At 33.5% G+C, this 72,089-nt stretch overlaps 1 protein-coding gene, 1 long non-coding RNA gene and 1 pseudogene across 8 annotated transcripts; 2 read left to right on the top strand and 1 right to left on the bottom strand.

Annotated features, from left to right (window-relative positions):
• Window positions 1-12,114: 12,114 nt before the first annotated feature.
• On the top strand, window positions 12,115-14,166 carry LOC141673013 (uncharacterized). 3 transcript variants are annotated; one of them, XR_012555784.1, is made up of 7 exons: window positions 12,115-12,505; window positions 12,676-12,783; window positions 12,873-12,910; window positions 13,001-13,088; window positions 13,236-13,300; window positions 13,393-13,621; window positions 13,713-14,166. It is a non-coding gene; the product is annotated as an uncharacterized LOC141673013 (long non-coding RNA). The 3 variants fall into 3 exon arrangements; XR_012555785.1 differs by having other exon boundaries at window positions 12,200-12,216; XR_012555783.1 differs by having other exon boundaries at window positions 12,118-12,783.
• Window positions 14,167-25,261: 11,095 nt separating this feature from the next.
• On the bottom strand, window positions 25,262-29,698 carry LOC141672661 (glyceraldehyde-3-phosphate dehydrogenase, cytosolic-like; annotated as a pseudogene).
• Window positions 29,699-34,301: 4,603 nt separating this feature from the next.
• Window positions 34,302-49,283, top strand: LOC141672795 (uncharacterized). 5 transcript variants are annotated; one of them, XR_012555705.1, is made up of 12 exons: window positions 34,302-34,716; window positions 34,848-34,962; window positions 35,048-35,475; window positions 35,568-35,796; window positions 35,889-35,951; window positions 36,512-36,579; window positions 45,629-46,758; window positions 47,179-47,435; window positions 47,521-47,722; window positions 47,819-47,910; window positions 48,013-48,177; window positions 48,652-49,283. XR_012555705.1 is itself a non-coding variant. In XM_074479472.1 (11 exons), exons 6-9 carry the CDS (start codon window positions 46,732-46,734, stop codon window positions 47,855-47,857), a joined length of 390 nt encoding a protein of 129 aa, XP_074335573.1. In that variant the 5' UTR covers window positions 34,302-34,716; window positions 34,848-34,962; window positions 35,048-35,475; window positions 35,568-35,796; window positions 35,889-35,951; window positions 45,629-46,731; the 3' UTR covers window positions 47,858-47,910; window positions 48,013-48,177; window positions 48,652-49,283. The 5 variants fall into 5 exon arrangements, 2 of the variants coding, with proteins under 2 accessions (XP_074335573.1, XP_074335572.1); XR_012555704.1 differs by lacking the exon at window positions 36,512-36,579 and having other exon boundaries at window positions 48,658-49,283; XM_074479472.1 differs by lacking the exon at window positions 36,512-36,579 and having other exon boundaries at window positions 47,314-47,435.
• The last annotated feature ends 22,806 nt before the right edge of the window (window positions 49,284-72,089 follow it).

The following is a 72,089-nucleotide window of genomic DNA, read 5'->3' as shown; positions in this document are numbered from 1 at the left end:
CTTATCTAGCTTGGAAGGATCAACCTTCAAGGGTTTAGGCCAACGAATATCTCGATCTTTCTCGATATCCATCAAGATTTGGCTTCTAGGAGCATTCAGTTTAGCATATTTAGTGAACTTTTTCCCAGATCCTCCCTTCTTTTGGGTTGAATCAAGATTTTGCTCAGTTCTGGGATACTTGTCCTTAGCGATATATTCCAGATCAGTTTTCCGCGTTTTGCCTCGAGTGGGCTCGCTACTTACTATTGTCTTTCTCATGTTTTCCTCCACTTTGATGTACTTCACGACCTTATCCTGGAGCTGCAACATGCTTTCAGAGGGGCGCTTGGCCAAGGACATCTTGAAGAACTCATCCCTAGTTCCCTGTTACAGGGCTATCACAGATACCTTGTCATCAAGATCCGGGACCTTCAAGGCTTCCTTGGTGAAACGATACAGATAGTCTCTCAAGGACTCTTTCTCTGAAGGAACCAATAAGTTCAGGGGCAAACGATTATACCATCTTTGAGCCATACCCGACAGGTTTTGAGGGAAGTCCCAACACTTAATAGCGTCATTCACGGGCTGCAACAACAGTGCATTAGAGAATGTCCTGACATTATTGGCGGGATCTCTAGTGCCATCATAAGCTTTGATAGTGGGCATCTTGAACTTTCTTGAGATATGTGCATTCATTATCTCTTCAGTGAATAGTGGAGTTGGATCATCAGGATCTTCAAGGGGGAGAAGATTGCTTGGATCAGCTCTTGGGATGACAGCCCTTCTTTGTGACGGACCATACAGGTGTATGATTGGAGGAGGATTTCTCCCCCTAGGTGGTAGTGGGGGTCTGGGGGCCTGATGTGCTTCCAAGTCTCCCTTCAGCCTTTGAATCTCAGCTTTATGAGCCCTGATTCTCTCTTGCACTTCTTGGGGATTTATCCCTCAGGTGCTCCTGGAACGTTGGTTACCATCAGGCATCGGCTCTTTTCCAGCACGTCTCCTTCTTGGGGCCACTTCAACATCCAAAGATTCAGAGTCTGTTTCAGTATAAGGACCAGAAAATTCCTGATCCTAGGGGACAGGAATTAAACCTTATATGTAGGGGGTGTTTACCCCCGTGCTTCACTCCGTCCAGCATGTCCACTTCCTCCAACCTCGGGGTAAAGGGGCATCCCATAAGGGGGGTTAGTGGTCACAATAGTTGAATACTCATACCCAACGGGTCGAGAATTCACAGGTATATGTAGCTGTTGAAGTTGGGAATTCGTTCCTTGAGTAGCCGAGGGAATCGTCCCTTGTGGCTAAGGTTCAGTTGCCCCTACCTGGACTCCTCCTTGGGTGGTGACATAGGTTGAATGCGGAGGTATCTCAACTATTGACGGAATCATTTGTGTTGTCCCCGCGGGTGTTCCACCTTCAAGGGCATTGCTTCCTCTCTGTGTTCTCTCCATGGTTCTTGTTGTGAGTTCTCACAGATGGCGCCAAATGTTATGGATAAAAATTTAGGTTATATGAACTGATGTATTAATTACTAAGGTTCGGGAGCTCAAGGCCTTTAATTGCTGCTTTGGTGTTTCGTAGCTTAACTATACCTTAATGAGATACCTACGTATCTCTGCGAATTAGAGAATCAAGCCAAAAACATAATTCTAATGGGTGGGGGTGAGACCCCTTATATAGATGTTGCGAGTCCTTGAATTGGACTAGATCTAGAAGACTCGGTGGGAAAGTCTCTGAATTAGAATGGACTTTAGAGTCCTAAGTGGTAGGAAACTGATTCCTTATCCTTTTAAGTCCCTGGAAGGCTAATCTACTAGGATTTATGTCCTTATTGGGACTCATCTTAACAGCTAATTTCTCCCCTATTAATTAATTATGAAATTAATTAATATTCAGGGCTTTGGGCCCTCTCTAACTAGGCTTCATTATTGGAATGTATAGATTTAATTAATATTAATACTTGTTATATTCCTGGGCTATTTTTGGGCCCCTATTCAAGGGTCTTGGCCCTCTTTTAATGGGCTTAACTGCTAGCCCTAATGTTAATACAATTAATGCGATATTAATTACGCAATCAGGATTTATTTTATTCCCTATCATCACCAATTTGAGAATTCTCTCAGCAACCATAATGTCACGTTCAGCCAAAACTTGATAATCTGGAATAGGATGAGCAAATGCCTCATATTTATAAAAAAAACCGGTTTTGAGATAGCTTGATATTCTTGCTGAAATAGTTGTTTCTTGTCAGCCTCATTGACATCCCTTAACTCACTAAGAATGGGCTGTTCCCATTCTTCAGTACCTGTTTTTCTCTCATAATCTATCTTTTCTTGCATCAAGGGCTCCCCTTGGCTTCCCACCCTCACACTCTCACCTTCACCTACTAAGGTAGGACTCTACTTACTCACTTTTGCCAAGATGGAAGAAATAGCTTACATATTTTCACTCATTTCCTCTCCTTTTGCCTGAGAGGAACTCAGCCTCTCACTCTATTCACTTCATTCCCTCAATCCTAGGAGTAATTGTACAATTACTAAACCAACTGCACTTGTAACATTAGTTGAGATTTCAAGTGGCGCAGATATAGTCAACGGATGAGAAACCTCCGCCGAAGTAGTAGTTGAGAGTTTCAACGCATTACTGCTGTTAAGCACATCCGTCGAGATACAATCACTAGTCAACGGATGAAAAATATCCGTCGAGATTGTAGAAATGAAAGAGTTTTGAGTGGAAACTACTGTTACTACATGAAAAGGGTCAATAAACATCGGTATTGCACCGATGTCTAAACTTTTCAAAACCGATATCTAGGTGGGTGTAGAGACACATCACCATTTTTTACATTGGTTTGGGCCTAATGTAAATACACTTTCATACATCATTTTTTACTTAGGAACTGATGTCTATTTATAAAAGACACATTAGTTTTTAAACCAAAACTGATGTCTGCAGTGGTCTACGACATCGATTCCACTTTGGAACCGATGTAATGAATACTTTCTTATATTAGTTTATAACCGATGTGAAATTATGTCAAAAGTTTGTCAAAATAGACAACGGTTTTCAAGTAATATATTAAAGGCAGAAAGTGATGTATATTTACATCAAGAACAACAGTGTCATGTTTAGAATGGATGTATTATCCATGTTTTTACATCAGTTTTGAAGGATCTATGTGATGTGTAATATTCAAATATATTCTACCCAAACAATAAAAAAATACCAAAATTTCACCCATATTTTCAAAGTATTCAAATTGCCATATATATTACCAAACTTTGCAATACAAAATGTTCTGCATGTCATTCACTAATCTTCTAGCTACTACATCTCCATATATACCAAATCCATCCACATTCACCAAAGATCTAAACCAATTAAAAAAACTTCCCAAGTACTAATCTATTTCAAGTTCACAAAAATAAACAAATTACGCCCACATTCAAGACTATAGTCAAGACCAGATCGTAGTATATAACATCCATAGAATATACAAAATATGGGCAAACTGATCATTCATAGTAACTAGAACATAATAACCACATTTTAGCGACTTGAAATCTTGGAATCCATTCAGCTAGTCATCAATGTTTAGACAAATTCCTAGATATAATCAAGGCACTCACAATGAACAACATCAAGCTCCTGGTCTGTCTAACTCTTCCGAGTCTTCAGAGCCCACTATAAAAATTAAATCGAGTATAAACGAAGTAAAAATTAGAATCCACAGCTAATTGTAGAAATTATTTTAAAGGAAGAGTGCACAAATTGAATAAACCCAAGAAAGTAAAGTGCAACACAAACCTTGCTTATAAATTTCATTTCCTTGTCCTCAATTATGTCTGTCATGTAGCACATGACGACATACCCACATTCATGCCCTCCAGGTTGTTTAGGGGATCCCTATTCGAATAGTTACTTAATTATCGATCCGTAAGAAAATTAAAAAAAATATAAAAAATCATAATTAAAGTGCAGAATAAGATATTTAACTTTAGGATTTTTGTTTACACGTCCAGTTTGAGCATTGTATTCTCGTACAGCAGTGTAGAAAAATATTTAAATTACTATCAAACCATGTAAATATTATTGTACTACCACAACCATTCCAGTTCTGTATGAAATATAAATCAAAATCTGACGGCAAAAAATATTACCGTACTAATGTTGTTTCTAGCGTTTGAAACTTGTTCAAATGCAAGGGATTGAGAATAAAAATTTCAGATTCCCAAATCATTGCCAAAATCCAGTGATAAATGTTTTAATTATAAAATAATCAAAGTTAGATTTTATATAAATTATATGTAATTAATTACACCAAATATTAGTTTTAACTAGAAATACAACTTAATACTCAACTTATGCTTCATTATGAGGCAAGAAAAAAATGCGGGAAGGTGCAACAATCAGCCTTTTAACAATATAAGAATTAAAATCATCATTCAAACTTTAGGTGGCTCGAGGATCAGCGAATGCAAACAAATCCAAATTCCTCGCATCAACCAAAGAATACAAATACCTACAAGTAAAGGTAAAAATTAATAAAATATTCTTGCAGAAATATGAAATATTTTAGACAAATTAATGTTAAAAATAAAATAAAGGAAAAAAACATATGCCATGTAAGTTGATATAGCGACAACGCCAATCATTCCAAAGTTTAATAAATCCAGTACATTCTCATGCAATATATATTATCTCTTCTGATCCAAACACCACACGACTACACCTAATCTGCATGGAATCTCCTTTTTCTTTCATAAAAGTTACTGCATGTTTATATAACTTCCTTAAGCGATGAGGAATGTTTTTATCGAGCTTTGCATTTTCCCACATCTTTGTCATTTTTCCCAAGTCATTTTCTGGATTCTTTGATGAGTGGACTTTCATTTTCCTTTAATATGTAGGAGATATGGCCTTATAGCGGGCAATGTGGATCTCAACAATGTGGATCTCACCAATATAAAGAGGTGTGCAATAGATAATGACTCATTCTCATTTGATAACAGCGTTGAGGAAACAATAGCAGATAATGCATTACCCGGGTAGGAATTATTATCGAGAAACAGTGATGACAAACAATATCAGTGATGACAAACAGTTTTGGAGTGGAAACTACTGTTACTACATGAAAAGGGTCAATAAACATCGGTACTGCACCGATGTCTAAACTTTTCAAAACCGATATCTAGGTGGGTGTAGAGACACATCACCATTTTTTACATTGGTTTGGGCCTAATGTAAATACACTTTCATACATCATTTTTTACTTAGGAACTGATGTCTATTTATAAAAGACACATTAGTTTTTAAACCAAAACTGATGTCTGCAGTGGTCAACGACATCGATTCCACTTTGGAACCGATGTAATGAATACTTTCTTATATTAGTTTATAACCGATGTGAAATTATGTCAAAAGTTTGTCAAAATAGACAACGGTTTTCAAGTAATATATTAAAGGCAGAAAGTGATGTATATTTACATCAAGAACAACAGTGTCATGTTTAGAATGGATGTATTATCCATGTTTTTACATCAGTTTTGAAGGATCTATGTGATGTGTAATATTCAAATATATTCTACCCAAACAATAAAAAAATACCAAAATTTCACCCATATTTTCAAAGTATTCAAATTGCCATATATATTACCAAAATTTGCAATACAAAATGTTCTGCATTTCATTCACTAATCTTCTAGCTACTACATCTCCATATATACCAAATCCATCCACATTCACCAAAGATCTAAACCAATTAAAAAAATTTCCCAAGTACTAATCTATTTCAAGTTCACAAAAATAACCAAATTACGCCCACATTCAAGACTATAGTCAAGACCAGATCGTAGTATATAACATCCATAGAATATACAAAATATGGGCAAACTGATCATTCATAGTAACTAGAACATAATAACCACATTTTAGCGACTTGAAATCTTGGAATCCATTCAGCTAGTCATCAATGTTTAGACAAATTCCTAGATATAATCAAGGCACTCACAATGAACAACATCAAGCTCCTGGTCTGTCTAACTCTTCCGAGTCTTCAGAGCCCACTATAAAAATTAAATCGAGTATAAACGAAGTAAAAATTAGAATCCACAGCTAATTGTAGAAATTATTTTAAAGGAAGAGTGCACAAATTGAATAAACCCAAGAAAGTAAAGTGCAACACAAACCTTGCTTATAAATTTCATTTCCTTGTCCTCAATTATGTCTGTCATGTAGCACATGACGACATACCCACATTCATGCCCTCCAGGTTGTTTAGGGGATCCCTATTCGAATAGTTACTTAATTATCGATCCGTAAGAAAATTAAAAAAAATATAAAAAATCATAATTAAAGTGCAGAATAAGATATTTAACTTTAGGATTTTTGTTTACACGTCCAGTTTGAGCATTGTATTCTCGTACAGCAGTGTAGAAAAATATTTAAATTACTATCAAACCATGTAAATATTATTATACTACCACAACCATTCCAGTTCTGTATAAAATATAAATCAAAATCTGACGGCAAAAAATATTACCGTACTAATGTTGTTTCTAGCGTTTGAAACTTGTTCAAATGCAAGGGATTGAGAATAAAAATTTCAGATTCCCAAATCATTGCCAAAATCCAGTGATAAATGTTTTAATTATAAAATAATCAAAGTTAGATTTTATATAAATTATATGTAATTAATTACACCAAATATTAGTTTTAACTAGAAATACAACTTAATACTCAACTTATGCTTCATTATGAGGCAAGAAAAAAATGCGGGAAGGTGCAACAATCAGCCTTTTAACAATACAAGAATTAAAATCATCATTCAAACTTTAGGTGGCTCGAGGATCAGCGAATGCAAACAAATCCAAATTCCTCGCATCAACCAAAGAATACAAATACCTACAAGTAAAGGTAAAAATTAATAAAATATTCTTGCAGAAATATGAAATATTTTAGACAAATTAATGTTAAAAATAAAATAAAGGAAAAAAACATATGCCATGTAAGTTGATATAGCGACAACGCCAATCATTCCAAAGTTTAATAAATCCAGTACATTCTCATGCAATATATATTATCTCTTCTGATCCAAACACCACACGACTACACCTAATCTGCATGGAATCTCCTTTTTCTTTCATAAAAGTTACTGCATGTTTATATAACTTCCTTAAGTGATGAGGAACGTTTTTATCGAGCTTTGCATTTTCCCACATCTTTGTCATTTTTCCCAAGTCATTTTCTGGATTCTTTGATGAGTGGACTTTTATTTTCCTTTTCTGTAAATAAGTACAATAAAATGAAATATTAAATTAAATTATCAAAATGAAAGTACACATACCTACTAATAAAGCTAAATTTAAATTATCCATAACGTTGTATACCTTCAATTTTTTGGGGGTGAATGAGATCAAGTCCCGAGGCCATGCTAAATATGATCTAACAGCTTGGGGGACAGTCTCAATTTCACCAACTATAGGCACTGGAACCATTTCATCTTCCTGGATGACTCCTGATATTAGGCCTTTCTGATTCTACATTAGGAATATGGACATCTGAAGAAGGACCTGAAGCGGAAGTGGAAGCAGAACCGGAAATGGTAGCGCGTAATTTACTATCAAAGATGACCTAGTAGTCTGCTCCCCATGTCAAATCCAATCAATGTAACCCAAACTAAAACCTTTTTCATACAGGTGTCCCCTAATTACTTTTATCGAAAACTTCTTGAAATTAATGCATCGTGCACATGGACAAGGTATTTGCTTAGGATCATTACAATTTTGTTCAGCATACATCAAGAATTTTTTAACACCAACTTCATAATCTAACATGTCTTTATCCGCTGAAATACATGACTTGTCCATAATTATTCAAATACCTACAATTTTTTATAAGCATCACACACAACTCACATATTATGTTGGAATCCATCCATTTTATGTTCTTCAGAAATTTAATAAACTAACTTAGTAAGAACATGTACATTTCCACTTAAGTTATTACTCATTAATTATACATCTTACATAAATTCACATGTGCATCAAAACAAGAAAAATAAACTAACAATGAAAAACAGAGGTACAAACAATAAATGAACAATATTTTAAAAAAGATGCTTAAATAAAAAATACAAACGTAAATTAGACAGACATGCTTATATTAACAAAAAACAGATATGCATACATTAAAACTGAAGCTGCATATATTTGGGAATATAAAAAATAATGTCTACTCAATATTTTCGCATATGGTTCATATTTGTTTTTGCTTTGGTGCTATTCTTAAATTTATCATGCCCAAAATCCTACTCTATTGAATCATTCGTACAGGATTAATAAACCCTGAAATATTATAACCCTAATTAATAACATAACAATTTACACAGAAAAAAAAAGAAACAGGGGATATGTAAGGTATAATCTAAAACAATAAACCTAAACACATAAATAAACATACATCATCAAGGACAAGTATAGATTTAGACACTTACAAGAACAAACAAACAAGATAAACAAAAGCAAGTGCACCAAACAAAGAAGCACAAACACAGGGCCCTGCAAATAACAACAAGAAATGAACAATATGTCAAAAAAAGATGAACAATAGTGTAATTTTGGGGTGAGTCTGTGTCGCTAACCCTCTTGGCATGTGCTTTTGGCTGAGAACTTTGTTTAATAGTTACATCCTTTTGGGAGGATGCAACTAGAAATGAGCTTGAATCTTTATTAAGCACTACAGTTTGTTGGGAAACTGTAGTATGGATAGGTTTGGTTACACACGCCTCTCCCTCCTTATCCTTAGGATTTCTTTGATGTTCATCCTATCCCTCACCAGGTTCACTTCTTTTAAAACTCCCCTATTTCATTTTAGTAGATTTTGAAACTGGTTTCTTTTGAGAGAAAGTAGAGTGGGTTTTATTTGACTTATATTTGGAAATATTTGATTTTGTAGCTTGGGTAGGCACCTGTTTGGTCACTATCACAGATGCCATAACCACAGATGTTTGCAAAGAAGTTTTTGGTATAGAAGTAGCAGAGACAGGAGTATTTACCTCACTTACCTGAGGCCCCTCCATGATTGGCAAGTAGACTAGAGGAACCTCACTGAGGTTGTTTGCCGTGTTCAAATAAGCAATAACCCTTCTTTCTTCAACCCAACAATCAAGCTTTTTGGCTGGGTTCTCAACGATAAGATCTTCAGAAACCAAATTAGCTAAAAACATAAAGAATCTAGCATAATATATTTTTTAGACCTTTTCTTAATGTCACCTAGCTTAAAACCTAATTCATACAGGACAAACTCACTAAAGTTATGATAATAATCACTAACCAACATATAAAGCATGTTAATAAGTGAGTAAATCATGACATCAAAGTTACTAATTTTTCCATAAAAAGACTTTAATAAAAGAGTCAAAGAGAAAGCTCCACTCCTTTCTAGGGCCTTTTCTCCTAATCTCATCTGGCTTGGCAGGGTCAAGAGACTAACCCATAGAGATTAGCATGGAGCTTACATCTGTGTCAATGTGTGGAACTAGTGTGTTATTCTCAGGAAATTGAAAATAGACATAAATTATATCACCATTTATGCAGTAATTTGTACCTTTGAGAGTGAAGGTAATGGTTTTGTCTTTGAAGTTGTAAACAGCAGTTGTCCATATCTCCTCAACCACTTCGCAGTAGGTGACATGAGACTCTAGCATAGCATATTAAAATTTATAGCTTTGAATGAAATCCATCATTTTGCGATAATCTACAGAAGTTGCGATCTCCTTATTTACCAGTGCGACGAAGTTATTCTTTTCATAAACAAACCCAGTTTGAGATATGATCTTGACTACCCGTGCCATTGCCGAGAATGAAATTAATTGTAGAGAGAAACAATTTTGCTTTGGAGATGAAAGAGTTAGAGAAATTGCTTGACATTGCCCCATAAGTACACATAGGCAACACTTTTTAGCTAGCGTTGCACGAAAAACGTTGTATTATTTACAAAATTTTCGGTTTATTGCAACGCAGTGGAGAAAGCGTTGCAGTACATTGAAGCTTCCATTTCTAATAATTGTTAGTGTTACGTAGCATGCAACAGTAGAGGTCATAGCGTTGCATTAGACATTTTTTTTATTTAATGAATGTTGACGTGGACAAAGAAGCTGAGATGGCATGATGGACCCACTGTGGCACCCACTATTGTTGACGTGGCATGCTGACATGGAATGTGGGTCCCACAGGAGAGGGCCAAATTTTGCCGACATGGCACATGCGGGGCCCACACGTGGGACCCAGGGATGACATGTCATGCTAACGGGGCTTGCTGACGTGGCATCGGTGGATCCCACAAGTGGGTCCCAAATGCTAATCTGACATACTAATGTGGCATAAGTGGGGCCCACATGCTGACATAGCAGTTGATGTGGCACTTTAAAGCATTAGATTTGCTCTCTGGTGTTGCAATAAGTTATTTATTGTTGCCTTAGCCATTGTACTATTTTCAAAATTTATTAGTTAAATTCATACTCTAATTTTTTAAAAATAATTTTTAATTGTTCCAATTATACGGATGATGTTACCTACTAATTTTAGAGATATGTAATTTTTCAAAAAAAAATAAATTTTATATCATGTGCTTTTATACTAGTCAAACCACGGTGCACACGTGTTTCCATTACGTAGTCTTGTCCCGGGTGGTGATTCTATTTTATTAAATTTTTTATTCAATAATCCAACCGTACGGATGATGTTACCTACTAATTTTAAAGATGCATAATTTTTTTAAAAAAAAAGATTTTATAACGTGTATTTTTATAATTGTCAAATTACATTAAGACGGGTTCGTGTAACCAAGTCTTCTCCCGAGTGGTGATTCTATTCTTGAAAAGATTTTGTTAGAAAATCTCACCGTATGGATGATGTTACCTATTTATTTTAAGGATGTGTAATATCTTTTAAAAAAATTAGATTTAATATCATGTGCTTTTATAATAGTCAAACCTCGGTGCACACGCGTTCCAAATATGTAGTCTTGTCCCGGGTGGTGATTCTATTTTTTTAAATTGTTTGTTCAACAATCCAACCGTACAGATTATGTTACTCACTAATTTTAGAGATGTCTAACTGTTTTTAAAAATATATATATTTTATATCGTGTGTTTTTATAATAGTCAAATCTATTTTTTTTAAAATTCTTGTTCAACTATCCAACCGTACATATGATGTTACGTACTAATTTTAATGATGTATAAATATTTTTTAAAAAAATTTATTTTATATCGCGTGTTTTTATAATAGTGAAATTAAGGTCAATACAGGTTCCTATTAAGTCTTGTACCGGGTGTTGATTCTATTTTTTTAAAAATTATTATTCGATGCTCCAACCGTACGGATGATGTTACCTACTAATTTTAGAGATGTGTACATTTTTTAAAAAAAAATTAGATTTTATATCATGTGTTCTTATAATAGTCAAATTACGGTCAATACGGGTTCCTGTTACCAAGTCTTTTAACGGGTGGTGATTCTATTTTTAAAAAATTATTATTCGACGAACCAGCCGTACGGATGATCTTACCTACTAATTTTCGAGATATATAATTTTTTTTTTAAAATTTCAGATTTTATATCATGTAAATTTATAATAGTCAAATTACGGTTAACAGGGGTTTCTGTTACCAATTCTTGTACCGGGTGGTGATTCTATTTTTTTAAAACTCTTGTTCGATGATCCAACCGTATGGATGATGTTACCTACTAATTTTAAAGAAGTATATTTTTTTTTTCAAAACGGGTTCCCATTAACTAGTCATGCCCTAAATAGTGGTTATAATTTTTTAAAAATTATTGTTCTACTATTTAGTTGTACGATGTTAATACCTATTGATTTCAGTGATTTTTAATATATTTTTTTTAAAATTCAAATTTATTTCTATTGATATTATTTTCGCGTAATTGTTTTTTAAAAAATTCAGATTTATACGATGTGATCTTTTCAAAATTAAAAATAAAATATATTGAACCAAAATTTTTAATAATGATACTAATTTATTAATTTTAAAGTTTGACGTTTACTCCTAAAATTTGTTTAATAATGATAGGACTAGCAAGTGTGAAAATTGGGCTCATTTTCGTCCAAAAATATGGGCGGCTGATTTCCCTCCAATCCAAATTTCACTAACTTAAATTCTCGCTCCACCTTATCTCTCTCAACCTTATCACTTCCCCTCTCTCTCTCGACGTACTCACTTCCCCCTCTATCTCTTTAGATAAGTTATTCGGATTCCATTTGTTGTGTTCCTTCTGTTGTGGTTGCATTCCAGTCCCATTTACATCAGAAAGTCCCGTCATCATATAGGAATCCAAAACCTCTTTTTGGATTGAGGGTTAAGTTTGTGTTTTCTTGAATGTCACCAACTGTTTGATGAAATGCCTCAATGAATTTTATAGCAGATGGTGGTTAAATTAGTTATAACGGGATTTCAAATCAATTGGGTCAGAGATAATTGATTGACTTATGTGGAATCTTGGTCAGAGTCTCCACATCTTATAGTTGTGCAGTTGTTAGTACTGCATTATCTATTGTTGTTTACTCACTTAATGAGAATGATCTATTAGCTGCATAACATTTTTTCTGCTTTTATTTGAATTTTAATCTTGATTAATGATTTTTTGGTTCTGTTCTTTTTATACGTGGAAGGCATTAGATTTTGCAGCTCTCAAGCGGAGCTTGGTGTCATACTTTGACGATGAAAAACAAGAAACTGCAATTTCTAAATGGGCTTGGGCTAAAATAAGAGCTTCCAAGGTAACATCTTGCTTCATTCATACAGAGTTGTCCATTCCAATATCTACATAATTTTTTGGATTTTAATATTAACATACTTGTGATTTCAGGTCGGGAAGGGCTTAAGCAAGAGTAAAAAGGCTAAAAAGTTAGCTCTACCACATTGGTTTGAAGCTTTAAGTTTATCTTCTTTTAATTGTAATATTGCACTTACAATCTATTTGTTAAATGCTTACAGATTGATCCCCGACATCGCTATGTATACAATTTAACATGTACTATGATGTCTGGTTTGTAAGTGAAAGTATTAAACCTTTCTTCTACTGGTGAGTAACTCGGTTATTGTTTATCCTTGGTGACATACTTCTCCAAACAGATTAGCATGGATCTTTTTATGTGGATATTTTCTTAATGACATCTGCCTAAATATTTACTTTTGACAAAATGATGCTTGGATGTTGGTTATGGCAAAGACGTAAACCTTGAAAAATGTCCGAGAAGAAAAGTACAATGTCAATGCATCAAATTTCTAGGACCAGTAAGTTGTAGATGATACAATAATTTTTTTATAGGGTACATTTGAATGTAACTTGGTTTAACTGTTGCTAATAATTTTAATTTCTCAAATAGAATAAAAGGGAGGCATATGAAGTGATTGTAGAAAACGGAAAGCTTGTGTACAAATGAAGTGGATTATTTTTGGAGACAATTGAGGGTAAAGTGGATATTTGTTCTTAGCACATCGAGGAATTTGTGCGAGGGAAAGAAGAAGAAAGGCGAATTTCACCATTCTAATTTCCTTTTTGGTGGAGCTACTATGGTTGCTGGAATATTAGTTGCTTATGGTGGTGTTCTTGAGGTACTTAATTTTACCATTATTAAAAATTATTCGCATCTGGAAGTCATGTTATTGGTCTAATCTAAAGCTTATTTGTTGCTTTAATATGTAGGAGATATGGCCTTATAGCGGGCAATGTGGATCTCAACAATGTGGATCTCACCAATATAAAGAGGTGTGCAATAGATAATGACTCATTCTCATTTGATAACAGCGTTGAGGAAACAATAGCAGATAATGCATTACCCGGGTAGGACTTATTATCGAGAAACAGTGATGACAAACAATATCAGTGATGACAAACAGTTTTGGAACCTGTACAGTTTTGGAACCTGATAAGCTTAGTGATCTATTCTGTGAATTATTTGATTAAGCCACTTTAACATATCAGAAAATTGTGGTTCTGAATTGTTTATCACTTAAAATATGGAATGTTAATCTGCATTTATCACTTCTTAGGAGGCGAGTCATTTCCTGTTATTTTAGCATTGTGCTACTCCATGTACTGTGGTATGTGTATGTTAAATTGATTTCTCCAGTTTATGTAGTCTCTGCTTTCTCCAGTATGTGCTGCTGTGTAATTTGACTATCCTCATATTCTTATTTGATAGACCATTAAGATGGATGAAGTCAAGAAATTTTACCCTCTTTTTAGACTTGAAGCTAACGTTTTTTTAGTCCCTTCTATGGTAGTTTGCTACAACGGATAACTACAACAAGGTTTTAATATGGCACGAAAATCTGAAAATGGTGGATAATGGAAAGCTTTAATTTTTGGTATCGTCTAGTAAATTAGGGATCTTGCCACTTTGGTGGTCGCTTATAGTATTAGCACCAACTAGTATTTTGATTTTTTTATTTTGAAGTTAGGTTTTATGTACTTTGGAAGTTAGAATTGGGTGTATATAGCTCATTTAGTTTAGTTTAGTAAAATTTAAAACATTTTAGGTGCTTGTTGGGTTGATTGTTAGAAGCCTTGTTTGGAAGAAACCATGTAAAAATAGAACACTTATGTCCAGTATTTTATTTATGAAGTGTTGCATTTGACTACATATGGTATCACAAATAATGAAAAATGATGTTGCAAATGACAATAATGGTGTTACAACTGACTACAATTAGCGTTGCATATTAAAAGAAATTAGTGTTATATTACATATTGTGGGGCTCACTGCTAATGTGGCAAATGTGGGGCCCATTGCCGGTGTGGCAAATAGTGGGGTCCACTGCCAATGTGGCAAATAATGGGGCCCACTGCTAATATGGCAAGTGGGACCCTTGCTGATGTGGCAAGGTAGGGACCATTGCTGATCTGGAAAAGTGATGTGTCACTTGCCACGTAGGACTCTGGAATGAGATGGCTTCGTTCTTATGCAACACCAGGTGTTGTTGCCTTTCTTATGCAAAACCAGAAAGTATTGCATTGTGCCATTAGTGTTACAAAAGAGGGATAATGCAATGCTTTCTAGTTTTACAAAAAGTGTTGCATTAGGCGTCTACGCCCATGTCCATATTGCCAACCCTCTTCTGGTCTTGCCTATTATCTTATGCAACACCATTTAGGCCTTATGCAACTGTATCGTAGGGGTTGCCTATGTGCATTTATGGTGTAGTGTAAGAAAGATAAAAGCAAAAATAAAAAAGAAATTGGCTTTTATATTATCTCAGAAATAAACTGTCAAAAATTAAAAAGTAAAATAAAGTAACGTATCAAATTAGCCCAAAATAGTCATTTAAAAAATGAAGAAAATTGTCAAAATTCTAATGATTATCCATCGAGGTATACTTACAGGATGTAAGTAAATTCAACGGATATTGACTAGAATTAACGGCTAAGATTGAGAGCAATTCGATGGATAAGAATTGAAAGTACCCAGAGTAATAATTGAACTTCGACGGATGATAGGATTCAACGGATATTCATTTTCCACGGATAATGAACATCCGTCGAGATGTAAATTATGGCTTAGCCAAAATTTCATCTTTGACAAAAAATATTAAATTTTACTCTGGCTGCATTACAAATTGCTTAGACATCATAACAAATTAAGAGTAATTAAGCATACCTAACTCACTTACCAACCTAGTAAAGGTGGATTCATCAAGTGGCTTGGTAATGATATCTGCAAGTTGCTTCTCACTTGGACCAAAATGAAGTTCCACAGTACCATTCATGACATGCTCTCTAATAAAATGGTACTTGATGTCAATGTGCTTGGTCCTTGAATGTTGTACTGGATTTTTAGTAATTGCAATGGCACTTGTGTTATCACAGAAAATAAGAATCTTATTCATTTGTAGACCATAGTCCAACAGTTGATTTTTCATCCATAAAATATGTGCACAACAGCTACCAGCAGCAATATATTCAGCCTCAGTTGTAGAAGTAGAGACTCAATTTTTCTTTTTACTAAACCAGGATACTGGCTTATTTCCTGTAAATGGACAGGTTCTTGTAGTACCTTTTCTATCAATTTTACAACCTGCATAATCTGCATCTGAATAACCAGTTAGATCAAAACCAGAATCTCTAGGATACCAAATTCCAAATTTTGGAGTTCTTTTCAGATATCTGAAAATTCTTTTAATAACTATTAAATGAGATTCTCTAGGATCAGCCTGAAATCTAGCACAAAGATAAGTAGCAAACATTATATCTGGCCTACTGGCTGTTAAATATAAAAGTGAACCAACCATACCTCTATAGCTTGAAATATCCACAGACTTTTAAATAGTGTTTACTTCAAGTTTAGTTGTAGTGGCCACAGGAGTTTTTGCAGATGTCCAATCCATTAATTCAAACTTCTTTATGAGATCATAAATATATTTTGTTTGACTAATGAATATTCCATCACTAACTTATAAATAAAGACATTAGGTTAGTTCTCCCATCATGCTCATTTCATATTTACTTTGCATTAATTTGGCAAACTTTTTGCAAAGTTTTTCATGTGTTGAGCCAAATATAATATCATCTACATAAATTTGAACAAGTATACTAGAGCCATTAACATTTCTAAGGAATAAATTTTTATCAACAGTACCTCCTCTGAAATGGTTTTCTAAGAGAAACTTTGACAAAGTGTCGTACCAAGCTCTAGGTGCTTGCTTCAGTCCATACACTTCTTTCAAAAGATAGTGGACATATTCTGGAAAATTAGGATCTTCAAAACCAGGAGGCTGACTGACATAGACTTCCTCCTCCAAATCTACATTTATAAAGGCACTTTTAACATCCATTTGATAGACTTTAAAATTGGCATGGGCTGCATAGGCTAGAAAGATTCTGATGGCTTAAAGTCTTGCTACAAGAACAAAACTTTCATCAGAATCTATTCCTTCTTGTTGATAATAGCCCTGAGCAACCAATCTAGCTTTGTTCATGACCACTATGCAATTTTCATCCATCCTTTTTCTGAATACCCCCCACTTGGTGTCAATAGGATTATTTCATTTAGGCTTGGGTACTAGCTTTCAAACTTTATTCCTTTCAAATAGGTTTAGCTCCTCATGCATTGCTAAAACCCAATCAGGATCCAACAGAGCTTCCTCTACCTTTTTAGGCTCTTCCGGTGATAGAAAGCTGCTATATAGACATTCTTCTTGAGTTATCTTCCTTGTTTGCACTCTTGAAGATGCTTCACCAATAATTAATTCAAATGGGTGATCTCTAGATTATCTCTAGATGAAGAGGTCTCATAGTTGTCTTGATGAGTGATTGGGTTTTGAGTAGAAGAAACTCCCGCTGTGTTTATAGATTGTTGACTGGAAGTTGGGGTTCTTTCTAATTGCGATCTGTATTGGATTTCAACTACTATTGATGGCTCAACAAATGTTGATATTTTCCTTTTAACGGATGTATCAGATTATCTTTCAATGGATGATGCACTTGGTATTTCGACAGATATTGAATTATGTGCTTCATTTCACAACACCATATATGGACTATTGTAAAATTTATTTTTAGTGTTACAAGGTAAAGTGTTACCATAAGTGCTTTAAAAAAATTAGCCTACATATGCCTACACATTTTTTTAGTGTAACCATTGTTATAATTTGGTGTAACCATAGGTATAATGAGGCATCTATGGTTACACTAAATTTGTTATTATCATTGCTTTTAAAAGAAATGTAACTAAAACCTGAAATATTGGGCGGGACTTTAATGAAAAACAGGAGTGAGAGTTGAAAAATAATTAAAAATAGAAGGGGGAATTATTACACACTCACATTCATTTCTTAATCACTCATTGAAACTCCCTCTCATTCTAACATTCTCTCAAAACGAACTCTCACCTCACCTCACCTCGCACCACTAAAAATTTCCCTCACCTCACCTCTCACCACTCAATCTCACCTCTCACCACTCTCTCGAATTAGGTGTGGACTCTCAATAGGGTCTTCAATTATGGTTTCAATCGAGTCTTGAATCTGAAATTAGGTATGCTCCTCTCTCTTTTTTATATGCTTATGTGGTTTCTCTCTATTTTTTTGTTTGGATGTTCTAGTTTTAATGTAAAATTAGGGCTTATATGATTTTATATATAAATGCTTGCGATGTTGTGGATTTTGATGTGTATATGATTTTGATGTGTATATGATTTTGATAAATGAGTCTCATGAGTATTTTGGGTTAAAATATTTTGTAAATTTTTTTAGTTTTTTTTTTAGTTTTCTGAATTTTTTCAGTTGTAATTTTGAGTTGTAATTTGAGTTTTTTCGATGTTTGCATGTTCTAGTTTTCTGAGTATTTAAATTTTCAGTTGTAATTTTGAGTTAGATGGATTTTTGTAATTAGTGATTTTTATAATTTTGAGTTGGATGCATTGCGGCTGTTAATGAGATTTAGGATTAATAGGATAATCCTTTCAATGTTGTGACCTCAAAATTGTAGTATATGTGGAGTATGCCCTGCTCATGCTCATATAGGTTTGTAAATTATGACTACTATTGATGACATGTAATTAGTTGAAATATGATTTATTTGTGTTTATATATAAATATTACCCTGTAAACACATAAAATATGCCATGTATGCGATTGATCAGAGGTAGTCAAGGACTCTCATAGTGATTTCCTTAAGTATATGTGGACTGTGGAGTATGTCCTGCTCATGCTCTGGTTTATCAGGTTCCAAAATAAGCCTTCCCCAAGCTATCTTTGACCATAATGCACTTTAGAGTTTATAAGTTATTATGTTATTATGAGTACCTTATTTAATTATTTGTTTAGGTAAATATTAAAAGTTAATATATGTTTAGGCCTGTAATTGTATATGTTTAGGTTAATATTAATACTATTTATTTATTTATTTAAATAGTTAACATTAAAAAGACTTATAAACTAGAAATTTGTTATGTGAGTTTGCAGTTGTATGTATTTCTAATAATCGTATCCAATCCGAATTGTTAAACCATAAACCAAACATGTAGGCTATATGGCTAACGTATACTTGTTTATAGTAGGTAGGTATGACGGATAATGTTAATACTTGGTTGAATCGTCCAAAGTATATCAAAGATTATATCGATGGAGTGAAATTGTTTGTGAGGAAAGCAATGGCCAATTACGCTACTGGAGAGGAAATAAAGTGCCCTTGTCGTAAGTGTGAAAATCGTTTGTGGTGCTCTGCCAACGATGTTCAGAGTCACATCATCTACAGCGGACCAGCAATGATGTTACTTTATTGGTAGACTGTGACAACCAGTAAATATTTGAACTATTTTATAAGTGCGATGTAGATATTCTTAAATACTATGTGTTATAATGGCAATTATGCAGATTCGTTATATATTATGTATAGTTTTGTTGTATGGTATTGTGAATGTTGCTGGAATATTTTTAAGTATATAGCTTTCGTACGCAAGTAAAATTTTTGTTACGCGATTAAATAAGTAGCGCAATTTGATAATATTTGAATAGTTGCGACTACGCGATTAAGTAATAATTGAGATTCTCGCGAGTTAGTGATATTTGAATAAGTTGCGATTAGGCAATAAATTATATTCTAATATTGTGGGGTAGAGTCAATTTAATTGCAATCGCTTGTGTGATTTTTAATGTGTTAATTATATTTTTACATGACTTATTTATTAATATGATAATATTAGAAAAACTATTTTTAATATAAATTCTTTTTGTCCAAAATTTTTGAAAACAATTTTATTAAACTTCTAAAATCTCATAGTATTTATGGTATTAATTTTGTTATTTATGGATTCATATTTTAATTACTAAAACACATTCTTTTTAATTATACTTTTAATAGTTATTGAATGACAAGTGCGGAAGAGGAAAGTTTTGAAGTATTATTCCCATCTATACCGGAAGGCGAAGGACACTGAAGCCTTGGTACACTACAAGCAGAGGCCGAACGGGAAACTTGGGGTTTCTCTGGCTTGGTTTAAGGAGGAATCTGGAATGGTCACCAACTTGGACAAGGTCAAAGCCATGGGATTCCTCACGGCCGGCTAGAGCCCTATAAGGATAAAAATCTTCGCTCTTCTCTTTATGATTATCAACCAAGCCCCTCAATGATATTTGTTTGAGGGAAGAGAATATATGGAGAAAGATGGAAAGTATTGGGGTTATAAAGACTCCCGAAGAGATGACTGTTCTAAACGAACATACAAATATGACTACTCGAGATCCACTGGTAATTGGAGGGATAACATGAAAGAGTGATAGAAGGAAACAAATCATGATGTCGAACAACATCGAGATAGAGATTTGGTCATGTTCAGTCCCTTGAACACACCGATCTCCAAAATTCTCTATAAGATTGAAGGAAAGTCGGGATTCGTTCGGCCGTCCAAAATGAAGGTTCTAAACCACAAGAAAAATCCTGATAAGTACTGTGATTACCATAGAGATAAAGTGCACAATATCGATGAGTTCCATCACCTCAAAAACCCCATCGAGCGAAGGACAATCAGGAAGAACACGAGCCCGAAGAGCCCAAAAGAAGAGATAAGATTAGGCGTGAAGTAAAGATAATTTTATGAGGCAGCATATTGGATCGTGATAGCAAGAAAATGAAGAAAAAGTATGTGGCGCCCTCCAAACCCGGGTCAGAAATTTGTGGTCCACACACACACCTTATTTATATCCTGCTTAACAATAATAAAGATAATAATAATATGCAATGACCTTACTTACCAACTACCACGGACCGTAATAGGTTAAAGTATGCACACAAACCAAACACACACTTATATTACAAATCGTTCAAATCCCAACTATCCAAACTCAGAACTAAGTATCAAACATTATTACAAACTTTTACAAACTTAAATTATCTCAGAAGATGCCTACTAGCTTAAGTCGATCAACCTGAACACCTAGCTCTTGCGTTGGACTGGGGATCCTCGTTACAAACTGGTTCCTTTTTAACTGGAAAAGAACATAAACAATATCGCGCAAATGAGCTAACTAGCTCAGCAAGTCTCAATGACAAGACTGAGAATAATGATCATCAAGTGAAAAGGGTTATGATATCAAGTGAACAATGAATTATGATTTAGAATTAGATATTATATTTTCATTTTAAAAACCAAGGTTAGGCTGTTGATCATTCACACACTAACCCCGAGCAAAGCACACACCACTGCTCTAACTACTGGATCCAAGGCACACATTGGCCTAACTTGACCATTTATATGGCCTAACCACGAATCTAGTCCACAATTTTATAAAACAATCTAATTCTAATATAACAACAGAATAAACAATTTAAAACAATAAACAGAATCATATGCAACATTGGATATTTAATAAGGAAATGGTTTCAATCTTTACAAGGGATCGGTATGGCAATTTCAAAGCTTGACTGTTAAGTGATGAAAGAATTGGATAACAAAGGAATAAATGTTTCAGGGTTACAAGGATTTGGTATTTCAAAGTATAAGTGACAATAGGTTGAATAAGTAAGTAATCCGGTTCAGTACTTGGTATTCAGATTGTATGTATTTGTGGAGTAGTATCGTATATTTGTGGTTCGTATCCGGGTGTACAACAATCAATGGTTTAGAAAGAATAAGGTTTACGGCTCAAGATCAATAACTGGAATCAGGGTTTAGGGTTCAGTGCTTCAAAACACTTGCAATATAAAACAGGATTATCAATCAATTACAATATATCTCGAGAAAGTTCAGAACACTTGCCTGGTACTAGCTTGCTATACTGTACTATCTTCTAATCACAACCGTCTTACTCCTCGACTATCTGTTTCCCTTTCCTACGTCTTGCCTCTTCTGCTCATATATTATAAGCATTTATCAATATTTAACTCATACAATTCTATTCGAAACACACCTCTATCTACCATTCGTTTCACCCAAATCCGATTAACGGATTGAAAGTTACGCTATAACAAAGTAAACACCGAACATATAGACCGACAGTTAACCAACAAGTCACATATAGAACATAACACGTCAAACAATCAATGATATATCATTTATAAAGAAGTCTCACGTCATAAACATGCTTCGGGTATTTAAAATGATTTTTAAAACTTTTTTTCGGAATTAAAACGGGTCGTTGGATCAATTTCAGAGTAATAAACAGGGTTCGGTTGGCCAAATCTGGCTTCAAAACAATTTTCTGATAATTATCGAGCCTTGAAAATAATTTAAAATAATATTTTAAAGCTCGAAACTATTTTTCAGAATTTTTAAATCATTTTTAAATAATTAAATCTAATTAAATAATTAACTAAAATAAATTAATAATTAATTAAATAAATTAATCAATTAATTTTTGAATTAATTGACCAATTAATCAATTAAATATTAACTGAAATTAATTAACTAATTAATTCAGATTTATTTTTTAATTAAAAATAATTTGTTGAATTAAAATAATAATTTTTGGAATTTTCAGAAATTAAAAACGAATTTTTATAATTAAAATAAATAGAAAATATGATTTAAAATAATTTTAAAACAGGAATCCAAAATATGCAAATTCTGAAAAGTACAAGGAGTAAACTGCAATTTTGTAGTTTAGTCGCCGGAAAATTTCGGGGATGGCCGGAGAACACGATTTCGGCATCCTTACCCCACCATGTACTCCAGATATGATCTACACAACACCATGAACACAAACATACAATCAAATCACATCAATAACCCCTGACCTGCCGGAAAATGGCCAAGAACATCACCGGTTTCCGGTGAACCGACGAAAACTTCAAAACACAACTCCCTTCGATTCACTAATCCTTTGTTAACGAGCTATATACCAATCGATTACAAAATTCATATGGAACACAACCCACTATAATACAACAGCTAATAACCCCTAAATCAAAAAGCCCCAAATTCAATTGAAAACATTCATACGGGTTATTAACCCTAATTTTAAAATTCGAAGATTAAACTCAATTTTGAACATGTTATTGAACTCCAAATCAGTCATATGACATATGAAAATCATCAGGAAAACAATCTCTACAACATGCATTCATCAAATCATTCAAACAATCATCTGAACAAAAAATTTATATTTTTAATAAAAATAATTTGAAAATAAATAGATTTCCAGAAAATAAAACTTTGATTCTGCAGTTCTGGAACTTGTATAATCTGATAGTACTCTTCAAAACCTCCATTTTGGTTAATAGAGCTTCCCAAGCAGATTTCAATAACACCTCCAAATAGTAGTTTGATTCTAAGAAAGGTTTATGAATATAGGTATTTTCCCTGGAAAATTATATAATTAATGTCTGCAAATGATTTTTGATATGGAATAAAATACGGTAAAGGCTATTTATAATTACGGAAAATTAGTATCCCGTTGGATCATTCCAGATACAAAATGGTACATTTATTTATAAAAATTAATTCAAACGGTATCGATTTTCGGGATAATTATCCAAACCAGTACAATTTGTAGTGCGGTCTTGGTCTCAGCGCCTGGTTACACGTATTACGAGGTGATAATTGTGATAGTTTAATAAAAAGATCCCGTTTATCAAAAATACGAGTTTTATTGATTTATCGAAACGAATAATGTATCGAAAATGTTGTGCCGAGACCCGCGCAGGACAAATCGTACACCGGATCGAAAAAGTTGAAACATGGAAAATGCTCGGAATATTGCAATTAGGTTAGGAAAGAGTTCTCGGAAGAGTTTCGGGTTATAAAAACGTAAAAACGAATGACGTCGGTTGGTTCCCGATTGTATAAAATAGTTTTTAAATACTGGGAAAAAGATTTTATAAAATCCATATATTTCCTATAAAATCATAAATCAACATAAAAATAATTAGGAAGATATGACAATTATCTATATTTTATTTTGGACATATAAAAATTAAAATACTCAATTAATATTATTTTTAAACATCCAAACACATTTAACACTTAACAAATAATTCACAGAATAGATACTGAACACATATAATAATTGTTTATTAGCAAAAATAATTACACGATATATTCCGGATATTACAAAGTATGCCAGACAAGTGTACAATCTCTATCAATACATTCAGGAGAAGCCCCATATGTCCTTGACATTCAGTACCGAGGACTATTAAGATATCATTTTTCCACACGAAGATCCCCTCATCATCAATCCTCTCATTAGGCAAAATAAAATCTGGAAAGTACTTGTAGACACTGGAAGTTCATCCAACATCATGTTCCATAAACCTATTATAAAATGAATTTGGCGAGTGAACAATTGGAACCTTGTAACGAAGCTCCCCTCTACGCCTTTGGTGGACACCCGATACAATTAAAGGTAAAATAACTATTCATTTCCTTTTGGGTAAATTTCTATATACAGTGGAAAAGCCAGTGAAATTCTACATAGTTTGGATCGAGAGTCCATACAACGCAATTATGGGAAGGCGATTCTTGTCAACTTTCAACGCGATCGAGAGTAACTGATGTTTATAAATAACTATAACATCGATTTCAGAAGATGTGATGTTAAAACATCTTTCACTACATGAAAAACTGGAATAGACATCGGTTATTAGCCGATGTAAAAAAAAATCATGACCGATGTCTTCGTCGGTGTAGAGAAAGGTCCCCCCTTTGACATCGGTTTTTAGCCGATGTAAAACATAGCTTTCCACATCAGTTTTTTTCTAAAAAATGATGTTTATTAAGACTATTAACATCACCCCCATTTAAAAACTGATGTTAAAGATTAACATAGACATCGGTTTTTAGCCGATGTCTATATTGTACAACAGTTGTTCATTCAACCGATGTTAAAACATATTTTACATATCAGTTAGTAACCGTTGTAAAAAGTATATAATTTTTCTTAAGGTCAAAGACATCGGTTTTGAACCGTTGTCTAAAGTATATAATTTATGTTAAAATCAAAGTCATCGGTTCAAAACCTTTGTTTATTTGATTTAACATCAGTTTGGAATTGCTTTGCCTGATGTTATTGAGTTGTATATACATCAGTTTTGGGTACAAAAGAACACAATATGCCTGTTGTTTTTTATTAGCATAGACATCGGTTTTTACATTTTTAGTGATATGTATTATTCACACATTAAACTAGCCAAAAATTACCAATCACAAACCAAACCAATCGCAAACCAAAACTATCAAAACTGAAATTGACTAATCACAAACCAAAACTGAAATATTAAAAGCTTTTTAGCTATGTATCAAGCACCAAACAAGCACGGAAATGCAATAAAAGTTATATAATAACTTGCAAATCATCTAACAAAAGTTATAACAATCATTTAAACAAGTCAGACCGAATATCCACAATTCATGATCTTCCATAACTAGTCTAATTACGCAAGTCATTTCCAACAAAGCGTGGTACTAGCATGGTAGCAAACTACTTAAGCAGATTACAAGACCATCCAAATGAATGAACGACTAACTAGATGACAGTGTACTGATCAAACTAAGTATTGTTTCCTGGTAACATAAAAACTAAACAAAATCTTGGACATATTGAAGAGTCTCGAATCGCACTTCATCAAGTTCCTCCCTTGTATAGCACTTTCGAGTCTGAGCTGCCCACTGTGAACGATCAAGTCCACCACTCGGGTGCTGCGGTGGACACAGAAACAATTAGGCTAAAAATATTAGTATTAAAAATATTAACTTACAAGTAATCAACTATGATGGAACAAGCTTGCTGATATGCAGAAGCAATACTTTTTTATATGCCGAGTCAAAGCGAAGACAATAAAATTGGGAAAAATAAAATAATACGAAACACACCTATTGTCACGAACAAAGTCTGTGGAAACCACATCATCTTCGGTGTAACCCAAGATTCCCTTGAGGTTTCCCTCAGACTCCTCCCTGACAAGTATGAAACAACATTTATAAGAAACAATATATGAAATTCCTAAAAAGCATAATAGTACATAAGCTAAAGCAGATGCATGCAAGGTTCTTGATCTCGTAACTTGCATTGAAGACAACACAGATGTAAGCTGCAACATTCTCTATGGGAGATGGACTTAATAGGAACGATAACTATTACTAATTGACAATGTGCATATAAAATGCTGCGGCTACCAACATATTTTTTACATCCCACGGCCTCATATTTTCTATGGGAAATGGACTTAACAAGAATGAAAATGTTTATTATATTAACAGTGCTTACTTAAGAGCGGCTTTAATTTTATCGTAAGTAGCCTTCTTTTCCAGCCTGATAGTAAGATCAACAACTGAAACATCCACAGTAGGAACTCTGAAAGGTAAAGAATATTATTTTGCCTCATTTGATAAACATCCATTATCTCTCACTGCCAGCGTAACGGAGTTAGTAAATTTTTTCTACCTATAACATATCTCCGTAACACAGATTCTGGAATAGAGAACTGGATTTGAGCTTCAAGCAAATGCACAATTGCTTCCCACAATGACAAATTTGGCAGTACATCCTCAGCCTTATATTTGTCCGAGGAACATTTAGGGCACTTCGACTTCTGAGTGAGAACATCACGAATACCTGCACAATACCGGAAACAAAAATCAGAAGCAATAAATTATAGTTCCTAGTAATGGTTTACTATATATTATATTAACAAGTCAATAAATACAGAACGATAAAGGTTTAATAAGTTTGCGATTAGGCAATCGTGTGAGGAGCCCATGCCTCTGCCAATAAGAAACACACAAGAAGTCCCGTATGGAGGGTTGAAACTCGTAGAAAAAAGAAAGATATTTACGGAAACTCACATCTTTCACAAAAGCTTTGGTGGGAGCAAGGTATTATCACAACCTCCTTCATATACTTCGTGCAAATGAGACATCTAAGTTCCAATGGTAAGCAAGCATTTTTTTTCTGCTAAATCGTAGAGATCAATTGCTTTTCTGATAACAATTTTAAAAAAAAAATTGTCAGACCTCTGAAACATAATAAATATAAAAAGAATAAGGGCGGTGAAAAGGATAAACTTTTACTTTCCTAGCTTCACATTCTCTTGGACTCTTGGTTCCATCATCTCTGGTGATAATTTTCCTTTGGTGCCATAATGATCAGAACTTACATTGGCATTGCAGCATGGTAAGTTTAGCACAAAAAGAGTGATAGAAGAATCACAAGGTATCAAACCCACCTTTAAGGATAGCCTTGACACGGTCATCGGCATGAAGCTTTTGCCCCTTAACCTGGACACCAACCATGCAATCAATCCCAAAAACTTTCACTAATAGTAAGTAAAGAGAAGGATCATATATCAGATCCAAGGGCATATAGATGTATAAGAGATATGGCACAGTAAGACACTCATCAATTCAAGAAAATATGAATGACACATAATTAACTGAAAGTATCACATAAGCATTAATCAGGTAATTGAATTATTAGAGATCTATATACACATCTACTTTAGGACAAAATATAAGATCTAAATAGAGAACAAAATGTGCTATCAGTTTAAGCAACAGTGAACTGCAGAATAGGAGGATGGGAACAGTAATACCTTGGGACTACAATAATTGCCTTCTCAGTATCGTAGATAGACTTCCTTTTACATTCTAGATCATTATATGGGAAGATTTTATCAGGAATTGGACATAAATTGGATGTCTAAGCTTTCCAGATCAACAGATATCAATTCACGCAGCAGAAACAGCTAATTACCTTTGCAAGGGGAGCAAGGCCGTTGGTAGTGCAACCAGCATTAGAAACAATGTGAAGGTCTGATGTGTATTCCTTCTCGTTGACACCCACAACGAACATGGGAGCATCCTTGCTAGGAGCAGAAATGATAATCTTCTTTGCACCTCCCTGCAGAATAAATACAGACATCCAAGGAACAAGATAAGATACAATTTAAGGAAACAGTAAGATAAAATTTAAGCAATTTCAAAATTTTACACACCTTCAAATGTGCAGCAGCCTTGTCCTTGCCGGTAAACACACCAGTGGACTCCACAATATACTCTGCACCAGTGCCAGCCCAAGGGATCTCCTCTGGGTTTCTGCAATTTCATCTACTTAAAATTAGTAAGTCAATTTGCAAGCGACCAATTATATCAAATCATTCAATCAACACAGTGCAACGATAGTTAAGCTGACCACACCTGCAACCGAAAATAGCAATAGGCTTCTCACCAAAAAGAAGGGTCTTCTCATCCTTCACTTTTAGTTCTTGATGCTTCTACGCACCGTGAACACTGTCATACTTGAACATATATGCCTAGAATAAACAACAACTAACAATTAGTTCACACTTTTTGGCTCAACTAAACCAAGCAAATCAATCAGTAGTATGACATCATACTTGAAAGTATATCTAAATCAAACAATAAATACCGATTAGTTCATACCAACTAAACCAAGCAAACCAACCAACAGCATAATATCAACTAATGCAACCATTACAGACCATTAGCATCTAGAAGAACTAAATAAGATTCTCGAAAAATAAAACAAAATACGAACTAATCAAATTTAAGATCTCACACCTTCAAGTCAACAAAACCAAGTAACCAACACAAAATAATCTAAATAAATCTATAACATGCTTATTATCAAACATAACAATCACTAATAATAAATTAAAAAGAATACACACTGTAACTAACATGTAATAAACATAACACGAGCTAAAAACACCAATCTACATAAACTAACTCAATCAAAACCAATTAAGCATAAACTAATACAATAATTAACAGGATTTATAATAACTACCATGTAATCAATTGAGATAAATGGATCATTAACAGCAACAAGCTCCACATTATCTCTTTGCAAAGCAACTCTAGCAACTAATCGACCGATTCTTCCAAAACCTAAACAACTGAATCAGTTATTAACACATCAAAAACAATTAAACAACTAAAATAACCAAAATACATTAATAATAATCATAAGTGATTATATTCGTACCATTGATTCCAACCTTGATTGGTGCTGCATACACAAACCAAACAAAAACATATAAATTAGATCATAACAAGTACAAAAGTAATATAAATAAAAAATAAAATAATAACATAAGCATACCCATGGTATTTGAGAGAGAGATAGATAGAGAGAGAGAGAGATAGAATGGTATGTGAATGAGAAAGAGTTTCACATAAACAACTCGCATCAGCTGAAACACCTAATTAACTTCGCAAGGGGAGCAAGGCATTTAGTACAAATATATCAACAAAGCCCCATTTCACACAAGTAAAAAAAATGCATACACATCAATTCACAAAGATACACAAATTCAGTAATAATCTGATATAAGACACACACACACCAATCAAAAGTCACAAAAAATTAAATTTAATTGAAAATACACAGACAAATTAGGGTTCGATTTCGGTGAAACAGAGCTCGATTTGTGTAAAACTTGCTTGATTCGGGTTGTATGAACACTTCTCAGGGTTGCATGTCAACCTTCTTGCTCGATCTGTAATTAGAGGGTTTAACTTTGTTTTAGGGCTTGTAACGGGTAGAGGTCAAAGAGAGGAGAGAGTGATAGTTGAGAGGTGAGAGTCGGAGATGGAGACAGAGAGAAAAAGAGAGAGAGAGAGAGAGAGAGAGAGAGAGAGAGAGAGAGAGAGAGAGAGAGAGAGAAGTTGGGAAGGGAGAGTGTACCGAGAGAGAGAGAGAGAGAGGTCGGGGAGGGAGAGCAGTGAGAGAGAAGGGGGGAAATGAATTTTGTTTAACTAAAAATTTCCCCCGCGTTTTTTTAGTTGTAAAGGCGCAACAATTTGTTCCGTGTTTTTTTAAGTTTTAAAAAAGCAGTTATATACAACGATCGGCCATGAAACTGATGTAAATAATGCTGTTTCACATCGGTTTGAGAGCAACTGATGTCCAAAATTGTTTTTACATCGGTTTTTTTTGTAACTGATATAAAAAGTGTGATGTCTATTCCAGTTTTTCACGTAGTGTTTTAACATCAGTTGCCAAAGCAACCGATGTTAAATGGGTGATGTCTAATAACAGTTTTCTTATAGTGTGTAGAATATATGGTGATTGATTTTATATTTGGCACATATTTCTCAGTAGAATCAGAAAGAAATGGAAAGTGAGCCAACAAATCATCTTGAAGATGATGCTCACTTGCTTGAGATTTTGGCTTCTCCATGAGTGTTAAAGATGGAGAATCAGGAATCGATGTGTGAATCATGAACACATCCAAAGACTTTGTGGGTGAGTTTTGTGTGTGAGGTGCTTCTATGATTAAATATTTTGGTTGTGACTCCATATTTACAGGAGCCACATCAACCTGACTTTGAGAAGGTGCTGTAACTGAGTCTTTGAATGTAGTGTGCACAGTGTGTGCACCCTGTGTATCCCCAAGTACTTTAGATTTCTTCTTTATAGTGTAAGTTTGGGGTGAGTCTGTGTCCCTAACCTCTTAGCATGTGCTCTTGGCTGAGAACTTTGTTCAATAATTACATCCTTTTGGGAGGATGCAACTAGAAATGAGCTTGAATCCTTATTAAGCACTACGGTTTGTTGGGAAACTGTTGTGTGGCTAGGTTTGGTTACACACGCCTCTCCCTCCTTATCCTTAGGATTTCATTGATGTTCATCCTATCCCTCACCAGGCTCACTTCTTTTTACACTCCCCTATTTGGTTTTAGTAGATTTTGAAACTGGTTTCTTTTGAGAGAAAGTAGAGTGGGTTTTCTTGGACTTGGATTTAGAAATATTTGATTGTGTGGCTTAGGTAGACACCTGTTTTTTCACTATTACAGATGCCATAACCACAGATATTTGCAAAGATGTTTTTGGTAAAGAAGTAGTAGGGACAAAAGTGTTTACCTCATTTACCTGAGGCCCCTCCATGATTGGCAAGTAGACTAGAGGAACCTCACTAAGGTTGTTTGCCATGTTCAAATCAGCAATAACCCTTCTCTCTTCAACCCAACAATCAAGCTTGTTGTTTGGGTTCTCAATGATAAGATCTTCAGAAACAAGATTAGCTAAAAACATAAAGAATCTAGCATAATATATGTTTTTAGACCTTTTCTTAATGTCTCCAAGCTTAAAACCTAATTCATACAGGACAGACTCGCTAAAGTTATGGTAATAATCACTAAGCAACATATACAGTAAGTTAATAAGTGAGAAAATCACGGCATCAAAGTTACTAATTTTTTCAGAAAAGACTTTAATAAAAGAGTCAAAGAGAAAGCTCCACTCCTTTCTAAGGTCTTTTCTCCGAACCTCATCTAGCTTGGCAGGGTCAAGAGAATAACCCATAGAGATTAGCATGGAGCTTACATATGTGTCAATGTGTGGAACTAGTGTGTTATTCTCAGGAAATTAATAATAGACACAAGTTGTATCACCGTTTATGCAGTAATTTGTACCTTTGAGAGTGAAGGTAATGGTTTTGTCTTTCAAGTTGTAAACATGAGTTATCCATATCTCCTCAACCACTTCATAGTAGGTGACATGAGACTCTAGCAAAACATATTTCAATTTATAGCTTCGAATGAAATCCATCATTTTGTAATAATCTACAGAAGTTGCGATCTCCTTGTTTACCAGTGCGATAAAGTTATCCTTTTCATAAACAAATCCAGTTTGAGACATGATCTTGACTACTGGTGCTATTGCTGAGAATGAAATTAATTGTAGAGAGAAAAAGGTTTGCTTATGAAAGAGTTAGATAAATTGCTTGACACTACCCTATAAGTGCACATAGGCAATACTTTTTAGCTAGCGTTGCACGAAAATAGTTGCATTATTTACAAAATTTTCAGTTTATTGCAACGCAGTGGAGAAAGCGTTGCAGTACATTGAAGCTGTCGTTTTTAATAATTGTTAGTGTTCCGCAGCATGCAACAGTAGAGGTCATAGCTTTGCATTAAACATTTTTTTTATTTAATAAATGTTGACGTGGACAAAGAAGCTGAGATGGCATTCTGGACCCACTATGGCACCCACTATTGCTGATGTGGCATGCTGACGTAGAATGTGGGTCCCACGGGAGAGGGCCAACTTTGCCGACGTGGCACGTGTGGGGCCCACACGTGGGACCCAATAATGACATGGCATGCTGATGGGGCTTGCTGATGTGGCATCAGTGGATGCCACAAGTGGGTTCCAAATGTTGATATGGCATGCTAACGTTGCATAAGTGGGGACCACATGCTGACGTAGCAGTTGACGTGGCACTTTAAAGCGTTGCATTTGCTCTCTGGTGTTGCAATAGGTTATTTAGTGTTGCCTTAGCTATTGCACTATTTTAAAAATTTATTATTTAAATTCAAATTCTAATTTTTTTAAAATTATGTTTAATTGATCCAACTGTACGAATCATGTTACCTATTAATTTTAGAGATATGTAATTTTTCTAAAAAAATAGATTTTATATCATGTGCTTTTATAATAGTCAAACCACGGTGCACACATGTTCCCATTACGTAGTCTTGTCCCGCGTGGTGATTCTATTTTATTAATTTTTTTATTCAACGATTCAACCATACGGATGATGTTACTTACTAATTTTAGAGATGTGTATTTTTTTAAAAAAAATAGATTTTATAACGTGTATTTTTATAATAGTCAAATTACATCAAGACGGGTTCGTGTAACCAAGTCTTCTCCCCCGTGGTGATTCTATTTTTTAAAACATTTTGTTAGAAAATCTAACCATACGGATGATGTTACCTATTAATTTTAGAAATGTGTAATATTTTTTTTTAAAAAAAATAGATTTAATATCATGTGCTTTTATAATAGTCAAACCTCGGTGCACACGCGTCCCCAATACGTAGTTTTGTCCCGGTGGTGATTCTACTTTTTTAAATTGTTTGTTCAACGATTCAACCGTAGGGATCATGTTACCCACTAATTTTAGAGATATCTAACTATTTTTAAAAAAATTATATTTCATATCGTGTGTTTTTATAATAGTCAAATTACGGTCAACACTGGTTCTTATAACCAAGTCTTGTCCTGAGTAGTGATTCTATTTTTTTTTAAATTCTTGTTCAAATATCCAACCATACGGATGATGTTACGTACTAATTTTAATGATGTATAAATATTTTTAAAAAATTGATTTTATATCGCGTGTTTTTATAACACTGAAATTCTGGTCAACACGGGTTCCTATTACCAACTCTTATACCTGGTGGTGATTCTATTTTTTTAAAATTGTTGTTCGATGCTCCAACCGTACAGATGATGTTACTTACTAATTTTAGAGATGTGTACATTTTTTTAAAAAAAATTAGATTTTATATCATGTGTTCTTATGATAGTAAAATTACGGTCAATACGGGTTCATGTTACCAAGTCTTGTACCGGGTGGTGATTCTATTTTAAAAAAATTATTGTTTGACGATCCAGCCATAGGGATGATCTTACCTACTAATTTTAGAGATGTATAATTCTTTTAAAAAAATACAGAATTTATATCTTGTATTTTTATAATAGTCAAATTACGGTTAACAGGGGTTTCTGTTACCAAGTCTTGTACCCGGTGGTGATTCTATTTTTTTAAAATTCTTGTTTGATGATCCAACCGTACGGATGATGTTACCTACTAATTTTAGATATGTGTAAATTTTTTTTAAAAAAATTATATTTTATATTGTGTGTTTTTATAATAGTCAAATTACGATCAATACGGGTTCCTGTTACCATGTCTTATACTAGGTGGTGATTCTCTTTTTTAAAAATTCTTTTTCGATGATTTAACCTCACGAATGATGTTACCTACTAACTTTAGAGATGTATGAAAATTTTTTTAAAAAAAAAGATTTTCTATCGCGTGTTTTTATAATAGTCAAATTACTGTAAAAACGGGTTCATGTTACCAAGTTTTGTCTCGGGTGGTAATTCTTTTTTAAAATTCTTGTTCGACGATCCAACCGTATGGATGATGTTACCTACTAATTTTAAAGAAGTATAATTTTTTTTAAAACGAGTTCCCATTAACTAGTCATGTCCTAAATGGTGGTTATAATTTTTTAAAAATTATTGTTCGACTATTTAGTTGTACGGATGTTAATACCTATTGATTTCAGTGATTTTTAATATATTTTTTTTAAAATTCAAATTTATTTCTATTAATATTATTTTCACGTAATTATTTTTTTAAAAATTCAGATTTATACGATATGATTTTTTCAAAATTTAAAACAAAATATACTTAACCAAAATTTTTAATAATGACAGTAATTTATTAATTTTAAAGTTTGACGTATACTCCTAAAATTTGTTTAATAATGATAAGACTTGTGAAAATTGGGCTCATTTTTGTCCCAAAATATGGGTCTCTAATTTCCCTCCAATCCAAATTTCACTAACTTAAATTCTCTCTCCACCTTATCTCTCTTAACCTTATCACTTCCCCCTCTCTCTCGATGTACTCACTTCCCCCCTCTCTCTCTCTTTAGATAAGTTATTCGGATTCCATTTGTTGTGTTTCTTCTGTTGTGGTTGCATTCCACTCCCATTTACAATAGGAAGTCTCGTCATCATATAGGAATCCAAAACCTCTTTTTCGATTGAGGGTTAAGTTTGTGTTTTCTTCAATGTCACCATTTGTTTGATGAAATGCCTGAATGAATTTTATAGCAAATGGTGGTTAAATTAGTTGTAACGATATTTCAAATCAATTGGGTTAGAGATAATTGATTGAATTATGTGGAATCTTGGTCAGAGTCTCCACATCTTGTGGTTGTGCAGTTGTAAGTACTGCATTATCTGTTATTGTTTACTTACTTAATGAGAATGGTCTATTAGCTGCATAAACATTTTTTCTGCTTTTATTTGATTTTTCATCTTGATTAATGGTTTTTTGGTTCTGCTCTTTTTATAGGTGGAAGGCATTAGATTTTAAAGCTCTCAAGTGGAGCTTGGTGTCATACTTTGACAATGAAAAACAAGAAACTGCAATTTCTAGATGGGCTAGGGCTAAAACAAGAGCTTCCAAGGTAACATCTTGATTCATTCATTCATTCATTCATTCATTCATATATAATTTTTTGGATTTTACTATTAACATACCTGTGATTGCAGGTCGGGAAGGGCTTAAGCAAGAGTGAAAAGGCTCAAAAGTTAGCTCTACCATATTGGCGTGAAGCTTTAAGTTTATCTTCTTTTAATTGTAATATTGCACTTACAATCTATTTGTTAAATGCTTATAGATTGATCTCCGACATCACTATGGATACAATTTAACAAGTACTATGATGTCTGGTTTGCAAGTGAAAGTATTAAACCTTTCTTCTACTGATGAGTAACTCGGTTATTGTTTGTGCTTGGTGACATACTTCGCCGAACAGATTAGCATGGATCTTTTTATGTGTATATTTTCTTAATGACCTCTGCCTAAATATTTACTTTTGACAAAATGATGCTTGGATGTTGGTGATGGCAAAGACGTAAAACTTAAACTATATCCGAGAAGGAAACCTCAACGTCAATGTATCAAATATTTGGGACCAGTAAGTTGTAGATCATATAATAATTTGCTTATAGGGTATATTAGAATGTACCTTGGTTTAACTGTTGCTAATAATTTTAATTTCTAAAATAGAATAAAAGGGATGCATATGAAGTGATTTTAGAAAACGGAAAGCTTGTGTATAAACGAAGTGGATTATTTTTGGAGACAATTGAGGGTAAAGTGGATATTTGTTCTTAGCACATCGAGGAATTTGTGTGTGGGAAAGAAGAAGAAAGGAGAATTTTAGCATTCTAGTTTCCTTTCTGGTGGAGCTACTATGGTTGCTGGAATATTATTTCCTTATGGTGGTGTTCTTCAGGTACTTAATTTTACAGTTATTTAAAATTATTTGCATCCAGAAGTCATGTTATTGGTATGATCTAAAGCTTATTTATTGCTTTGAATATGCAGGAAATATGGCCTTATAGCGAGCAATATGGATCTCCACAATGTGGATCTCACCAATATAAAGAGGTGTGCAATAGATAATGACTCATTCTCATTTGATAAGAGCGTTGTAGAAACAATAACAAATAATACATTACCAACAACTGCCCAACCATAAGATATGGAGACTCTAACCAAGATTGCAGACCCGGGTAGGACTTATTATCGAGTCAGCCAATTGATAATCTCTGATCCAATTATTTAGAATCGGTAATAAGTATTCTAGTAATTAAAAAGTCTAAAGCTCATTTTCCAATTCAATTAGAAATACAGGAAGCGATTAAAGGTATGCACCACTCAAGAATAACAACATTGATGACATACGACACTGATAGTGCACTTAAATTGAGAAATAAATGTTGAGGTAATATCTCAGAAATATGTACCTAATCATAAAAAACTTTCTTGATTTTTATCCGACTTCTTGTAATATATAACTAAGCCAATATATGGATTTTCCTCTGGTGAATCTTATGATTCAGTCAATATGTAGATTTTTCCCTGATGAAAATGAAGGGGTAGCTAGGTTATGTTGTATACTTGTACACTTCTATATTATTTACTGACAGATATGATTACTATTACAGGTTTAGTTGCGCTATTTGTTAAAGGCTGCCAGAGCTTTAGTTCCTCTATTTCACTCATTATTAGATTGGTATATGTTCATTTTATATATATTGTGGTATTTATATACTTGAAAAAGGTTAGTATTTTAAGATGTTTATAGTTAAAAGTCGTAACTTAATATTTTATCTCTCTAAAAATAAAATCAGCTTCAACTTTTTGACAAAGATATTGTTATTAACTTGGATAAATTGTTTACTTCACTTGATGAATTGGTGAATATGATTATATCTTCTCAATGTAATTATACTTTAAGCACCATTGAATTAAAGCATTCCACCAGTGATGACAAACAGTTTTGGAACCTGTACAGTTTTGGGACCTGATAAGCTTAGTGATCTATTCTGTGAATTATTTGATTAAGCCGCTTTAACACATCAGAAAATTGTGGTTTTGAATTATTTATCAATTAAAATATTGATTGTTAATCTGCATTTATCACTTCTTAGGAGTCGAGTCATTTTCGGTTATTTTAGCATTATGCTACTCCATGTACTGTGGTATGTGTATGTTAAATTGATTTCTCCAATTTATGTAGTCTCTGTTTTCTCCGATATGTGCTGTTGTGTAATTTGACTATCCTCACATTCTTATTTGACAACCCATTAAGATGGATGAAGTCAAGAAATTTTACCCTCTTTCTGGACTTGAAGCTAACATTACTTTAGTCCCTTCTCTGGTAGTTTGCAACAGCGGATAACTACAATAAAGTTTTAATATGGAACGAAAAGCTGAAAATGCTGGATAATGGAAAGCTTTAATTTTTGGTATCATTTAGTAAATTAGGGATCTTGCGACTTTGGTGTTCGCTTATAGTATTAGCAACAACTAGTATTTTGATTTTTTTCTTTTGAAGTTAGGTTTTATGTACTTTGGAAGTTAGAATTTGGTGTATGTACCTCATTTAGTTTAGTTTAGTAAATTTTAAAACATTTTAGGTGCTTGTTAGGTTGACTGTTGGAAGCCTTGTTTAGAAGAAACCATGTAAAAATAGAACAATTATGTCCAGTATTTTATTTATGAAGGGTTGCATTTGACTACATATGGTGTCACATATAATGAAAAATGATGTTGCAAATGACAATAATGGTGTTACAATTGACTACAATTGGCGTTGCATATTAAAAAAAATTAGTGTTGTATTACATATTGTGGGGCCCACTGCTGATGTGGCAAATATGCGGCCCACTTCCGAAGTGGAAAACAGTGGGGCCCACTGCCGGCGTGGAAAACAATGGGGCCCACCGCTAATGTGGCAAGTGGGACCCCTACTGATGTGGCAAGGTAGGGACCATTGCTGATCTAGAAAAGTGACGTGTCACTTGCCACGTAGGACTCTGGAATAAGGTGGCTTCTTTCTTGTGCAACACCAGGTGTTGTTTCCTTTCTTATGCAAAACTAGAAAGTATTGCATTATGCCATTAGTGTTACAAAAGAGGCATAATACAATACTTTCTAGTTTTGCAGAAAGTGTTGCATTAGGCATCTACGGCCACATCCACATTAGCAACTCTCGTCTAGTGTTGCCTATTATCTAATGCAACACCATTTAGGCCTTATGCAACTATATTGTAGGGGTTGCCTATGTGGATTTTTAGAGTAGTGTGAGAAAGATAAAAGCAAAAATAAAAAAAGTAATTGGCTTTTATATTATCTCATAAATAAACTGTCAAAAATTAAAAAGTAAAATAAAGTAACCTATCAAATTAGCCCAAAATAGTCGTTTAAAAAAAAGAAAATTGTCAAAATTCTAATAATTATCCATCGAGGTATACTTACAGGCTGGAAGTAAACTCAACAGATATTGACTAGAATTAACGGCAAAGATTGAGAGCATTTCGATGGATAAGAATTGAAAGTACCCAAAGTAATAACTGATACTTCGACAGATGATAGGATTCAACGGATATTCCTTTTTCACGGATAATGAACATCCGTCGAGATTTAAATTATGTCTTAGCCAAAATTTCATCTTTGACAGAAAATATCAAATTTTACTCTGGATGCATTACAAATTGCTTAGACATCACAACAAATTAAGAGTAATTAAGCATACCTAACTCACTTACCAACCTAGTAAAGGTGGATTCATCAAGTGGCTTGGTAAAGATGTCTGCAAGTTACTTCTCACTTGGAACAAAATGAAGTTCCACAGTACCATTCATGTCATGCTCTCTAATAAAATAGTACTTGATGTCAATGTTGGTCCTTGAATGTTGTACTGGATTTTCAGTAATTGCAATGGCACTTGTGTTTTGACAGAAAATAAGAATCTTATTCATTTGTAGACCATAGTCCAATAGTTGATTTTTCATCCATAAAATATGTTCATAATAGCTACCAGCAGCAATATATTCTGCCTCAGTTGTAGAAGTAGAGACTCAATTTTTCTTTTTACTAAACCAGGATACTAGCTTATTTCCTGGAAATGGACAGGTTCTTGTAGTACCTTTTCTATCAATTTTATAACCTGCATTATCTGTATCTGAATAACCAGTTAGATCAAAACCAAAATCTCTAGGATACCAAATGCCAAATTTTGGTGTTCCTTTAAGATATCTTAAAATTCTTTTAATAGTTATTAAATGAGATTCTCTAGGATCAGCCTAAAATCTAGCACAAAGATAAGTAGAAAATATTATATCTGGTCTACTGGCTGTTATATATAAAAGTGAAACAACCATACCTCTATAGCTTGAAATATCCACAGACTTTTCAGTAGTGTTTATTTCAAGTTTAGTTGTAGTGGTCATGGGAGTTTTTGCAGACGTCCAATCCATTAAGTCAAACTTCTTTGAGCGATCATATATATATTTGGTTTAACTAATGAATATTCCATCACTAACTTGTAAACAAAGAATTTAGGTTAGTTCTCCCATCATGCTCATTTCATATTTACTTTGCATCAATTTGGCAAACTTTTTGTAAAGTTTTTCATGTGTAGAGCCAAATATAATATCATCTACATAAATTTAAACAAGTATACTAGAGCCATTAACATTTCTAAAGAATAAAGTTTTATCAACAGTATCTCTTCTAAAATGGTTTTCTAAGAGAAACTTTGAGTACCAGGCTTTAGGTGCTTGCTTCAGTACATACACTACTTTCAAAAGATAGTAGACATATTCTGGAAAATTGGGATCTTCAAAACCAGGAGGCTGACGGACATAGACTTCCTCCTCCAAATCTATATTTAGAAAGGCACTTTTAACATCCATTTGATAGACTTTGAAATTGGCATGGGCTGCATAGGCTAGAAAGATTCTGATGGCTTCAAGTCTTGCTACAAGAATAAACTTTCATCAGAATCTATTTCTTCTTGTTGACAATAGCCCTGAGCAACCAATCTAGCTTTGTTCATGACCACTATGCCATTTTCATCCATCCTTTTTCTGAATACCCCCCCACTTGGTTTCAGTAGGATTCTTTCCTTTAGGCTTGGGTACTAGCTTCCAAACTTTATTTCTTTCAAATTGGTTTAGCTCCTCATGCTAAAACCCAATGAGGATCCAACAGAGCTTCCTCTACCTTTTTAGGCTCTTCTGGTGATAGAAAGTTGTTATATAGACATTCTTCTTGAGTTGTCTTCCTTGTTTACACTCTTGAAGATGCTTCACCAATAATTAATTCAAATGGGTGATCTCTAGTCCATTTTCTCTGTTAAGGTAGATTATCTCTAGATGAAGAGGTCTCATAGTTGTCTTGATGAGTGATTGACGTTTGAGTAGAAGAAACTCCCCCAGTGTTTGTTGATCTTTGACTTGAAGTTGGGGTTCTTTCTCATTGCGATCTGTATTGGATTTCAACTACTATTGATGGCTCAACAAATGTTGATATTTTCCTTTTAACGGCTGATTCAGATTATCTTTCAATGGATGATGCACTTGGTCTTTCGTCATATATTAAATTATGTGCTTCATTTCACTATACCATATATGGACTATTGTAACATTTATTTTTAGTATTACAAGGTAAAGTGTTACCATAAATGATTTAAAAAAAATTAGCCTACATATGCCTACACATTTTTTTAGTGTAACCATTGTTATAATTTGGTGTAATCATAGGTATAATGAGGCATCCATGGTTACACTAAATTTGGTATTACCATTGCTTTCAAAAGAAATGTAACTAAAACCTGAAATGTTGGGCGGGACTTTAAAGAAAAACAGGATCGAAAGTTGAAAATAATTAAAAACAGAAGGGGGGAATTATTATACACTCACATTCATTTCTCACTCACTCACTGAAACTCCCTCTCACTCTCACATTCTCTCAAATCAAACTCTCACCTCACCTCACCTCTCACCACTCAAAATTTCCGTCACCTCACCTCTCACCACTTAATCTCACCTCTCACCACTCTCTCGAATTAGGTGTGGACTCTCAAACGGGTCTTCAATTATGGTTTCAATCGAGTCTTGAATCTGAAATTAGGTATGCTCCTCTCTCTTTTTTTATATGCTTATGTGGTTTCTATCTGATTTTTTGTTTGCATCTCCTAGTTTCACTACACCATAAGTGGCCTCTTGTAACGGTTTTTTCAGTGTAACCAGCTAAACTGTGACTATAGGTGCCTTAAAATTATTTTTAGCTATTTATGGTTACACTTTTTTCATTGTAACCATTGGTCTAATTTAGTGTAACCATAGAGAATATGACGCATCTACGGTTACACTTTAACTAATGTAACCGTTGGTCTTAAAAATAGTGTAACTAATAACTGAGTTTATTGGGCGGTTGAATGAAAATGAAATCCAACTGATGAGCGGGAGGCTTGAATTAATTAAAAAACACAAGGGGGAATTATTACCCCCAACTACTACACTGTCCAAAAATTAAACACTCTCATTTCTCACTCAACACAAACTCAAAACTCACCTCTCACTCAAAATTAACTCACACTCTCATCTCAGTCACCCTCTTACTCACCTCTCACTCAAAACTCAAACACTCACCAAAATTAGGGATTTGAATCAATTGGAGTTTCAATCGAAGTTTTAAAATTAGGGATTTGAATCAATTGGGCTTTCAATCGGGTCTTCGGTTTTGGGTCTTGAGTCGGGTATTGGATTAGGGATTTCAAACAAGTCTTCTACAAGTATGCTTCCCTCTTTTCTCTCTGTTTATGAATGTGTTTATCTTTTTTTTTATGTTTTCTCTCTGCATGTGATTTGGTTTGTATTACATGTGATTTGTTTCTTTGTGATTTATGTTTTTTGGATGGGGTTCCTCATATAATCGAATGGTGTGTTTTTTGTAATTTTTTGGTTGTTATTTTTTGTTTTTTTGTTATTTTTTGTGATTTATTTCTGTTTTTGGTTGTGATTTATGCTAGAAATATTATGTTTCTGAGATTGGTTTTTCGTAAATCCATAACTTTCTTTTGTGCCCTTGTTAGTTTTATAAATTGCCACTATTTGGAGTACTTTAGCTTATGTATTCATATTCATATTTCCTAAATTGCCCTAGGAAACTCTGTTTAATAAGAACATGAAAATATTTTTGATAATATTTGTTATATTTTAGGTGAATATTGGCGAGGGTAGGACTTCAATTAGTATGACTGTTTCGAGTGTTTATGATATGCAATGTATGAGTATAAGTATGACTGCCCTGCAACTAAGATAACATATATGCATTGTTTATTAGTTATTAGCTAGGTTCCCCATATATAGTCTGATTATGTTGGTCCAGAGGACTACCGTAATTTTAATGTCGCCTCGATATGTAAATTAGGAATGATTCTCTATTTAGGTCTGTTGTGATAGTCGAGCGTCTAGGTTGATGCACACGTGCCTTCCACTTTTAATTTAGCTAAAAATATCACCAAAGATCTTGGTCTTGACTACAAGAAGATAGATGCATATCCGAATGATTACATCTTGTATTGGGGTGATAATAAAGATAGAGTTTGTTGCAAAACTTGTGGTATTTCTTGGTGGAAAGGTGTGGAGCAAGGCCAGGAACAAGAATTGGACGTTAACAGTAGTAGAATTCCTGCCAAAGTAATGAGATTTTTTCCGCTCATCCCAAGGCTACAACGACTGTATATGTGCGAAGATTTTGCTAAAAAATGGTGTGGCATGCATTTGAACGAAAGAAAGATGGGAAGTTACGACATGCGGCTGATGGTGAAGCCTGGAAGACCATGTATGCCAAATATCCTGAGTTTTCAACAGAACCTCGCAATGTTAGATTGGGTATAGCTACAGATGGGTTCAATCCGTTTCGCAAGATGAGTGCCACACACAACATATGGCCAATTGTAGTCGTGAACTACAGCCTTCCGCCATGGATTAACATTAAACCATAGAACTGAATTCTCTCAACAATTATTCTTGGTCCAAATGATCCGGGGAACAATATTGATGTCTACATGCAACCTCTGAGTTGAGGAGTTGAAAGAGGTGTGGAAAAGAGGGGTGGAAACTTATGACGCTACAACTAATCAGAAATTTACATTACGAGCAAGTGTTCTTTGGACAATTTCTGACTTTTCGGGATATGCAATGATGTCGGGGTGGAGCACAAATGGGAAGCTTGCGTGCCCAGTTTGCCATAATGAAACATCGTCGATGTATTTGAAGCATAGCAAGACATTGTGCTATATGAACCATCGGAAATTCTTAGCCCAAATCACAAGTGGAGATTTGACAAAAGAAGATTTAATGGTGAAGTAGAGACTGGAACAAGTGCTCCTATGTTAACTGGGAGACAAGTTGCCGAAATTCTCAATGGTTACCAGAATTCTTTTGGTAGGGTGGGTAAAAAAAGAAAATTTAGTTGCGATATCAACCCTTGGAATAAAAAATCAATCTTTTTTGACTTGCCATATTGGAAGGACAACTTAACTCGGCATAACCTTGATGTTATGCATATTGAAAAGAACATATGCGATAGTGTTTTAGGCACCTTGCTAAACATTGGTGTTAAGACGAAAGACCATCTAGCAGCTAGCTTAGATTTGCAAGATCAAGGTATTAGGAAGGCGCTTCATCCTATGCCCTCTACTGATGGAAAAAATCTTGAATTTAGGGCGGCAAAGTTTGACATGACGAACAAAGAAAAGGAAATATTTTGTTCCGTTCTTCAAAATGCGAAATTCCCCTACGGTTTTGCTTCCAACATTAGCAAATGTCTGCAAGATAGGAAAGTGATGGGACATAAGAGTCATAATACACATGTAATTATTCAATACCTGTTAAAATTTGCTATCAAAGTATCGTTAAAGCCCGAGGTTGCAGTACCCCTGATCAGACTAGGTGAATTTTTTAGATGCATCTGTTCTAAAGTCATTGAGTTGGATGAAATAAAAAGGTTGCAAGAGGAGATTATTGAAATACTTTGTCAACTTGAGAACGTATTTACAAATCCATTCTTTGACATTATGGTCCACCTACCGGTACATTTGTGCAAAGAAATTCAATATGGTGGACCAGTCCAGCAAAAATAGATGTACTTCATTGAACGATACCTCGGTGTATTAAAGAAGTATGTCTGTAATAGGAGTAAACCTGAAGGATCCATTGCAGAAGGTTACCTTGCTCATAAATGTTTGACATTCTATGCAAGGTTTCTCAATGATGACCAAAACAAATCAGTCAATGAGTCTCCAAGTGTAAATGCAGAAAAAGGTGGGTATGCTATCGGTTTAGGGAAAAGCAAATATGGGAAGGACATTAACTTAGGTGAAGATACTTGGATCATGGCTCATAGGTACATTCTGTTTAACTATGATGACAAAGAAATGGAAGACCTAATTGAGTAAGTCCCCTAAATGAAATACTTGACAGAACACTTCTTAAGTAAATAAAATAAAATATGAATTAAAAAAACTAATAAACCATTTATGTGTATGATTCCAAGAAACATCATAAGTTATTGGACTCCAACTTGGAGAATATTGCGAATTTTATACAGTATAAAACTGAAAAAACACGTACTAATGCAGTATGTGAGTGGTTCAGGTCTGAAATTAGCAAAAAAATGAATATTTCAAGGGAAGTAGCTTCCTTAGCAAAGGGTCCAAGATGACAAGCTAAGCGGTATAGCGGGTACGTAGTCAATGGATATAGGTTTCATACAGAGCAAAGAGATCGCAAGTTCACCATACAAAATAGTGGTGTCTTCTTGACAGCCCTATCTACTAGTTTCACAAGTTCAAAAGACACAAATCCATCAGTTGGGGAAGTTAGTTATTATGGATCAATTCAAGAAATATTAGAAATTGAGTACTGGGGAGCCTTTCGTGTTTTTCTGTTTAGATGTACATGGTATAAAGATGACAAGGATTCATTTGGTTTTACTCGAGTTAATTTTAACCGAGTTTGTCAAAAAAAATGATCGCTATGTCTTGGAAACACAAGTGTAGCAGGTGTTTTTTATTGAAGATCCCGTTGAAAAAAATTTCAACTATCCTATTAAGAAGTTGTCAGCTGAGATTAATGATACACAAGATAACGACGTAGTTGAAGATGATTTATATGGCCAATTTTCAAATGACACAATTTTTTGTTTTATAATTGAAGAACAAGCGGATCAGGAAAGTAGTTGGTTTAGGAAAGATGTTCCTGCAACACAGATTCGCAATCCATCATATTGGCTTCATGAAACTAATAATCATTGACTTGGTACATTTTTTGTGAAACTTAGGCATAATTAGGTATTAATTCTGTGAAATTACGCATTATTTTTGTAAAAATTAGTCATTATTACTGTGAAAATATTAGTAAATTTATTGTAAAAATTAGGTCTTATTTCTATGAGAATTAGGCATTATTTGTGTGAAAATTAGGCATTATTTATGTGAAAATATTGGTAAATTGATTGTGAAAATTAGAGATTATTTATGTAAATTACATGGTAATTTAATTGTCAACTATGTTTTTGTGATTACTTGTTTTATGTTTATATTAAGTCTGAAATTAACATGGAAATCATGCATATGTGATTTGTGTTAGTCAAATATTTGTACGATCTATTTTGTTTCAGTCTCAAATAAACATAAGAATTTATGTTATGTTTTAGTCAAGTAATTCAATACATTGACTGATCTCTGTTTTCGTATTTTGTTGCAGGATGGACATCGACAGTGTGAAAGTTTAATTGCACCACAGTGGAGAATTCATGAAGACCAGGTACTCTGGTGGTAAGGTTGAAATTTTTTACGTGGACCGTGATCGTCTTTCTTATTGTGAAATGATGGATTATGTTAAAGAGCTAAATTACAAGGAGATTGGAGGATTATATGTTAATCGCAGAGGGTGGACACTTGTGACAGATGATCAAGGTGTAAATGAAGCAACTCGTGACAAATCAGATGTCTCTTTTTACATTGACAACATAGTTGACAAATCTATACCTCCAATGAAGTAAATGCAGCCTTTTATGATTGTAAGGCCAAGATCAAGCACTTTCAAAGTGGTGGAAAATAATGTCGATAAAAGGACTTTTGTGACACTTAAGGATATTAATAATGAGAAGGAACGAAGAAAAAGCACAAGGAAGAAACTGAAGTTCAACACCTATCATGATGTGAGTTCTAAATACCAACCAAGTCCAACAGGTGCAGTTGAACCAAGTCCAAAAGCTGCAGTTGAACCAAGTCCAAAAGTTGCAGTTCAACCAAGTCCAAAATGTGCAGTTGAAAAAAGTCCAGAAATTATAGTGAAGGACATAGATGGGAGCGGAACCGGTGCTGGACAAATCACTTTTTTGGAATCTGGAGGGAGTAGAGAGATGCTAAAGGAAGTTGAAGGTGATGGATGTAATGACTATGAGAAGAGAAGGAACAAAAATGTTGCAAAAAATAAAGCAAAGCTTCAGGCGCTTGGGTTGTGCAGAACTAAGCCGGCAAGTGAGACGAAAAAACGCAAAGCCAAACAACCAAATGAAGATGGAGCTGAAAGTGATTATATCTCTGATAATGATCAGGAAGTTGGTGAACAAAGTTACCATGATGAGGATGATATTGGCAGTTCAAAGATATATTTTTTTAATCAAATCATGTTTGTAGCATCATATCTTCTCAATACTTATGATACTTGCTGACAAATGTAAATTCATGTAGAGACAAAAAAAGGCCAAGAAACAGAGAGTAATTCCAAGTAATTCTGGTGGCCCCCGAACGCGTGGTCAGGCTAATAAACTGGTTGAAGAATCCCAGAATAAGGAACCAACTATGGGGTCACCTGATCATGTTGATGAGGTATACTTGAATTTTATGCATTTCAATTTTAGTGTATGATTCCTAATAAAATTGAATTAAAATATTAAGTCAAAAATAATACGGCTAAAGTAGATTATATTGGAGAAGGTTGTAAATATTTCTAATAAATTTATAATTTTAATGATTATAATTTGAAGATAAATGAGACGCCAGTGCTTACTGTAAAAGAAAAACTACAAGCTTTGAAATACGGCCTTGGTTCTATGGTTGCTTATAATGAATTACGGAAATGTGAGAAACTTGGCATTCATAAGGAGATCCCGAAGCTTGAATCTGGAACGCAACAAGTGATATCAGAATCGAGTAATTTTATGCATAATATATTTTCATGCTAATTAGTTACATCATATTTTAGGCATATTTGTTTTCCTGCATTTGATATTTAAAACTGATGCATAGGAGGATTAGGAGATACACCTGTTGGTGAAGCTCGAAAAAGAAAGAGAGGGAGGACCAAAATGAACCATGTTCATAACAATACGGAGAAAAAAGTGATCACCCTGAATGATCAATTTCAACCTGTATCTTGTGGAGGAAAGTGGTCAATTGCCGAATTTAACAACTTTTTGGGGACAACCCTCTGGCAGTTCGTGTCGCTCACGTGTGCTAGTTGGTATCAAGTTCCCGAAAAAGAGCTGTTATGGGAGTATGTCAAGGTGAATTAATTTTCATGAGTTCATTATTTGTGCTACTATTTTTTTTATTTTTTATTATTTATGCATTTTTTGTTGTTTTTTGTAGGATAAATACATTATTCCGGAAGAGGCTAAATCGTGGGTTTTTACAACCCTGGGTGATCAGTTCAGGAGCACCAAAAGTTAAAAACGAGATTATTATTCTAAAATATGCTACGGATGAGAAGAGGTTAAGGCATAGGCCGAGGGATGTTTCTCTTAAAAATTGGAAGATTCTTTTGACATATTGGGGTGACGAAAATGGTCAGGTATAAACTGTATATTTAATTTCTCCTTATTAATTTTGTGTCAACTGTCTCCTTAATTACGTGTCAATTTCTTTTTATTATGTGTTAATCCAATAGGAGATAGCAAAAAGGAATGTGGAAGCACGAAAAAAGTAATAGAGCCACATACAACTGGGCCGAGAACTTTTTCCCAAGTTACTAACAAATTGGTAAAAATTTTGTGACTCACTCAATTTCATTTTAATCATCCTAAATAGAAACTGTTAAACTATTTTCTGCACTAAATTGTACTTTAACTCTATGAATTTCAGCTACTTGACAGACTTGATAAATTGCACCTGGGTATTGATGATGATGAACTGGAAGAGTTGTTAAAAGTTTCTGATGCTGATGTGTATTTGGAGACGCATAAACGAGATGACAAACACAGTTACAAGTTACCAGATGAGATGGCTATAGTCGTTAATGAAAAAATTGTAAGTTTATTTTATAGATTTCTAGCTGATTATTTAGATTTTCTAGTCTTATGATACATTAATTCGTGATATTTTGTTTGCTGAAATTAGCAAAAAAAAGAAGCTAAAATCGGAGCATATAGTACTACAGGTTTAATTAATTTAGTATAGTGATTATATGTGAGTTGAAATTAATTATTTTAAAAAATAATTAGTTAAAAAACTAAGATAAAAAAGATAATAAACTAAGATACATATAAAATAATGCCTCTACAAAGTTGGATTACAAAAAAGATAATAAACTTAGATAGTACGTATAAAATAAAAATCTTGGAAATATAGAAAATTCCCGTTCAAAATGACTATTGCTAGATAGATTCCCTAAAGTCTATTGAATTTCATGAACTGTTATTGTTTGGTTCACTTAGAGTTTTCATCTTGTCTGCTGGACAGTTTGTTAATAGTGGCTCTTATTTCATCTTTATACATGCCAAGGTTCAGAAAACTCTGCAAACTGATGGTGTTGACGCTACCAATGAGTTGGTTCATGACACCAAGGAACACCACCCATCTTACATGATTGGAAGGCTAGTTTGTAAAAAATACCAAAAACCAAAGTCTCCAAGAACACCGCGCACAATATCGGTTCCAGTTCTAGTTCCAGAGCATGACTATGCAAAAATTCGGGCCCAACTTCAGAAAGAGATGGATGAGAAGCTTGATCAAAGGGTTCGCGAGATGATGAAAATATTGGCAGAGCAAAATCCAAATTTGAACAGCAACCTCAATGCTTTGGATAAATCTACAGAAGATTTGGATGGGTCTTGATCCGGGTGAGTCTGAGTAGAAGTTGTCATGGTTACCCTTTAAATTTTATGAACTAGTGCGTTGTTCAGTTGGAAATGGTACTTAAATTTGGTGAGGGTACTTAGCTATATATTATCGGTATTAGATGGTATCGATTTGTTTTGCTTGCCTTGGATTGTTGTAGTAGTTTATTTGGATTGCCTTGGATATATTGTTGGCAGTAGTTATATTTTTGCTGCTTATGTATTGGATTGTCATTGTGGATTTTAGATTGAAATGATTGTTGGTTATGTAATGGGAAGTGGTATTTTCAAACACTATATTGTCTTCTTTTTTTAAAATAAAGTGTTAGCATAGCCTTTTAATGTGTAGCCACTATGATGTAAATGGTCAGAATTTGATGTTAGTAATACTTTAAAAGTGTAGGTAAAGCCAACAAAAACTGTTAGTAAAGCTAAATAATGTATATTAAAAACATGTTACCATATATAAAAAGTGTTACCAATGAAAATAGAGTTTTTCAAAAAAGGCGTTTTGGTAACAACAATTTGATGTAACAAACAAAAATAATGGTGTGACTATAAGTCTATGGTTACATTACTCAAAATGTTACTATAAATGTGAAAGTGTAGGCGTATACCATCTATGGGCACAGTTTTGTCAATGTAACCTAAAAACTGAAAAGTGTAACCATAGACCCCTAAGGTAGCGACCACATTTGTTACGAACTGTTTTTTCACAAAAGTGTAACCATAGCCCTTTTTTTAATGTACAACCACACTTTTTGGCCTTCAACAAAACTTTTTTTACTTTTATAATAGACCACTTATGGTGTAGTGTTTTAATGTGAAATTAGGGCTTATATGTTCTGGTTCCTAAATATATATTGTTTTACACAATGGTATACTTGAAAAACTATTGCCCAACACTAGATTATATAGTTGTTTTATAAACTATTATATATAATTGACTACCGATAAGTTCGACTTTTTCGAGTTAATATCCTGTTTATCATTATTTTTTCAATTTGTAAACATTTTCGATGATCCAATTGTACGGATGTTTAAATCACCCTTTCAACGATCCAAACATACGAATGTACTTCCAATACGAATATAATTACCATTGATAATATTCTATTAATTTACAATATTGATACCCTTTATAGAAAAAGATGTACCGATGTGCTTTTATATTATTCGAAACTTTCTTACTAAGCATTATCAATTACCCCCAAACCATAAACTTTAAACCCTAATTTCAACCCGATTAATTTAGAAAATTACTCTTTCAACGATCCAACCGTATGGATGATAAAATCTAACCATTTTAGGGATGTAGTTTTTTATTATTACTTTTGTGTGTTTTATATTAGTCCAAGTTATTATCATTACCGTTGAACTACTTTCATAACCCCTAATCCATAAATCCTAACCGTAATCCCTAAACCCTATAACTATTTTGTTATTACGTAAACCTAAGTATCATGTGTATATGTCAGTGTACGTAGTAATATTCTTTATTGTACATGTACTTGTAAAATATATCAAATTGTTGCATATGAATGATAGAATTTAAATTTTTCATAATTAGGACTTGTTTTTTTCCGACTTATAATTCACCTTATGAGTCCATTCAACTTATAAGTGGAATTTATGACCTATAAGTTGATAAGTTGAATGTTAGTAACAATGTACTTTTTTCTGAACCTATTTTGATTTTTCCTTTTTTCATAAACTTTATTTTTGAAAATGTTAATCTAATCTAAAATTAACGAATTTTAATTGGATGTTGAATTGTTGAATTATGATTTTACTGAAAACAAATGTAAATTTATTTTATTGAAAACTTTGTAGTTTCTTATTTTGCAACAAATTAACAAATTACAAGGTAAATTTGTTGCCAAATAAGAAACCACAATGCTTTTAATAAAATAGCTTTACACTTGTTTTCACTAAAATCATAATTCAACAATTCAACATGTTGGTAAAATTCATTAATTTTAGATTAGATTAGCATTTTAAAACATATTTTATTTAAAAAAATTAATGAAAAAAGAAAAATCAATAAGTTCAGAAAAAATTATGTTGTTACTAACATTCAACTTATCAACTTATAAGTCATAAATTCAACATATAAGTATTAAATTTTAAAAATCAAGGGCATGCGGTTTCAGTTTCGGGTTTGGCCAAAAACTCCCCGGAACCAAACCGCGCTACACATAGTAATTACAACTGCATTTTTAATTATTTTCAAATTTTCCAAACAAGGACTTAATGTCCTCAAGTATTATATGTTCAATAAATATTTATCCTCAAGCATCTCTGTTAGTGTAATCTATATAGTTATTTATTGATTATAGCGATACGTTTGCATGAATCTTTAATTATATGTTGCCTACATAGTTATTCGACGTGTTCAAATCAGATTATCGAACTTTTACGGTAGAAAAAAATTAACTTTTATGGATAACATCGAATGTTTTATCAATATATACACTCGCAAACATCGAACTTTTTAAAATTAAAAGTTTGACTAGAGAGTACTGCTTATTTTTATTTTAGGTTATAGACAACGGTTTAGGACAAAAACCATTACTGGGGAAACTTATTAGACAACGGTTTGGATAAGAAACTGTTACCCACCTACTAATTAAATAATATTACCTAGAATAATGATTTCAGGTAGGAACCGTTATGTGCGAGTATATCTTACAACGGTGGCTAAATTAAACATTTGTTAGTCTGTTTTGTAAAAATATGTACAAATATATGGATAAATTCTATATTTTTTAATTCTTAATTTTTAAGTTTTTAAGAAAAATATGTAATAATTAATATTATTGATCACTGGATTAAAGCAGATATGTATCTAGGTCGTTGATAGGAAATGAAACTTTTTTAATTTCTCTCTTAGTTACCCTTTATTTTTTTAGTATCCCCCAAAATTTTATATACCAAAGTTTTATATCCCGCATCTGTTACTCTTCTCCTACATTAGTTACTCCCGGACATAAGTTATTCAAGTCCCCAACATGATTTTTTTTCTTCCATCTAAATGATTTTCTTCTCTATTCACGGTGATTTTCTTCACACGATCTCTTCTTCCATTCGATTGTACTGGTATGTTCCTAATACTAGCCACTAAAGCCTAATACATGCCTAATATATGTTAGAAACTATAAAGCCCTCATCTATATTTGAGGGTTTTTTGTTTTTACATATTTTCAATAAGTTTCTAAAACGCTCTTCGGTTTATTTGGGGCTTTTTGATTTATTTTGGAACTCTAAAACCCTCTTCAACTTATTTGGGGTTTTTTTGAATTTTTATTTTTAATTATGATTTAAGCATAGTGATGATGTTTGTGAAGATTCTTTAAGCTTATGTAGAGTGAATATGAAACGAGTATGATGGGGGAATTAAGTTACTTTCTTGGACTTCAAGTTAGTCAAAGAAGTGATGGAATCTTCATTAGGCAAACTTTATGTGAAGGATTTATTGAAGAAGTTTGGTATGGTTGATTGTTCATCTGAATCTACACCTATGTCTACAACTACAGAGTTGGATGAAGATAAAAAGGGCAAAAGTGTATATATTTCAAGCTATAAAGGAATGATTGGATCTTGTTGTACTTAAGTGTAAGTAGACCAGACATCATGTTTGCAACATGTCTGTGTACAAGATTTTATACCAATCCAAAAGAATGACATTTGATGGCTATAAAGAAAATTTTCAGATATCTAAATGGGACTCCAAACTTGGGATTATGGTATTCCAAGTGAACAGGTTTTGAAGCTATTAAATACACAGATACAGATATTGCTGGATGCAGGGTTGACATAAAGAGTACAAGTAGAAGTTGTCAATTTCTACGACAAAGACTTGTCTCCCGGTATAGCAAGAAGCAACAATTTATGTCAACTTCTAAAGTAGAGGCTGAATACATAGTTGTAAGCGGTTGTTGTGCTCAAGAGCTTTGGATTAAAAATCAGCTAATGGATTATGGTCTAGTGTTAAACAAAATTCCTATCATAAATGATAACACTAGTTCAATATCCATTATGGCTAATCGTGTTAATCACTCTAGGATAAAGCACATTGATGTAAGATACCATTTTATTAGAGAATATGCTATAAATGGTACCATTGAGCTAATTTTTGTTCCAATAGAAAAACAGTTAGCTGATATTTTTACTAAACCTTTGGATGAAGCAACTTTCACCAAACTTGTTGGTGAAATTAGAATTTTAAATTCTTCATCCTAAAGGCAAGAACTCAGCTAAATGTTTTGCAGCAGATTAATTTCTAAGGGAATCAAAATTAATTTGATTTAAATAGAAATTAACTGAAATATGATTTATAAATATTTTATAAATATTTGTATATTTATTTTTCAAAATTCAAATTTATTAATTTCATTTTTTAATACATGAAATTAAAACTAGGCACAATCAAAAACAACAAAAGTATATAGAGAACAAAGTTCTTGATAAGTTTAATTGACTTCTCGACAAGACATTTTGACACTTCTCGAGTAGGTTCTCGATAAGTCATTTTTCTGACTTCTCGAAGGACTTCTCGACAAGTTTCATTATGAATTATCGGTAAGTCACTGTAGAGTTCTCCACATGTGTTAACTCATAGGGTTCTCTACAAGTAATTTAGACTTATCAATATTTTAGAACTGAAATAATTTGATTTAATAAATTTTTTTAGTGAAATACTTTTGGTAAATTCATTCTGATTTTATTTTGATTGACTAAAAAAAAATTAGAAAAACTCAATCCATTCAAGACAAACTAGGTATTTATTGGACTTCTCAATACATCATTTTTAGTTCTCTATAAAAGTCAATAAAATAACATATCGATATGTATCTAATTTCAAAAATATGACTTCTCAATAATCAAATTCCAAACTTCCATTTTTAGTTCTCAACAAGTCATTCACTTTTACTATAAATTCCTAGACATCTCGACATACACATCTTTACACCTTCGTGAACTCGAAGTGACCTACTTTTTCAAATCCAAACCAATTTCTCTCTCCTTTCAAGTTCATTCTCTCTAATTTTTCTGACCCATTCACCTTTACTCATCCACAATGGCACTAAACAATGCAAGAGTTATAATCCCCAAGAACAGCACTTACTACCTTGCTTTCACAGATGCTAACCAAGCTCTTAATATTTACAAGGGGTTTGTTATGTTTTTATTTGTGTCCTATCTTTCATGATGTGAATGAAACTTTGACTGCTAACCGAATCCTCTACTTGGATGTTATGCATAAGTTTTGGACAACAGTTGTAGTGAGAATAGTTATGCATGATAATGGTGTATCTATAGTGGTGAATTGCTCTATTGGAGGCCAACAAACCGAGTTCATTGAGCAACATGTGAATGAATCTTTGGGTATCCCTACTGAGAACATGGTGGAGGTTCCCACTCAATAGTATCAGTATAAATTCATGGATTTTGTCAACTACGGTGAGAAGATGAATCTGGCCAGTCTCAACAACAAATATCTGAGGAGAGAGTGGTCTTTCTTATTTGACTCAATCATAAAGGCCTTCACCTGCACAAAGACAGTCTATGCCAATATATCAAGTATTTTCGGGAAGCTGGTGCACTCCATATCCTACAACAGACACTTGCATGTGGGCTTACTGATCCTTGAAGAACTGAGCACCAGGCTCACAATGCCACCAGCTAAAAGAGCTAAGGAAATATTGTTTTCTAGGTTTATAATGTCCACTTTAAATCATAAGGTTAAGGACATTCATTTACTTAATGGTATTAGTAGATCATTAATAGGAAATTGTATGCAAGTGTCAAAAACAAATTTGGATCACTTACTACAAAGAACACGGTACCTGTAAGTTTTAGAATCAATCCTTTTAAGTTGAAAAGAATCAAGACGTATCCTTACCCCATGCCTGATACGAGGTCTCAAATTACATTAACATCTAGTGCATCAATAATTCCTGAACCTATGGAAAAACAAACACAGTAACACCAACTGGGACCTTTCAGTGCTGAGACCCTTTGTTCTGTACCATTAAAAGCTAGGAAACAAACCACTTCATCCTCTCAAAAAGGTGGAGTGAGTAAAAAGAAGAGAACGCATGCAAACCTATCAATTATAAATGAGAGTGGTGAGCAACAAACAGAAACAGAGTCACCCTTGGTTAAAAAAGAAAAGAAGGCTAAACAAACTGGGTTGGCCACTCAAGCCACCATTGCATCCTCTCAAAAGGGTGTAGTAAAAAAAGAGGGACAACAACAGACTCTAAGGGAATCCTCTCAATATGGTGTCTCTATTCAAAACAGCACTCTCCCTACTGCATCTTGTACAATGTATGCACCTACACTTGAACATATTCAAGTGTATGAAAAAAGAAATAAGGATGGCACGCATAAAGAGATCACATCTATTGAAGCTCCCTCATCTATTCAGGGGGAGCTGCCAACACTATAATTTTCGATTCAAAGTATGATTTCTAAATTTTCTTCATCCTATAATCAAACACTCTAATCTAACTCTAGGGGCATCCTCTCAACAAGCTGTCTCCATTGAAAAGAGCACTCTCCCTAGTGCATCATGTACAGAGTCTCCACCTATACTTAAACATATTCAAGTGTATAGAGGAAGAAATAAGGATGGCACACACAAAGAGAGCATATTTATTCAAGCTCCCTCATCTATTCATGGGGAGCTTCCAACACTCCAATTTGAGATTCAAAGTCTGATTTCTAAAATTTCTTCATCCTATAATCAAACACTATAATCTAACTTTCAAGTGTTGCCAACATCAAGTGACATGATTCTAGAAACTGTGCTCACCACCGAGGACCCACATTCAGTTGGTGATAGGCTACATGATGGGGTAGACCTTGATCAAACTAACACAACCACAGGGGATTTCATCAGTTTTCACTAAAGACCCTGTGGTGGTCATATATGCCCCCTTCATGCGCAAATCAACCTTCACAAGTTACAAGGTTTGAGGATAGTACTCCTTAGGGGGAGCTATCTAAATTCTCTCCAATTTAATTGGAGATTCCTATTGGGGGAACAACTCCCCTCAAAATTCTAGTTGAGATTCCACTTACAATTTAAGCTAGGAGTTCAATTTCCAATGACCCTTCTATGGGAGAGGCAAGTACATCACCTTCAGGTGACAGTGTTTTGAAAGAAGCAAAAGGTTTTGAGGCTAGAGTACATGACATTAACCTAGCCAACTCCCCTCTAATTTTAATGGAGGTTCCCTCCAAGAGTGGAGAACAACAAACTGTCATAACCATAACTCAAGCTGTGAATTAAACTGTGACATCTGTCGCATATGGTTCAACTGAAGCACTACCATCCACTTCAAATCCAAATGATTAACCATCAACTTCTCAACCTCAACCTCATCTGATTTCATAATGGTTGTAAGAAGGTGTTTCTGATACTTTTGGCTCTTGAAACTCTCAACCACCATTATCAACTTCATCATATCATCAACTTCAAGCTCTACAACAACAAGTGTCAACTTTGCAATCCTCAAATAATTCACTCATAACTCAGGTTCAAGCCTTAACTTCTCTACTGCAGAGTCAAAAACTTCTAAATGCAAAACTCATTTCAATTGAGAGCTATCATGGGTTCCTTGAATGTTCCTCTGCCTGCTCTACCTGAAGCTGTGAGACCATAAATTCCCAATCCACTACTCAAGCATGCCAACAAGACTAAGGGGGAGATAGAAGTTAGGATTCACCAATCAAAGGAAACTGGAAAATCTAAAGAAACTCACTTTTGTCAAAGCTCTTCACAAGCTAAACTATCTTAAGATATTTGAAAAGACAGAGTTCTTAATGCTGGAGATGGACCATGTCAAGATCAAGAATTCAATGAACTTCTAGCAGTCTTGAGGATGTCTCTGTTAGTGTTTGTGCCCTAGAGACAACACTATGATGTTTTAATTTAAGACATTTGGATTATTAATGTTTATGTTCTATCGATTATTTCCTTCATAATTTATTAATTCTTAATTTACTTTGATATAAATGTTAGATTAATAAATGTCCTTGGAATATGATATGCAATTCTATATCTCTAAGTACGTGACTTAAAAATGAGATTATGAGAATAGTATCAATATTCCTAAAGGTCCCTATTCGAGTATTATTATTAAGGGAGAATAATAATGCATTAAGACTGGTGTGTTTATTAAATGATAATCACATCTCATTGATCATAGGTATAGTGATACTAATGTCAAAAAAATAGGCTCTGTAAATGTACATGCTGCTTGACAAACCCGATGTGAGATTCTACATGTATGTTGTGTCATAAGTAATTCTCACAGCGATAATAATGTAGTGGTCCTTAGACTTGAAGTCATTATATTTATATACGAGAATTGATATACATCAATTCTTTTTAAAGGTATCCTTGACCGGGTAATGATAAAAGTGGACATTGGGTATATATTATTGATTGTATGAGAAATATGAATGATCTAGGTGGGATTTAACCCTCCTATTTTAGGAGTGATATTATTGGCCTCTTGTGTTAGCTAGACTATAAAATGTGTTGCCACGCTCAAATATTGATTTAATATGATAGTCTACTCATTGATCAAGGGAACTTGGATTAAACTAGGATGAGGATGACACATTACATGCCTCTAGTTTAATTTATAATATTTGGTTAAAGGGATTATATTACATTGTACATTATTCATGAAAGGTTTAATCGATCACCGATTCAATTATTATTACTTGGGTAGAAATGATGTATAACTAGATGCCGCTCATTGTTTATGATTTTAAATTAGATTTATAATTTGTTGCCAAGTAATAATAATCTATACTGTCACACACAAAGAATGCTTGAAGAATTAATAAATTTAAATTGGATTTAAATTAAACTAAAGTAGTTTGAATTATTTATAATATTAATTAAGTATGACTTCATTAATTAGATAAATAATAATATTAGGATTTACTAATATCAATTATGAAATTTAGTTCTTAAATAATTAAGCATGACTTAATTATTATATAAACAGGAATTTCAAATTAATAATAACTTCTAATTAGTTAAGAGTTATAATTCTTTTTCTACTATATATATAACATCTCTTGTGTGGCTGATTTTATAATCAAGACTTTTACTAAAACCCTAGCCACCAAGAGAGAAGATGGAGAGAGCAAGATGAAATGAGTTTGTGCTAGTACACATCCAATCTTTTAGTTCAAGAATTCATGTGGATACCGATAGAACGTAGATCGCGAGAGCGGGATGCATGGTGATTGAAAAATCTTTGGATCTCCATTATTTAACCAAATTATAAAGCTACTTAAGGTAAACAATCTGATCTTCGAATTAAATATATATTTTTCACATGAATCTTGTGGTGGGTTTCGAAAATTCTGGTTTTTCATGGTTTTAATTATTGTCTGTGTTGCGTTTACATGCTCGAAACTCAATAGTCTCTTCACAACAACTATATTACCTATTAAAGAGCTTTGTACAACAACATAAATTTTCTCAGAGTTGTGATTGTCAAAGCTGATAACTTCCTGAAGAAGAGAATTGTTAATAATAAATATGATAGTGGCTTGGACATATGTCTACAGGTGTCTCTCTCAACTCTTCAATCCATGAGAGCATCTGAGTTGGATGTAATTATTGACAGAGTTAATCCAGTGATTCTAGCGGACACCCAATTGCTAAATGAAATCAAGAAGGCTGAGATAGTTGCTTTTCCTGAAGCTTATCTCTATCTGAGCAAGGGGAGTCCTACATTTGTCCTTAGTCTAAAAGATGCAAACTTTTCACTGTTCCTAAGAATTGTGTAAGAGGAACCATGAGGCTGATAATGACTCTTAAATCTGATCTGATATGCAAAAGGAAGAAGAAAACTGAAGATGAAGACATGATCAGAATTCTTGAAATATACCTTCAAAATGCTGATACCCTGTTGCTAAAGTTACAATTCAAACTAAAAGATGACAAAGATGATGATGAGCAAAAGCATGATGAGCAAAAACCTTTGGCTCAAATCCAAGTCATTCTTCATGATCAACTAGTAGCAAAGTAGATGAGAAGAAGAGAGATGAGAAGATTATGAGTGATGAAAATAGAAGAAAGAAGAAGGATGATGCTTCAAGTACAAAGAAAGATGTCCAAATACAATCCGCTCAAACCACTAAACCTACAAACTCAAACACCGTACCAACTTTAACCTCAAAACCAAAATTTTTATACAAACTTCCTACAAACATCTTCATCCAAACCAATCCAAAGAAAATCTCAAACCTAACTTCATTTAAGCCACCAATGTATACTCATTACAAATCTGTTGGAAGAAAACCAAAGAAGATGCAAGTTAAAGAGAGGGCCATCTGGAACTGTTTTGATCAAGCTAAATTTTTACCACTTAATTGTTGCATCTCAGATGAAGACTACTTCCATGATGGCATATACACTCTACTTAGCTGAGAAATGATGGATACTTTTTCGGCCACAGAAATCAAAAGGTTGATCAGCTTAATGAAGGAGAAGGATACAAGTGCAATGGCATGGAGGTCTATATTGTGTATATGGATGGTAGTAAGGGAAGATAGAAGAGAAACAAATAAGGTTGTAAGAGAGGAGAGGGAAAGGGAATATGCTGAAGAAATAAAAATATTTCAGAAAAGATCAGAGAAACTAAAGGCAGGAGGAATGAGCTGAGTGTCTAAAGATGGAAATTTTCTAAACATAAGAATTGGCATATTTCTAAAGTTCAGAATAAATTATTTGAATGACTATATTCATTTAATGATTGGCTCAAGCTTGTGGAAGCTCTAAGAGGGACTCAAATCATAGAGGAATTGCAAGTGCTTGTATATCTAAAGGACCTCATTAGAAAAGAAACGGTCTATGAGAAATTTGTTTGATGAACATACTTGTCGAATTCACGTAATTTATTGGTGTATAAAAAATGTATTAAATATGTAAATATGTATGTATTTATCTATAACTTGGGTTAGTCTTGTTACCGGGCATGATTTTTTGATAAGCAATTTTCTCACAAATTGGGGGAGATTGGTGTATAAGAAATGCATGTATCATAACAAGACTAAGTGAAAATCACAACTCTAAGAATTAGTTGTTTGATAATCTAAATTTGTATTTTATATTGTATTACTTGAGTCTATAAAAATGTGAAAGATTAGAGTGGAGTATTTTTCTGTACACAGTCTCAAGCCTAAGAATAAACTCTGTAAGAAGATCAAGAAGATCATGCCTCAGAAAAATTATGAAGAAGCTTGGAGTTGAATAAATTTGTTTTTGGAAAAATATTCCAGGTCAAGATATCTACAAGTCACAGATCAAGTCGTATAGAGAAGTAATTCGAGAACTCCAGAATGACTTATCGAGAAGTCCAAGATAGCTTATAGAGAAGTCTCAGAGATATCGATAATCCAAATGAAGATGCATAGATTGGAGATATTGACAATTCAAAATCTCATTAGAGATATCAGAGATATCGACAAGTCAAAATTCATATAGAGATCTATGAGATACCGACAAGTCATTTTTGCACTAGAGAATTTAGAGATATCGATAAGCCAAAATGAAGCCATGAAGATTAGATATATCAACAAGTCAAAGTATCACTAGATATCTCAGAGATATCTACATGTCAAAATTCATATAGAGATCTCTAAGATATCGACAAGTTAATTTTACATGCAGAAATTTAGAGAACTCGAAAATCAAAGTTCACTTATGAAGATTCAAGAGACCTCGACAAGTCAAAGACACTTATAGAGAACTAAGAGATCTCGTTGAGCCATTATACTTATCGAGATGTCAGTTCTCTATACAACAAACTGGAGATGTCGAATAAGGCTCAAGTACAGAATGCAGAAAAGTTAAAGATCCATGATTATCAATTAACAAAGATCTAATTAGTTATATGGACAAGTCTACAAAAGTAGCTTGAAGAGTGCAAGATCAAAATCTAGGATTATGTGACAAAGGAGTGTCACAATTCAACAGGATATGCATAGATTTGCTAAGCCAAAAATGGAAAGCTTTAGAGGTAACTTAAAGTAGGGTTGTTATTCCCAAACAATCTAACAAAGAATTACAGAAGGAGGTTGAATGTAATTATGGCTTCTTTTAAAACTTTAAGAATTGTTCTACATTGAATATATAACTGTGTTTGATTTAGCTAAGGTGTGGAATGAAAGTATTGAAAAAATCAAACACAAAGTAATCAAATACAGGTATTTAAAAAATTAATGGTGGATTGAACATTTCACCAGAGATATATATTAATTTGAGAACTTTGTGATACAATATATCCACAAAGCTTCTTACAAGTTGAACTTACAAAGAATACATAAATTCTTTAGAGATGTAGCCTTTTCTATTTCTCTTGTAATTGCTTACTAACTTCGATTTTGTTCTACTTGCTACACTTGGTTTATATATCACCAAGTTATGGGATAAAAAGACAAACAAATAAGACAAAATATTTCTACTCTAATTTCATGTTCCTTCATTTCACTATCCAGCATCTTTGAATATCTTCAGTTTAGCATGGAAATGGAAATGCTTCTTTTTTTTCTAAACATGTAAATAGGCTTCCACATTCCATTTGCATACAATCAATGTATGTGACTATCAAGTCACTCTCAACTGCTTTTTTGAATTTTTTCATCCGTTGAAACTCAGTTAGATCATCCGTTGAAGCCTTGTGGAACATCCGTTGAGACTATCTTCATTGAAGTTAACTCTATTTCACTTATACAAGATTACAAGGCATCCAATATTTACAGTTAGCCAACCTATATTGCATATCAAACTAGTAGTTAACATGACTTAAAACATTCTTCAACATCTAGTTCATTAAGGCATTACAATATGTAGAAATGTGCTACTTAAACTTATTAATACATAAGCTACCCTTTCATTGGATGTTAAAGTGATCATCCATAGAAAGCTATAAAATTACTAAATTAAATCTACTAAGGTATTTTGTTTGGCTCATCATCAAGTGCACAACATATTCCTAACAATCACCCCCAATTTATGTCTACTAGAATTATAGGCATAAATTTAAGAGAAACTTGATGATAATAAAACACCCTCTGAATACAGAGTGAATACTATTAGATAAAATTAACAAGTGCTTCTATTTACTGAAAATTATTTAGAGGAAGGTTTACAGAGAATATCACAAGCCATTTTCAAGGTGCTCCTCTAGACTGAACAAATTTAGCTTATTTCCTTGACTATCTGAACTTATTTCCCGATTTCACATTATTTTCTTCATTCTAACATTGGAGTTTCCTGTAAAATTCAGATTCATCTTCATTTATCTAATACAGCATTTCTTTAATCTCCATGAGAGTTTCATTGCTTGTAATTTTCAGCTAATCTTCTAATATGAAGAATCTTCTAGTGTATTTCTCATCTTTAAACTCCATCAACCATTATGGCCTCAAATTCACTATATTCTTTGTGTGTTTGGCCCTCTCCAGCTATTCCTTATCTCCTTAATTTTGTTCAGAACCATCTTTTTTCAATAACATTGGATCCAAAATAATTCTACATTGAGAATCCTTTAAAGAGGCCAAGTGAGCTCTTTTCCACCCTGATACCTAAAAACCAATCTCTCCAGAAGGTGCTTGTAGGCATCAATAGCTCTTACTTCTTCCAGCTCATCCAGTTAAAGATTTATATCTGAAAATTCTTTGATGTCACGGATGAAGAGTTGATCTCCCTTGTTGACAGTTGGATTGGGTTTGGCCAGTGATTCGGATTGAATTCTAATTGGCTTGACCTTCTTGATTTTTGTATTGGAATGTTTAGATCTGGAAGAGGTAGGCTTTCCCAATCTATTGCTTTTGTTGTTGTTTGAGCCTCACCTCTTCATCTTTCTTAGCATCTGCAAATTTTGGATGTCCAGACACCACACAGATCATTTTACCATTCCTGTAGATTTTGAAAAACCTTTTCTTTAAGACTGAATCTCTGGGATCTTTGAAAAAAGCAATAGACCTTCCAAGCAGCTTTTTCTCATCTGGCTTGAGAGTTTCATAGAACAGGTCCAAAGGATTTTTGTCTGAGTTCTTTGGATAGTTTTTCTTTGGTTGAAAAATCATATTGGCCTTTGGAGATTTAGTTGATAAGGGTTGACCCCTTTCCATGTTTCCTAAGGTCATGTCATTGGCTGAAATTGTTCTCAATTGAGAGAAATTAGAGAAGGCTTTGTCTTGCTTCTCAATTAGACCAAACTTCTTTTCAATGTTGTTATCAATCCTCTCCCATTTTTCACTCAACTCCAGTTCAGCTGCTGCTATCTTGATTAAATCAATGTTGTCTAGTATTGGTGGCTTTGTGAAGGTAATTGCCGAAACTATTACCTTGTTGACATTCATGTTGAGCACTTTCTCCCCTTCACTAGCTGACTCTCTATGACTAACTATAATGATAGAGTCTTTCTCCCCCTTTTTGTTAGCATCAAGTTGAGCAGAGGTTCAGGTTTGTACAGCCACCAATTTATAAAGAAGCAGTGTTTGTTGAGCTTGATGAAGTTGGATTTAAATGATAGAGGTTTCTAGAGTCTTTAGCCAAGTGCCCAAAGAATCCACCTTGCTACTGAAATAAGAGTTTTACCTGAGTTGTCTGTTGATATCTAACAATGTAGTTACAGGAAACATAGATTCCAATCTTTCAGAGATGTCCTTCTTGACTTGTCCAACCTCTGTCTTGATTTCAAACACATATTGATTTTTTTTAGAGATTGGATCTTGTGTAATTAAAGAGACTCAAGGTGTGCTTGAAGAAGACTCTTGGTGTTGGCATCTGTGGTAGCTTGAAGAGCTCTCTGAGTCTGGTGAATTAGTTTGAAGAGAGTGGATTCGAAGTGATGCTCACTGCATTCTTTGTTAAACATCCATGATAGAGTGTTTGTTCTTGAGCTAGGGCCTTCTTGTCCCCCTGTGTTTATGAAATCAACTTCATCATCATCATCATCCCAAAAAATTTCTTCAGAACCACCAGTAGGATAATCAAAATCATCACCAGATGTGGAGGGCATGTCAGTGATTGCATCATTGACCCTTTGCATGAAAGAAGTTGTGTGCACGAATTTGAGAATACTCTCAACAACCACATAGTCCTGTTTAGACAAAACTTGATAAGCTAGAATAGGGTGAGTAAATGCCTCAGATTTATAAGAAACATGTTTTAAGACATCTTGATATTCTTGCTGAAATAGATGTTTCTTGTCAGCCTCGTTGACATCCCTTAACTCACTAACAATGGGCTCTTCCCATTCTTCAGTACCTACTTTTCTCTGATAATCTCTCTTTTCTTGCATCAAGGGCTCCCCTTGGCTTCCCACCCTCACACCCTCACCTTCACCTAGTACGGTGGGACTCCACTTACTCATTTTTACCAAGATGGAAAAAATAGCTTGCATATTTTCACTCATTTCCTCTCTTTTTTCCTGAGAGCAACTCAGCCTCTCACTCTATTCACTTCCTTCCCTCAATCCTAGGAGTAATTGTAAAACTACTAAATTATCTGCACATGTAATATTAGTTGAGATTTTAAGTGGTGCAGAGATAGTCAACGGATGAGAAATATCCGTTAAAGTTATAGTTGAGAGTTTCAACGCATTACTGCTGTTAGGCACATCCATCGAGATACAATCACTAGTCAACGGATAAACAATATCCGTCGAGATAGTAGAAATGAAAGAGTTAGGAGTGGAAACTACTGTCACTATATGAAACGGGTCAATAAACATCGGTTCTGCACCGATGTTTAAACTTTTCAAAACTGATGTCTAGGTGGGTGTAGAGAAATATCAATATTTTTTACATCAGTTTGGCACTGATGTAAATACACTTTTATACATCAGCTTTTATTTAGGAACTGATGTCTATTTATATCAGACACATCGGTTTATAACCGATGTGAAATTAGGCCCGATTTTTGTCAAAATAGTCAACAGTTTTCAAGTGATATGTTAAAGGCACAAACTAATGTATATTTATATCAGGAACAACAATTTCATGTTTAGAACAGATGTAATTTCCATGTTTTTAAATCAGTTTTGAAGGATCTATGTGATGTGTAATATTCAAATATTTTCAATCCAAATAATAAAAAAATACCAAAATTGCATCCAAATTTGCAAAGCATTCAAATTGCCATATATATTACAAAATGTTGCAATATAAAATGTTCAGCAAGTCATTCAACAATCTTCTAGATACTACATCCCCATATATACCAAATCCATCTATATTCACTAAAGATCTAACCAAATTAAAAAAAACTTCCCAAGTACTAATCTATTACAGGTTCACAAAAAAACCAAATTACACCCACATTCAAGACTATAGTCAAGACCAAATTATAGTGCATAACATCCACAGAATATACAAAATATGGGCAAACGGATGGTTCATAGTAATTAGAATATAACAACCACATCCTAGCGACTTGAAATCTTGGAATCCATTCAGCTAGTCATCAATGTTTAGACAAATTCCTAGATATAATCAAGGCACTCGCAACGAACATCATTAAGCTCCTGATCTGTGTAACTCTTCCGAGTCTTCAGAGCCCATTGTGAAAATTAAATCGAGTATAAACGAAGTAAAAATTAGAATCCACAACTAATTACGGAAATTATTTTAAAGGGAGAGTGCGCAAATTGAATAACCCAAGAAAGTAAAGTGCATCATAAACCTTGCTTATAAATTTCATTTACTTGTCCTCCATTATGTCTCTCATGTAGCGCATGATGACATACCCACATTCATGCCCTCCAGGTTGTTTAGAGGATCCCTATTTGAATAGTAACTTAATTATCGATCCGCAAGAAAATTTAAAAAAAAAACATAACTAAAGTGCAAGATTCTTACAAGAAGATATTTAACTTTAGGATTTTTGTTTACACGTCCAGTTTGAGCATTGTATACTCTTACAGCACAATAGAACAATATTTATTTAAATTACTATCAAACCAGGTAAATATTACTATATAAATCAAAATCTGACGGCAAAAATTATTACCGTACTAATGCTATTTTTAGCGCCTGAAACTTTTTCGAATGCAACAGATTGAGAATTAAAATTTCAGATTCTCAAATCATTGCCAAAATCCAGTGATAACTATTTTAATTATAAAATAATCAAAGTTAGATTTTATATAAACTAATTTGATTGATGTAAGAAAGAATTTGACAAGAACAAAATATTTTAGAGATCAATTATTTTGTACAAAGAAATCGAGTGTTCTAAATTAGAGTGTCCAGCTCAGGACACACATTTATGTTTTTTTTGCTTAGTTTACATGTGAATATTACCAACACAAATTTTGAAGAGAACTACAAACTACCCTCATCAATATTTTTTACACCCTTAATATGAGCTTCAACAAACTCCATTCATTTCTTAACATAAAAAATGAATTTTTAGGGACATGTTCCAAATGAGCTATCATCTTACTTTAATATGTTTCATTCATAACTAAGTCAACATAATTGGTTTGACTCAATTATTCAATTGCTTAATGGGTTGATATTATGCATAATGTAATCATCTTGATCAGACCTGTAATTTCTTGTATAAATAAGATAAATATATAGTTTGAATCCTAATTTTGAATTCAAGATTTGTTAAACAAGCCTTCACTTCAAGAAAAATGGTCCTTATCTACCAAGATATTTCTATCAGTGAATTCTTGTAGGAATTACTCTATTATTTCATACCCAGGAGAATTATGGTAGAAATTGCTCCTGTTGGGGCCCAGATCTTATATACGTAAGTACCAAATCCTATCAATATTGGTAGAAAGATCAGTTCCTACCAATATTGGTAGGTTTTCATCAAAAAAAATATATCAAAAGGGACCCACCATCCATGTCATGAGTTCTCACCTTTTTAAATCAATTAAACTTTAATTTATAATTATTCATTTTAGAGATATATCCTACCAGATTTGGTAAAAACATAAAAGCTAACAATCTTTGCAGGAAGGGATGAAACTTTATAATGATATGACCTCACCCTCAGTATGAGTAGCGGCCCATGTATAATCCAAAATAAATATTATTTTTTCAATTTTCTAAATTTATTAATAATTCAAGTTTTTTTCCTACCGATATTCGTAGGAAAAGAGGTCCTCCAGCTCAAAGGTTTTTCTTGCCAATTTTGGTGAAAAATGTTAAGATTTAAAAATGGACCCACCATATTTTTACTTTTTGATGGTGTGGTGGTAATGTATTGAAGATAGGATAAAAATTTAAGAAAAAAAATAAAGATAAGGAAGAACAAGAACAAAAAGAAGAAATTTTTTCATCAATCTCATCATTTGAAAGGTATTAATCTCATTTTAAGTTATTTAATCTCATTGTTCTATATATAATTTGTTTAGTGTTATATTTAATGTAGTTAAAGTAAACTTTGTGTGTGATTTGTGTGTGTATATTTTGTATTTACTTTGGAAAAATAACATTGGTGAATTTATGCATATATGAGATATATTAAATTATACTTTTTATATCTACTTCTAGAAAGAATGATATTGGTGAATTTATGCATATATATGAGATATGTTAATTTTATACTTTTTGTACGATTTATAGTGAATTTATGGTGAAGTAAAATTGAATTATAGTTTGTTAATATTGTAGATGTCAAATATAAATCATGATTGGATGTTTATCCGTATGAAAAGTGATCACATTACATGAACAGAATAGTATAAAAATGGTATAGAAGAATTTTTAGATTCAGCAAAAAGGTTTGGTTTGACAAATGACATTAAATTTTGTCCTTGTAAGAATTATAAAAAATAATGGGTGGAAAAATTTTGATACTATAAATTTTCACGTGTATGCTTCGGGATTTTTTTAAATCTATACGATATGGACTTTGCATGGTGAGAAAAAATCAATAACGGAGTCTCGACAAAAACCACGTCGTCAATGACCTGCCTCCCAATTATGGTACACCGGTGGATATGCATAGAGTTCGGTATTGGAATTGAGATCAATATGCATTGAGATTGGTCTTAATATTTTTTCTAGGTTATAACTAGTCCTAGGTTAGTTATCTAGTCGGACTAGGCACAACTTCAAAGCTAAAAACACCGCCTTTTATAAAGAAAATTACAAACTAGGTCGGACCTTGATGCCTACCCGAACATGGAAAATAATAAAACAAATACCACTTAGAGAATTTTTCGAAGGCAAACAATTAAAAGAAAACAAATAGGAAAATAACAAAAGTGTGATTTTTAAGAGAGCAACATATAATTAACACAAGCAAGGATGGGTGGGCCCTTTTTTGTTTTAGTCGATCGAGGTGAAGTTTGATTCCGAGTTGAAGACAAGAGAACAACTCATATTACAGTAAAGTAAAACGTAAATAGTTTCATAATAGAAGGTAAATAGTTTCAGAATTACAAGGGAATGACCTCAAAGTAAGAATAATAATAAATAATCAATTATTTGAATTTTGTTAGAGCCGGAAGGAAGCTGGGACTCGAACCATCGAATGGGGTACGTTCTCCCTTTCCTTGCTCAATTACAGTTTTGGCAGCTAGGAACTCTTTCACAAAACTGTGCCAGTTGGCGTTTTGATTGGTCTTAATATCTTTTTCAGCCACTATCCAAGAACGAAGGATTTCCAAAGAGCCAACATCAGCAATAGTCTGACCATACTCAGATGATTTCTTGAATTCAGCAATAAAGGCTTCTTTGTGTTTCTCCTCAGAAAGCTTATTCTTCAAGTCAAAGAGCTCGGAACGTAGATCTGTGAACTCCTTCTCCTCCTTATCTGCTCGGTCCCCCTCTTCTTTTAGCTTTATTTGCATACTAGACTCCTTCGTAGCATATTGAGTCTTTAGCTCTCCTAACTCAGAAACCAACTCATTGACACGATCCTCTTTCTCCTTTATCTCAGCATTAGCCCGCTTGAGATCCTCAAGAGTTATTGAAATAGCCCCTGACATATAAGATCCAAGCTGAAAGTAGTATGTATTAGGAAAAAATTCATATAAAGCGACAAAAAAATAACGAAGTTAAAACTCACATGGCCCCAATGCTCAGCAACTCGCTGCAAGACAGAATTCAACCCAGATTCTTCCATCCTAGTCGAATCCTCATCAGTAGGAATCTCAGACATAATAGTCGGTAGTTGTTTAACAGAATGGTTTCCAACCCGGACTAAGCTCTTCTTTGGACCTTTGCCCTTATCACCAGAACCTTTTTTAATATTTGACTCCATTATTTTAGGATGCTTTGTTCCAATTTTCCTTTTTTTCTTTGAATGATGCTTCTCACCGAGCTCTGGAACATCCTCAAAGGCCTCAATAACGTTATTGACCGCATCCATAACATTTTGACGAGCAGCGAACTTGGCTTTTTCTTCTTGGAATATTACTCATCTTGACCTATCATTTGACCTCGGACACTTTGTTTGAAAAGGTCCAACAAATTTCTTCAGAGATGAAGAATAGGCATTGGTGGACATGATTACTTGGAAATTCGGACAATAGTAAGGAACAACTAAGGCAATGAAGAAATGCAAGTCAAGAACATCAAATAAAGTAGAAGAAAATTTCAATGAGATAATAAGAACCCCAACTACTACGCATATTAAATACTTATATCCAAGATTAAAAAAATTCTTAGTGATTTATAAATGTATCTCGGGTCATTTTGAACCCCAAACACTCACATAAATTGAAACATGCTTTAAGGCATCACCTTGTAGAGTTATGGAGCTTTTCTGATAATTATTTTTGAAATTTTTTGGTCAAACTCGAATCATGCTTGTTCCACTAAGATTAAATAAGGCTCCTATATTAAAAGCTTTGCTCTATAGATTTGGATTTTCTAACAAAGTGGTACTTTGTGTCAATCTAGTCATAATACAGAATAGTACTTAACTAGTAGAAGAATTGTTGATTGTTAGGTGAGTAATAACTGAATTGGTGGTAAAAGTAGTCTTACCCATGTCTTTCCAAGTCATTTTGTACTCATAATTCAGATTGATTGTTGTGTACTCAACTACGTACTCGGGGTAAAAAGCAGCCAAACTTTTACTCAATTTATTTTGGTAGTCTTTAACCAGATTGGTTATTTCCCAAACCGAACCCTAGGTAAAAAGCACAAAAAAAAATTCTTAAGCCATTAATTCTCCTTCACTCCCCCATCCTTCACTCCCCCATCCAGATAATCAAATCTGCGCATGGGAGTGGGAGGAAATGATATGATATAAATGATTCACTACTAATTATCATGATAAATCCCCACACCCCAATTTTGTATCCTAATACATACTGCCAAGGTACCCTTAACCTGGACTCATGCTTCCTAGTAGGTAGAGTTATGTATACGGTGGTAGAGGCTCTTAGGAAAATTGGGGGACTAGGCCTAAAAAGTGAATTAACAATTAAAAAATATAAACATCTATCAAATATTGCATTTTAACAATTTTCAATTAATCAAATAGTCAATTACAACTCCTAAATACTTGTAATCATACTCTAAGATATAAAGCAGTACATCTAGGGATATCTAATTTCCATACACATGTGCACATACACAAAGAGAAGTTTATAGAATTTGTTTTACCTATCATATATAAACACCTAACGAAAACACAAAGTCAAAAAAATAAATGTATATATATATATATATGAACACAAATGTAACTAATTACATATATACACTTGTACAAGGACGAAGACCATAGAGAAACATGATATATACACGTAAAGATTGACATCTAATAATCAATAACAAAGAAATCTAGACTGTACTTCAGTTTTATTCATACCATACAATCACTAGTAAAGAAGATGGAGATAGAACAAGCAAGATACCTGAAGAAATGTAAAGTAAACCCTAAATTTGATGCGGCGCTCAATTGTTTCATATATCCAAGTACCAATTATATACATTGAGCTAGCTGCGGACTTAATTAGGGATAAAAATATAGCCTTGTGCTAAAATTTTATATACTAAAATAATTACATAATATTGTTTGAAATACAATAAAAATTTAAAAAGATGCTATATGCAAGCATAATTTTTTAGAATTGTTATGTTATTGTTTCATTTTAATATTTTACTTTGTCACATAAGTAGGTTCTAGATATCTATATAAATTAAAATAGTAAAAAGAATTTAAATTGAAATAATATTTTAATAGAAAAGAGCAGACCAATAAAAAGGTTTAGTGTTTGAATATTAATATCATACTATAATAATGTATAAGATATATTACATATGAAGGTAAATATTTTTATTCCACAATAATTATTTCTATATTAACAGGAATGCTAATTTGTTTTTATCAAATTTAACTAGTCTAATCTATAATAATAGACAATCATTTTCACAAATATCAATCTTGTCATAATCCAATTTAAGTTCTTCACTATCTTCTTTAAGATTACATAATCTAGGGTTTATAATGCTTTTAAAAGAGCAATATATAATTAACACTAGCTAGGAGGAAGCTAGGCACCATCACTACAACATATATTTACTCACTTAAATGGTTAAAAAAATACTCTTGTCCTAAAAAAATATTGTTGTGTGAGCTTGTGAACAAACAACAAGAGTAACCTATCAGTTGAAAAACAGTTGTCTTTGTTGTATCCTCCTATGGAATCATACAACAAATAGTTCGTCTGTTGTCTTAGATTGCTAGGACAACACCCAAAAATGGTTGGCTTAAGACAATGATTTTGGTGTTTATGTTGTGTAATTTAGACAAGTGTTTATGATTATGGTTAATTATTAAAAAACTATGCAATGATTTGAAAAAAAAATTCATTCTCCCTCCTATTTTTAATTTTATCTTCCCAAAAGGTTAACAACTCATCAGTTTAATTTCTTCATCTCTCAAATAATAGACAACTTTTTGAGATGAAAAAAAACTTGTTGGTAACTCAAATATGCAATGGTTTGGTTTTTCTTGCCTGTTGTGTAAACTCAAGGTAGAAGATGGTTAAATACAAAGTAACACTTGTCTCTGACTAATGTTAAAAAAAATTGACCTGTACATGTCAAATCCCCATAAAATAATCCAACACAATC

The sequence above is a fragment of the Apium graveolens genome, chromosome 7 (genome assembly GCF_009905375.1).
Source record: "Apium graveolens cultivar Ventura chromosome 7, ASM990537v1, whole genome shotgun sequence".
Lineage (NCBI taxonomy): Eukaryota > Viridiplantae > Streptophyta > Magnoliopsida > Apiales > Apiaceae > Apium > Apium graveolens.
The sequence above is the reverse complement of the archived record's forward strand: the minus strand, read 5'-3'. Positions and strand labels throughout refer to the sequence as shown.

Excerpts from the sequence above, each read along its gene's own strand:
- LOC141672795 (XM_074479471.1), top strand. The coding sequence starts at position 47,284 with ATGATCAATTTCAACCTGTATCTTGTGGAGGAAAGTGGTCAATTGCCG. Across the intron at positions 47,436-47,520 it reads TGTTATGGGAGTATGTCAAG|GATAAATACATTATTCCGGA; the intron begins GTGAATTAATTT and ends TGTTTTTTGTAG. Across the intron at positions 47,723-47,818 it reads GGGGTGACGAAAATGGTCAG|GAGATAGCAAAAAGGAATGT; the intron begins GTATAAACTGTA and ends TTAATCCAATAG.